Source organism: Berghia stephanieae, chromosome 4 (genome assembly GCF_034508935.2).
Source record: "Berghia stephanieae isolate SIO BIC M18660-M18661 chromosome 4, UCSD_Bste_1.3, whole genome shotgun sequence".
NCBI lineage: Eukaryota > Metazoa > Mollusca > Gastropoda > Nudibranchia > Aeolidiidae > Berghia > Berghia stephanieae.
Window position 1 is genome coordinate 24,971,205 of NC_088363.1, and position 72,089 is coordinate 25,043,293.

Genomic DNA, 72,089 nt, shown 5'->3' on the forward strand with positions numbered 1-72,089 from the left:
ATATATATATATATATATATATATATATTATATATATATATATACATATATATATATATATATATATATATATATATATATATATATATTATATATATATATATATATATATTTATATATATATATATATTATATATATATATATATTTATATATATATTATATTTATATATATATTTTTTTTTTTTTTTTTTTAATATATATATATATTATGGTACAAAACAAAAGTTACATTTATTGTGAGACAAACAGGAAAAATATAATTTTTAAGTTAAAGACATGCCCGAATGTATTCTTCAATTTTGCAAAATGTAAAAGAATGAGCCGTGAAGTGAATAAGAGTTGGGGACTGGGGACATTCAGAAGGATCAGTGACCTGAATTATCATATTTTATGCACACGTGTGCAATCATGTTCATTGCACACATGTGCATAAAATATGATTAATGGAGTGCTGCAAAGTCCAATTTTTGCAGCATGTCATATAAACGTTGTCAATTCCCACGATCAACAAATTTTCAAGCTCTGTGCATCACTAATTGACATAGACAAAGCAGCAGGTTTTATTGCCAATTAGAGATAACGTTTTCCATAATCAAATGATTGGAAGCTAGGTGAAGTAATCTTGTCAAAGTTTAATAAAAAATAGATTAGAGGGAACGCTCAACTTGACAAAAATGGTAAAGAAATTCAGTAAATGTCACTTTGCTTGCTTGGAAGAACAGTGTGGGGTGAGAGTATTAAGAGGGAAGAATAGGATCTGAGACATTATATAGTGGAATGCTACATAAGAGAAGAACGGCTATTTCAATTATATTGAGCAGGGATCGTACATTAAAATGTGTAGGAAGTGCATTTTAGAATTTTTAGAATGGGTGAATAGAATGATCATATCCAGAATCTTTCAAAACGGGCAAAAGTTAGAAATTTTACTTTTAAAACTGATTAATACATACCCAGCATTGTAACAAATATGTATATCATTGCTTAAACAAAGTCTGCATAATGGTAAATTGGCAGAATAGTATGTTTTAACTGAAACAAAAATTTTGTTTTCCTTCCTTCATTTTTTGTTGTTTTTTTTTTCACAAATTTCCTCTAGAATTTTATTTTTATCAATGGAAAAAAAAATTACACTTTCCTTTTTTTTTTTTCAATATTTCTTTTGACCATGTCAACCAGAGTTTATTCTAAGTCTCTGTTTATCAAGCCATTGAGTAGATTGTGCACCACTACAGATCATGATGATAACAATAACATGGATAGCGAACAATTTTGATTTCTCTTTTCCCTCATCCATCCTCAGGTCAAGTGGAGTCCCAACGCTAACATGTTTGCCTCAAGTTCCACGGATGGGTCAATCAAGATTTGGGATGGGGTCAGCAATAAGTGTGTAAATACCTTCCTCAATGCACATGATGGCAAAGAAGTCACTTCTATATCATTTTCGAGAAACTCAAAGGTATTTTCATCTTTTCTATATTTACTTTTAAATAAGATAAAGAAATGATCAAGATTTTTAGTTATGGGATTGGTAAAATAAAACTACAATTTAATTTAATTATTTTGGGGTTTTTAACGGTTTTTGTCTATTTGTTTGTTTTTAGTTTTTATTTTATTTTTTGTTTGTTTTGTTGTTTTTATTTGTTTTTTAATAAGGTTAATATCTAATGCTCAAGAATTGTGTTCTGAGACCATTCTTTTTCTGAACTACAATTTTCTTTTTAACCTTTTCTAGTATGTTTTATCTGGAGGAAGAAATTCTCTTGTCAAATTATGGGAACTGTCTACAAATCGTTGTTTGATAGTCTATACGGGTGCTGGTGCCACTGGAGCGATGGAACACAGCACAGTGGCATGCTTCAATCATACAGAAGATTATGGTAGGTTGTGTGTTAATCATGTCAAAATGTTGTTTATAAGGATAAATACGGAATCCATAATCAAAATAAGAATCTTATATCATTTTTTAAATTGGTTTTGTTTTGTGCTACACTTTTTTATAACCAATAATTTTTCAGATTTTTTTCTGCCATTCTCATCTTCATCACATGTTGGTTTCAATGTTTCAGTGTTTTTGTGCTAGACAATTTTCATGTTAATCTCTGAATCCAAAAATAAAATACCGAAAAGTGCAAGAGAAGGTAATTATGCTTGCATTGTGGACGCCTTAGGAATAATACTTCAATCCTCATCGTTACAGATGCAAGGATGTCCTTTCAAAATTCAATTAATTGACCTCGGATCTAGAGAGACTTCCGATTCAACAAGAAATTATATTTTTATCATAAAAGAATTAATTAGCGTTAGTCGTGATACTGTTTATTCATTGAAACTATCAAGTACTGATTCTTGGGCATGTCATTTTTGTGATATTGAAGCCAACTTCAATAAGAAACTGAAAGTTCTAGTACAAGGAATATCTATGGGCAGTTTGGTAGCAATGTCTGGTGTTGCAGCTTTGCCAACCCTCCCGATTTTATCTGGAAATTCCTGATATTTTTTCTCATTCGCGAATTCCTTAACTTCCACTTGTTTTCCTGATTTTTTATATCATTTTAGTATTCCAGGACTACCATCATCATTACCAACCACAACAACATTATCATAATCATCATTATAATCACATCTACATTAAATTCCCAAATTTGCCCAAACATTTTCGAGAAAAAAATTTTAAACTGAAAGTTGGCAAGTCTATATATGTGTACTGTTTTATTGATATTGTTGTTCCCAAATTTTGAAGAGGTGTGTTTTTTTGTTTTTTTTTTCTAAGTTTTATTTCCAGATGAAAAGACGCTAAGTCTTTGTTCCTGGGATTCTCGGAATGCAGAGCGCCAGAAATTGTTGTCACTAGGTGAGTTTTTTATTTTTTTATAATTAGCTATTTACAAATGTGAGATGGGAAAGTGAATTTGGCATTGTCCTGCAACTTAGACAAATCTGGGTTCAAGCTCCTATTTCACTCATATTTCTACTTTTTCCATCTGGGAATGCCACAGCAACATAAATGAGTGTCACAGAATTGGCTCAAAGAAAGTAGAGATATCCATGCCTTTGAGACGATAAGCAATTATTGGCTATGGCATATTAGGTAAATGATAAAACAAATAAGATTTCCACAATTGTCTCAAAGATTTTCAAACATATTTTTAACTTTTCAGAGCAAAGAAAGTTCATTGACCTCAAATATTATAATTGTGACAGTCCTGTTTTTTGTTGTTTTTTTTTTTGTTTTGTTTTTTTTTTTTTATTTTATGTGTCAGAAATCAAAATCCATTTGTTTAAAAGCAACGTACAAGGAGGGGAGAGAACGCTTCTATTAAGCCATTGTTATATTGGCATTGCATTTTCCTTGTCTAATTTTTTTCTCTCTTTAACATTCTTTGGGTAACTTGTTACCCAGATGCAGGGAGCAGATGTAGAATAGATATTTTTCACTTTGAAAGTTTTTGCATAATAATGTGGCAAAACATTGTGAAAATGACCTGCTGTAGCAATGGTTAAAAATTGTTCTGTGCATCACAGTCTGTGATCTTTCATATTTGATATTTCTTCCTTACAGGCCACAACAATGTCGTTCAATATATGGTCCATTCTCCAACTGGTCCTGCCTTTGTCTCATGCAGCGATGACTTCAGAGCAAGGTTCTGGTACAGAAAGGCTAGCACAGACTGAGAGGGTCCTTTTAATTATTTTAGACAATTTTTATTTTTAATTTAACCGATGACCACAGAACAGTTTATTAAAATTACTGGGAAATGGAGATAATGAACTGTGACGTATGGAATAAATAAAATAAAAAGTCAGTAAGTTTTGGGGGTTTTCATGCTGAGTTTAAACAGTGATACATATGGCATCAGTTGCACCATCCCTTATTTTTATGTGTATCATTAGTTTCTCACTTGCACTTTGGTCACGGCTTAGCCCCATTCCCTAAAGAAGGACCAACACATATTGTTGTATCGTATTTAAGACAAATTTTGTAGGTCAGAGAGAAACTTATTAAAAATATTAATTGAATATATATTGCTGACCGTTACAATAAATCATGTGTAATGGGTTTTTTAATGCCAGTATTGATCTTTTATTGTTTCTTGAGTTGATTTATTTTTTTATCCTCCAAGTCAATACTTGATGTTAAACAGGAGGTGGTGGCCCTAATTTTGGGAACTCTTATACTTATACCAGCAATTGTTTTAGGTAATAAACAACCTGTGGAACAATTTATCCAACAAAAGTAATAATCGTTTTGTTTTTGCATTCATAAGTGTAGTATATTGGATTTGGCACCAATAGGCCAATCTGGTGCCGTTGGTCAATCTGGCATGTTTATGTAATTCTGGCGGTTCCCTTTCGACTGGCTAGTTACTTGTTCCTAGAGTTTAGCAATCAGTTGATGCTTAAATGCGATGTTTACTTTCATTTAATAAAGTTCTAGTTATACAGAAGATTGCCTTCCATGATTATTACTTTCTGCAAACATAACATTAAGGTGTTGATAATATCATTCTGAAATTTGCAGGTATTTACAGAATATCAGATACAAGGCTGAAGAAAGTAAATTATTTAAGTCACTAATTGTGATTTTGAGTTTAGCGAAAAGGTTTCACAAAAATGACTGTTTCAGACATAGACCTAAACCCTCTGACAATAAACATAGTGTAATGCAAAGTGATTTCTTTTTTCATTCCTATTTTCATTGTTTCTTTCTTGTTTTGTTTGTTTTGTTTTTGTTACAACTTGGAGTTGATATTTTTACCTTTTCACTGATATTTTTATTATACCCGCTTCTGGTAGCATCTTACTTCCCTCTAATTTTTTGGTTTGGTTTAGGGTGATCACTTCTTAACTTTGTCTCTCTCTCTCTCTCTCTCTCTCTCTCTCTCTCTCTCTCTCTCTCTCTCTCTCTCTCTCTCTCTCTCTCTCTCTCTCTCTCTCTCTCCTCTCTCTCTCTCTCTCTCTCTCTCTCTCTCTCTCTCCTCTCTCTCTCTCTCTCTCTCTCTCTCTCCTCTCTCTCTCTCTCTCTCTCTCTCTCTCTCCTCTCTCTCTCTCTCTCTCCTCTCTCTCTCTCTCTCTCTCTCTCTCTCTCTCTCTCTCTCTCTCTCTCTCTCTCTCTCTCTCTCTCTCTCTCTCTCTCTCTCTCTCTCTCTCTCTCTCTCTCTCTCTCTCTCTCTCTCTCTCTCTCTCTCTCTCTCTCTCTCTCTCTCTCTCTCTCTCTCTCTCTCTCTCCTCTCTCTCTCTCTCTCTCTCTCTCTCTCTCTCTCTCTCTCTCTCTCTCTCTCTCTCTCTCTCTCTCTCTCTCTCTCTCTCTCTCTCTCTCTCTCTCTCTCTCTCTCTCTCTCTCTCTCTCTCTCTCTCTCTCTCTCTCTCTCTCTCTCTCTCTCTCTCTCTCTCTCTCTCTCTCTCTCTCCTCTCTCTCTCTCTCTCTCTCTCTCTCTCTCTCTCTCTCTCTCTCTCTCTCTCTCTCTCTCTCTCTCTCTCTCTCTCTCTCTCTCTCTCTCTCTTTTGTTATTTTTTCTTTTCTGAACGTTCTTCTTTGTTTTACTTTTATTATTTGGAGGAGGTTGGTTAATTGAATTATTTTTTTACCCATTTATGTATTTGTCTCATTCATGAACAATAGATGTATGAAATGGGCAGGGATGAAAAGATTTTTTTTATATCGTGTCATCACATTATATCCTTACCTTCAGGAAGTTTATGACTCTTCATTGTATGATATGACATTTTTGTTGTCATTTTTTTTTTTTGTATGATTCAAATAAATTGTAAAAATACATTACAATTTACATCAAACAAACATGTCTGTGTTATTGTTTATTTCTATAAGATTCAGTATGTGATTGATGAAGTTAATTTTGAATCTGAAACTATGATTTACTTCAGTCAAAAAGATTTTTCTTGTTAAAAACAAATAAGTGATATAAATATGTATGTTATTTTTATCAAATAGAAATAGTATTTTCCTTCATTGCGTTCGAGAGCTCAACAGACCTCCTATGCATTATTTTAGATAGAGCGATCTTATGAATATAGAAGCTGACTGGACATATATAACACCCATGGGTCAGAAGTTTATTTATTATTAATTAAAATGCTGTACTTATAAAATTATGTTAAAATGTTATTCTCCCCCAAACGACCCTTAAAATAACATGTACAGTAGTATTACTTTAAACCAAAATTTTGGGGACCTTCTAAACCATTTCGGTTTAAAGCAAGTTCCCGTTTTGCGATGTTTTTCAAGGGTAGAAAATATTTATGGAATTTGCTCATTTAATCGTATCATGGGTTGTTTCCCCTTAAATGAAGTTGTTGAATAAATGCCGTCTTGGTAGCCATATTTTTTTTTTTTTTTGTGTATTTTTTAAAATGTTTTTGGGGGTTTTGTTTTTCCATTCAAAGTTGAAAGAGTTGAGTTCGGGATGCCATGTTTTTTACATATCACTGTCTTGCTCAACTGATTTTCATCGACTTCACATAGTATTTTGATTTTAAACTCCCATGAGTAAGCCTGCATGATTCTACACCCCCACCTCCCCTTCTTTCTTCCCTTTTCGCCTGGCAGTCACCCGTTGTCTTCCTTTTCCATTCTGTGCAATTGTGGTGTTGGCTAAGCCCAAGTGCAGTGATTGAAGTGTTTGCCTACCCCTCACCCTCATCTTCTTATACTTACGCTCTTTGTTTGATATCGCCAGGCATTATTTTGTGTGGCCACCTTCCCGAATTTTTGAAGAAAAATAGAGAATAAGGGAAGCTAAGGTGCTTCATATAATATAATTAATCTGAAGATTTTTTTTTAATTCGTCAATGTCCCACCGTATCTTTTGGTGGTGGCTGTGCATCGCCACAAAGGAAATTTTTCCAGCGAAAAAATAGAAGCGGCCTAAAAAAAACATCGACATAATAATATGTCCAAGAATTTATATAAACACGCGAAAAGATATTCCGGACAATCATGCCCAGTCCAACAGCAATGGACATTTTACCGTCAAACAGCTTCGTGGACGTGCACATGCAAACGATAGTACTGACAAGTTTACAGTCAAGAAAAAAAAGCCTTTTTCCATCACTGAAATACCATTTCTTTGACCATGAAATGGGCATTAAGGTTGATCACATAACATTGATCAAGACCATTGCCACTATCCATATCAAGATGCGACTGCTAAAAGCGGCCAAATGGTTCCATCAAAGGAAAACATGTACTGTGGGGCCGGGCATCAAAGAGGATAAAATCAAATAGATCATTCTCTTCAGCTGTCAATAGACCTCACAAAATCACTAAATAGGAACCATAATCATAATTGCTGTCGGACATAAATATCATTGATAATTGTGCTTTTTATTTGTAGTAAACATACATGTAGTTGTAATCGTTTTCTGTATGAGGAATAATGTCTTTTGTTTCCCAGTGTTTTTACTTTAGCTATAATTGTTGACATGACTAGGAGGCCAATACCAAAAAAAAACAGAGAGGGGGAGGGAGGGAGAGAAAGATGGGGGGGGGGGGGGGGAGAGCGAGAAAGATAGAGAGAAGGAGGAAGAGAGATATGGAAAGGGGGGGGGGAGAGGGAAGAAAGAAAGAGGGGGGGGGGAGATAGAGAAAGAAAGAGTAAGAGAAGAAAAAAAGAAAGAGAGAGAGGGGACATATTGGTAGGATAAGTCTGTTTATCAGCGCACCTGAACTAAACGAATGAGGGTCTTGGAGCTAATGGCGAGCTTCCCCAGTGTGTGATACGATCTATCTGTTACTATTTATAAATCTATGGTTGCCACAGAAAGAGAGAGAGAGAGAGACTGCATAGACTGAAATAAGCATCAGGGCTCTGATTCATGGAGCGGGACTATGGTAGTCTCAGACTATAGCAAAGTCTGAGACTTTGGGAAGTCCGAGACTACGGAAAGTAAGCTATTCATGGAGTCAGACTTTGTCACTGACTATCAAGTCTCTGACTACGCTTGCGAAGTCTCAGACAACAGAGGTCAATCTATTTTTAACTGGGGATTCCTCGGAAACGTACCACAATACGTCATAGAAATGTGTTACTTTTCCAGCTGCGCATGCGTCATACGAAGTTGCACAGAAATCATATCTACTATTTCTTCTTCGTGTTTGTTTTGATTGTTTTCTTTTTTTTTTTTTTTTTTTTTTGTTTTGTTGTTGTTTTTTCCCCACAAATAAAAATAGTGTGAGACAAGTTTAGGGGTGTAAAAATTGTTTGAGAATGTGTGTGTGTGTAATGTTTTTAGTAAATATAAATAACGATGGCACTTAAATGATTCTTATCCACGGTGTAGTATTGTTCTAAGTAGAGAGCGGTGGGCGCTGCCTGAAGCATGGGGTCCCGAAAATACTAACGAAAGAGTGATGATGGAGAGGAATCGGTGGAAACAATACAAAAAATGGGCGTTTCGGGTACAAACCCTTCGTCGCCACAACAATAAACAAATAAACGTTGAAAACAAATAAGATGAAATGCAGTATAAATTGCATCGTCTGTACTCAACGATGGTTGGAGTGTGAACGAATCGTTAGCGCGGTGTGATAGAAATGATAAGGCCAGTGAGAGACGTGCAATTTCTAGAAAATAATGGACGATAAAAGACATAAAAGAAATGTAATAGTAGTCGTAGAAGTAGTAGTAGTAGTAGTAGTAGTAGTAGTAGTAATAGTAATGGTAGTAGTTTTAATACTAGTATTAGTATTAATAGTAGTAGTACTAGAAGTAGTAGTAGTAGCAGTAGTAGTAGTAGTAGTAGTTGTTGTTGTTGTTGTTGTTGTTGTTGTTGTAGAAGTTTTAGTAGTAGTCGCAGCAGTAGTAGTAGAAGTAGTAGTAGTGGTAGTAGTAGTTGTAGTAGTAGTAGGAGTAATGATAATAGTGAAAGTAGCAGCAGCAGCAGCAGTAGTAGTAGTAGTAGTAGTAGTAGTAGTTGTTGTTGTAGTAGTAGTAGTGGGAGGAGGAGGAGGAAGTTACTATGAAACTGTGTGTTGGGGGGGGGGGGGAGGAGGAGGAGTCCCTGCAGAGTGTTTTGAATGGGCAAGATGAGGAGGGTTGTGCGATTGTCGAATCTTCGAGAAAAGTAAAGAAAAGAAAATAAACAAAACCAATAAATAAATAAATAAATAAAAATAAATATAAAATCAAAAACTGTCGGGTATTCTTGTTCTAACCGCTGTACAATTACTTCCCCCAGCGTAGATGACATATGATCTTGGGGTCTGATTCACGGAGCGGGACTACGACGATAGTCCTAGACTAAATCCGTTGTCTCAAACTAAAAGGCGTTGTAAGATATTCATGAAGCCGGACTACGCGAAGTCTCAGACTAAACGAGGGACTAAACGGGTGAAATTTACACCCGCGATTTAGCAGGTGTAAATATCGTAGTCTGAGACTAAATTTCAAAATCATAATATGTGCTATACGCTGGTGGGAGTAATTGTACTGCGATTAGAACAAGGCTACCCGACAGTTTTTGATTTTATTTTTATTTATTTATTTATTTATTTTTATTTATTTTTTTTTTTTTTTTTGGTTTTGTTTTATTTTATTTTATTTTCTCGAAGATTCAACAATCGCACATACACTCCTCATCTTGTCCATTCCAAACACTTTCCAGGTACACATACTGTTTCATAGTAACTTAATACTACTATACTACTACTACTACTACTACTACTACTACTACTACTACTACTACTACTACTACTACTACTACTACTACTACTACTATATACTACTACTACATACACTAATACTACTACTACTAATACTATACTACTACTACTACTACTACTACTACTACTACTACTACTACTGCTGCTGCTGCTGCTACTACTACTACTACTACTACTACTACTACTACTACTACTACTACTACTACTGCTATTACTCCTATTACCACTACCACTAATACCACTACTACTACTAATGCTACTACTACTATTACTACTACTACTACTACTACTACTACTACTACTACTACTACTACTACTACTACTACTACTACAACTACTACTACTACTACTACTACTACTACTACTACTACTACTACTACTACTACTACTACTACTACAACTATTACTACTACTACTACTTCTACTACTACTACTACTACTACTACTACTACTACTACTACTACTACTGCTACTACTACTCCTACTAACACTACCACTAATAACACTACTACTACTACTACTACTACTACTACTAACTACTACTACTACTACTACTATTACTACTACTACTACTACTATACTACTACTACTACTACTACTACTACTACTACTACTACTACTACTACTACTACTACTACTATTACATTTCTATTATGTCTTTTATCGTCCATTATTTTCTAGAAATTTCACGTATCTCACTGGCCTCATCATTTCTATCACGCCACGCTAACGATTCGTTCACACTCCAACTATCGTTGAATACAGACGATGCAATTTATACTGAACTTCTTCTTATTTGTTTTCAACGTTTATTTGTTTATTGTTGTGCCGACGAAGGGTTTGTACCCGAAACGCCCAAATTTCTGTATTGTTTCCACCGATTCCTATCCATCTTCACTCTTTCGTTAGTATTTTCGGGACCCCATGCTTCAGGCAACGCCCACCGCTCTCTACTTTGAACAATGCTACACCGTTGATAAGAATCATTTAAGTGCCATCGTTATTTATATTTACTAAAAACATTACACACACACACACACACATACTCAAACAATTTTTACACACCCTTAAACTTGTCTCACACCATTTTTATTTGTGGGGCAAAAAAAAAAACAACAAAAAACAACAATAACAATAACAAAAAAAAAACGGTCAAAACAAACACGAAGATAATATGATTTCTGTGCCACTTCGTATGACGCATGCGCAGCTGGAAAAGTAACACATTTCTATGACGTTTTGTGAGGAATCCCCAGTTAAAAATAGATTGACCTCTGTAGTCTGAGACTTCGCAAGCGTAGTCAGAGACTTGATAGTCAGGGACGAAGTCTGACTCCATGAATAGCTTACTTTCCGTAGTCTCTGACTTCCCAAAGTCTTAGACTACAAAGTCTCAGACTTTGCTATAGTCTGAGACTACCATAGTCCCGCTCCATGAATCAGACCCCAGGGCTCTGATTCATGGAGCGGGACTACGACGATAGTCCTAGACTAAATCCGTTGTCTCAGACTAAAAGGCGTTGTAAGATATTCATGAAGCCGGACTACGCGAAGTCTTAGACTAAACGAGGGACTAAACGGGTGAAATTTACACCCGCGATTTAGCAGGTATAAATATCGTAGTCTGAGACTAAATTTCAAAATCATAATCTGTCCTCTACGCTAGGGGAAGTAATTGTACAGCGATTAGAACAAGAATACCCGACAGTTTTTGATTTTATATTTATTTTAATTAATTTATTTATTTATTTATTGGTTTTGTTTATTTTATTTTCTTTACTTTTCTCGAAGATTCGACAATCGCACATACACTCCTCATCTTGCAAATTCAAAACACTGCGGGGATCCTCCCCCCCCCCCCAACACACAGTTCATAGTAATTTCCTCCTCCCCCTCCTCCCCTCCTCCTACCTACTACTACATACTACTACTATACTACTCTACTCTCTACTCACTATACTCTACTCCTACTACTGCTGCTACTATTCACTACTACTACTACTACTACTACTACTACTACTTACTATCTACTACTTACTACTATCCTACTACTACTACTACTACTACTACTACTACTACTATACTACTACTACTACTACTACTACTACTCTCTACTACTACTACACTTCTACAACACATACTCACTACTACTACTACACTACTACTACTACTACTACTACTACTACTACTACTACTCTACTACACTACTAACATCTACTACTACTACTACTACTACTACTAATACTATACTACTATACACTACTACCATTACTACTACTACTACTACTAACTACTAATACTACTATCTAACTACTACATACTACATACTACTACTACACTACTACTACTACTACTACTACATACTACACTCTACTACTACTCTACTACTACTACTACTACTACTACTACTACTACTACTACTACTACTAATACTACATACGACTATTACACTACTACCATTACTACTACTACTACTTACTACTACTCTACTACATACTACTACTACTACTACTACTACTACTACTACTACTACTACTACTACTACTACTACTACTACTACTACGACTACTATTACATTTCTTTTATGTCTTTTATCGTCCATTATTTTCTAGAAATTTCACGTCTCTCACTGGCCTTATCATTTCTATCACACCGCGCTAACGATTCGTTCACACTCCAACCATCGTTGAGTACAGACGATGCAATTTATACTGCATTTCATCTTATTTGTTTTCAACGTTTATTTGTTTATTGTTGTGGCGACGAAGGGTTTGTACCCGAAACGCCCATTGTCTGTATTGTTTCCACCGATTCCTCTCCATCATCACTCTTTCGTTAGTATTTTCGGGACCCCATGCTTCAGGCAGCGCCCACCGCTCTCTACTTAGAGCAATGCTACGCCGTGGATAAGAATCATTTAAGTGCCATCGTTATTTATATTTACTAAAAACATTACACACACACACACACACACACACACACATTCTCAGACAATTTTTACACCCCTAAACTTGTCTCACTATTTTTATTTGTGGGGAAAAAACAACAACAAAACAAAAAAACAAAAACAATCAAAACAAACACGAAGAAGAAATAGATAATATGATTTCTGTGCCACTTCGTATGACGTATGCGCAGCTGGAAAAATAACACATTTCTATGACGTGTTGTGGTACGTTTCCGAGGAATCCCCAGTTAAAAATAGATTGACCTCTGTAGTCTGAGACTTCGCAAGCGTAGTCAGAGACTTGATAGTCAGGGACGAAGTCTGACTCCATGAATAGCTTACTTTCCGTAGTCTCGGACTTCCCAAAGTCTTAGACTACAAAGTCTCAGACTTTGCTATAGTCTGAGACTACCATAGTCCCGCTCCATGTATCAGACCCCTGAGGGCTCTGATTCATGGAGCGGGACTACGACGATAGTCCTAGACTAAATCCGTTGTCTCAGACTAAAAGGCGTTGTAAGATATTCATGAAGCCGGACTACGAGAAGTCTTAGACAAAACGAGGGACTAAACGGGTGAAATTTACACCCGCGATTTAGCAGGTGTAAATATCGTAGTCTGAGACTAAATTTCAAAATCATAATATGTCCTCTACGCTGGGGGAAGTAATTGTACAGCGATTAGAACAAGAATACCCGACAGTTTTTGATTTTATATTTATTTTTATTTATTTATTTATTTATCTATTTATTTATTTATTTATTTCTTGGTTTTGTTTATTTTCTTTTCTTTACTTTTCGCGAAGATTCGACAATCGCACATACACTCCTCATCTTGCCCATTCAAAACACTCTGCAGGGACTTCCCCCCCCCCCCCCCCCCCCCCCCCTCCCCCCCCCCCCCCCCCCCCCCAACACACAGTTTCATATTAACTTCCTCATCCTCCTCCTCCTCCACCTCCTACTACTACTACTACTACTACTACTACTACTACTACTACTACTACTACTACTACTACTACTACTACTACTACTATTACTACTACTACTACTACTTCTAGTACTACTACTACTACTACTACTACTACTACTACTAACTACTACTACTACTACTACTAATACTAATATTACAACTACTACCATTACTACTACTACTACTACTACTACTACTACTACTACTACTACTACTATACTACAACTACTACTACTACTACGACTACTACTACTACTACTACTACTATACTACTACTACTACTACTACTACTACTACTACTACTACTACTACTATTACATTTCTTTTATGTCTTTTATCGTCCATTATTATCTAGAAATTTCACGTCTCTCACTGGCCTTATCATTTCTATCACACCGCGCTAACGATTCGTTCACACTCCAACCATCGTTGAGTACAGACGATGCAATTTATACTGCATTTCATTTTATTTGTTTTCAACGTTTATTTGTTTATTGTTGTGCCGACGAAGGGTTTGTACCCGAAACGCCCATTGTCTGTATTGTTTCCACCGATTCCTCTCCATCATCACTCTTTCGTTAGTATTTTCGGGACCCCATGCTTCAGGCAGCGCCCATCGCTCTCTACTTAGAACAATGCTACACCGTGGATAAGAATCATTTAAGTGCCATCGTTATTTACGAGTATATTTACTAAAAACATTACACACACACACACACACACACACACACACACACACAATCTCAAACAATTTTTACACCCCTAAACTTGTCTCATACTAATTTTATTTGTGGGGAAAAAACAACAACAAAACAAACAAACAAAAAAAAAAACGATCAAAACAAACATGAAGAAGAAATAGATATGATTTCTGTGCCACTTCGTATGACGCATGCGCAGCTGGAAAAGTAACACATTTCTATGACGTGTTGTGGTACGTTTCCGAGGAATCCCCAGTTAAAAATAGATTGACCTCTGTAGTCTGAGACTTCTCAAGCGTAGTCAGAGACTTGATAGTCAGGGACGAAGTCTGACTCCATGAATAGCTTACTTTCCGTAGTCTCTGACTTCCCAAAGTCTTAGACTACAAAGTCTCAGACTTTGCTATAGTCTGAGACTACCATAGTCCCGCTCCATGAATCAGCGCAACAAAATCGAACTGTCAATTTAATTTTGGCAACTTGGCAAATTTACAGCTAAATCTAAAAACTTCGTTTTTGTATCAATCAAGAAAGACTATTTTCGCTGTAACAAGTGAAGCATCATCTTTTTTATTGTTCACTTTTAGGACATTCAAGAAAAAAAAGGAAAGTACTAGATTCTTATATCAAGCATAATTTCTTCAAGGGTGGAATGATAAATTTCAAAGCTAAAGTTACGACAATAATTCTAGGTTGTATTAGTAGTTGTAAAATATTACAAACGCCTGGCAAATATCAGTCAACTGTTATCTTATCTTGGTGTGTAGTGTGTGTACTACTGTACTGTGTACTTTCATTTTCTAGCATCACAGTAAATCTGTAAATTTCGAACCTTTACACCAAAACATAAATAATAGTCAACCATGTCTTCAAACGGATGTTCTTCCATTACACCAAACGACAAGGAAGTTCTGAAACAGATATTCAGCAATGGACTTGTTAACGATGACGAGTTAGATGCCACGGCCAACATTGAGAATCAAGTCCAAGATGGTAAGGGCCAAGGGGAGCGCTGACAAATAACATGACAATTCTCATTCACTTTCACACATTTTTAAATTAGAAAAAAAAAAAAAAACTCAAATCATTTAGTTCCTTGGATAATTTTGAAGATGGAAGATAATAATAATGAAAGAGGAGAGAGCTCAGAAATGGGCAGTATGGTGATTGAAATCGAAGTCACAAAATTCAATGTCAAAGTCGAAATGAATGAATGAATGTCAATGACGATGCTACTGTCACTGACTGTCACCCATTCAAATTCATTGTTTCTCATGCTCATAGGTCTGTTTACTTGTATTTTTTGTTTCTCATTTTTTTTTAAACTGCTTATTGATTCCAGTTATTGGGAGGATTTCCGAAAGCTCCTCGTGCTAAACTAAAGCCTTTACCTTAGTAACTTTAGTAAAGGCAAAGCAAACAACTCAAATATTCCCTTAACTATAACTAACCCTAAGAAAAAATAAAACCTAGTACCTTTAACTAACCTTGATAGGAAAAACAAACACCCTAGCACTTTTACTAAGCCTTATGACTAACCCTAATTTTTTGTTTTAATCCGACCTCGAGGTAACCCTAATACTAGACGTCTAATTCTAATAGTAATAGTAAATAGAAAAAAAAAACCTAGGACTGCTTTCCATACTTCAAAAAACAAAATGGTCATATTAGGAAAGTTTAAACTTTCACTAATCTATCAAGGTTTGTTCTAGAGTTTTTAAAATGGTACTATTTTTTTTTTTTTATATTGACAAACTGAATAAGTTTGCACGACAAAAGATCCCCGGTGAAAATACAAATTGAAAGAAATTCAAGGCCTGCCCTATTATTACTTTTTATCAACCATTGGAGAAATGTTTCTCTAATAAATTCTACGAATTTTTTTTTTCATAATTCAGAGGCTTTTGCTTTTACTTTTCTTTTTAACCGACCGTTTCATTCTGTCTGTTCTGTTACTTTTTTGGTTTTTTTAAAGGGTTTTTTTAGATGAGACTAAAACATATTAAATATGTAATTAGAGGTTCAAAACATATATTATTAATTTGAAGTTCAGCACTAGTGGTGAGCATTTTAATTTGTTTTCCTCTATTGCAGCGGCTATTCAGACTCAGGTCTGAATAGTCTCCGTGGCTATACGGACATATTCCAGTATGCATATGCAATCAACAGGTTATTCCTACTCTAGTCTGAATGTTTTACGGTGGCAGCATAGTTTTGTTTTTTTGTTTGTTTGTTTGTTTGTTTTTTTGTTGTTTTTTTTATTTTTTTTTTGGGGGGGGGGGGGGTTCATTTAAATTTATTTTGATTATTGACAATTACATGAAATAGTTGCAAATGAATATAAATAAGAAAAATGGTATAGTAGCTATCAACAGGTTGTCTAAACCTGCCTTATTTGATGAGAAAGACAAACTCATAGGAAGATCAGTTAGAAATGAAAAAGAAAAGAGTTATAACCCTTCAAAATTAACAGTTATGCCATAATTTATCAGTCTACTGAAATAAGGCACAATTAGTCATCTCTGAATGGTGAAACAATGTCATATTGATAGTCAATTGCACAACAATTGTGAATGCTGAGCTTTTGAGTCTTCCACGAGGACGATTCAGCTTGAAGAGGAAGAAGAAGAAGACAATAGATAGTTTTTTTAAAGTGCAAAGCACAGTTAAACATTTTGTAAAATGCACAATGACACTGAAAAGTAATTTTCACCTTTCTCACTACATTACCATTCTCCAGAATTTTCTTTCATTATCATTTTACTTTTCATGCCATTTCTACACTCCTGTCCTCAGATGTAGTTGAGAATGAAAACGAAGTCCAAGCCAAAGCATTAGAAGTGCAAGCAATTCATGAGGCTGAGAAGGGAGACTCGACAACAGCTTTAGTATTATGTAGCCAAGCCATCACACTGGCGCCTAACAGGGCTTCTGCTTACAACAATAGGGCCCAAGTTTTGAGACTTAAAGGAGACATTGAAGGTTCGTTTATTCAATGATTTATGACTGTAACAAAACCAGTTTTTAATTCAAATTCAAGTGAAGCTAAAATCTTTTTTTATTTAGACAGAACCGTTCACTGCAACAACACCATCCTCTCATCTCACATTCATTGCGCTTTGTTGACAAAGAGGAAGCCCGAAACATTCACATCATCTGTCTTCAGAAATTGAATTGAAGCTTTTATTCCTTTTTATTATTGTTAAATATTTCTTCATACCTCGAGCAGCAACATTTGCATTATGCTGAACAGGAAGCTCAACGGCTTAATTAAGTAAGTATACTGAATATGACCTAATTATATCATCGATTTTCTATCCCTGAGAGGATTACATTTATGGCAACCTAAATTGTACACCGCACATTACCAATACGATATGTTATTTTTTTATGATAATGTTTTGGGGTTTTATTTTTTTACATAGGAGCAATGAGTGACTTGAGCAAGGCCATCGATCTGAGCCATGAAAGAGGGCCTGTAGCCTGCCAAGCCTTCACACAGAGAGGTCTCATCAGGATTAGAAATGGTAGGTTATTTAATGGTAGATCATCACTGGCTCCTGAAAAAAAAAAAATGAGCTTTTATATAACGCAATATCCACTATTTGTGCTCAAAGAGCTTACAAGGGTCCCTGGTCAACAGCAACATTTAACATGTAGGACGGGACATGACGCCTGTTAGGTGATATTAGAATTTTTCGGACAAAGACAACGGCCAGGTACTCAGTTTACACCTGAGTACAGTGAGAGAATGTGAGTAAAGAGTCTTTTCCAGGGACTCAACTATGTGCGAATCGAGGCTTGAACCCAGGACCTTCTGATTTGAGAGTGTCATACCACTAGACCATATAGCCGCTCTTGCAGTTGTTATTCCATCAAAGTTTTTACTTCCATTTTTAACATAATCTCTGTCTCTACTGCTATCAATTGATTTTTTTTTTTTTTTTTTTTTTTAAATTTTGACAACTTACAATCTTTTTAATCATTTTACATTTAATTTAAAAAAAGAAAGTTGAACTGCGTTAGGATTGTCATTTCAAATATTCGAAAGGCTTTGAAAAAAATAATATTAGGTTGAAACAGATATTTTCTTTTCAGATTTTTATTTTTTATGTTTGGTGCTTGTTTTATGTTAATAATCTACACAGCTTTTGTACTGTATTTTTTAATGCTTGATAAGTTTGGATCTGTTAGGTTTCTTCTCCTTATCTTATTTTACTTCCTGTAAACTCCAAGCCACTGATAGTGTAGTAATAGCAAATTTAACAAAAAGGGTTTAAAAATACTTGCTCAACACATGTCCACTTTCATTCATCCAATTTCATTTTATCAGCTCTTTAAAACATTCAAAGTCATGCTCTCCTACTGCAAGTTATGGCAACTTATTCCAGGATCGAATTGCAGTTGGAAAAAATATTGTGCGTGGCAATTGAGGTTTGATCTTGGTATCAGGAATCTCAAATTGTGTCCCGTAGTTACTGCCAAAGTTTCATAGCACAATGTTTAAGTTATTCAGATAAACCATTTCGACAAAGTGAAAAATGCAAGAAAATAATGCCTTTAAAAAATCAGTCTTTGGCGTGACATCAAACCTCAGACTTTCTGATTTTTTGGACAAACATTTCACCAATACACTAAACGAACCAAGAGGGCTTTTTAAAAAAAATGTTTGTGCAGATTCTTATTAAGTTCTTCTTCTTTCATTAAGACCAAAGCTTCAGGTTGAAGAATGTATGGTCGTCTTTTCAGTAACAGGGTCTAGAGGGAAGCAGGGAGCAATTTTTTCAGTATATTTTAGTTAAAGATAATGCAAATACAGGCCCTCATATACATGTCTCAAATATAATGAACTTTTTTTTTTTGCTTCATAGTGTTTAAAGTACTTAAAATATGAGAATATAGCATAAGGTTTTACACCTTTTTCATTTCAGATGAGAAGGAGCTGGCAAGAGAAGATCTCCAAAAAGCCTCTGATCTTGGCAGTAACTTTGCAAAACAAGTATTGGCTGCTATGAACCCGTATGCTGCACTTTGCAACCAGATGCTTGGAGAGATCATGCAAAAATTGCAAAAAGGGGAGGCGTAATCATATGGTTTAGAAAGGGTCTTGCTTTTAATGCAACGATTTTTACATCTCTAGGATCTGAGATGACTTTTGATTTACAATCACATTCACAGAAATGTCCTAATAATTTTATGCATTTCTGTCTTCTTCTTTTTTTTACCACTGAAGTCACCGAGATGCTTTTAAAACGTTTGGCCCAAGTGGCCACTTGACTAATGATTGTTATAAATGCTATTAAAATATTAATTTGAGATGTTGTGAGAATTGAAAAGTTTAAGTGAGAGATAAATAGTTGATAATCTGCTATTTTACGCAGTAAAAATGTCACTTTTTACTTTAAGTCAGTCGTAAAGGGTAGGCAGATCTGATAATAAGCAGTCGTAGAAGAAGTCATTGGAACTAAAACGATCATATATTTATTTTGGTGACACTTTGACTTTGTTTTCATGTCTATTATTGACCTCTTACTAGCAGCCTTTGGCTATTAGAAGTCACTTGCTTCTGTGCCCTTGTTAGCCTGTTGTAGTCAGACTTGGAGGTATAGATAGTTAGAAATAAAGCATATAATGCAGTGCACCAGGATATAATTATCAGACTCAACAAAATTTGGATTCATAGAAACATAAGGACATTTTTAGAATTATTTTTTTTATTGATAAAAACGTTAGAAGGCAACCCACATTCGACGAAAGCTTGTATTGTACTTATTTGACCCTAATTCTGGATGAAATCATTGTATCTGAGTTGCACTATATCAGATTAAAATTTGGCCTTAATGGGCCTTTTTTTTTGTCTTGGTTAGTTAGTTTTTGTTTGTTGTTTTAGTGGGGGGGGGGGGGGGGGGGGGGGGGGTTTGTATGTGTATGTGTTTTTGTTTTGTTGTTTTGTATTGTGTGTTTTATTATTATTATTTTTGTTGTTGTTTTCTTTTTTTTTTTTGCTTTTTTTCCCACTAAATCGCTAGATTCTATTGGTGGAATATGTTACCAGATTCTCAAAGACTGATGAGTTCTTGACGGACAGCTTTTAATACTAGTCGAATGTTGACTGTAGCTTGTTTAAACTAGATCATGACTTTGAATCCAGCTTCCTTATTTCCTACCATGTGTCACTTTATCTTATTGTATCAAAATGGATATGAAACTTTTTATGACACATAATTTTTACAATCATGATGAAATATTTTGAATTGGAAGTTGTTTGAAACTTCAGATTTTATAACAGTATTACAGATTTTATAATTGATATTATTTTATTAATGTTATTGTTGTTGTTATTATTATTATTATTATTATTATTATTATTATTATTATTATTATTATTATTATTATTATTACCATCATCATCCTCATTATTGTTGTTGTAAAATAAAAAATGAGAAGCAATTATTTATTTATTACATGGGACCAAGGTGAAACAAGCGTGAGATGCTTTTACATTGAAAAATGTATTTAATATTGTAAAATTAGTTTTATATATATTTATGAATTTGGTAATTATCATTGTATATATAGATAATACAATATATAAATATATATATATATATATATATATATATATATATATATATATATTATATATATATATATATATATATATATATATATATATATATATATATATATATATATAATACAAATAAACTATGTGCCATGATCTGAATATCTACAAGTAATATTAAGTGATAGAACTGGGTGGGTTTCCCGACCTCCATAGTGGGTGGGGAGGTACTTGCTGTCTTTTCTATCCCCCTATATCTGTTTTCCAATTGCTTTCTGTCTTTGTCTTGGAATGAGATTGCTTAGTTTTGTCCTGACCCTCGCCGGAATTCTTGGCTGGGAGGGAGACAGTCGAATGTATAGTCATAGTTTTGGGAGATGATATTTTTTCCCTTGTAAGTCATCTCTGTCATATGTACTGTTATTTTTTATTTGATTTGTAAACCTTTGAGTGTATTCCTCTTAGTGAGATCTTGCGCTAGTGTCTGGTAAGACTTTTAGGTGATCTCAAACTAACTACACTGATAGTGTCCTCTTGGAATCCACATCTGTTTCCTATTTGAACCATTTCCCCTATGTCTGACTTTTTCCTCGTCCTTTTAATTGTACCTCTAGAATGGTTTTACGATCCAATTTTCTTTCTTTTTACTGGCGCTGATATGACCTAAATGTGTTGCAAGCACTGTAAAACCCTTAAAAGCAAACAAAACATAAGTGAGAGAAAAATACCTCTTTTCCAAAATTCTGTTAAAATGATAAGCATTTACAAACTGTTTCTTGCTCCATTATTATTTCAAAATGATTTCCTTTATGGTCTCATTTTTTTTTTTTTTTTGGTTTGTTTGTTTAGTATTTTTAATATTCATTCATTTATTTATTTATTTTGTTCAATCTACTTGGTATTTAAAGGAGTTTTGCTGTTTTTTTATAATCCTTTAGGGATTACAACTATACAATTTTGATATCATATGCTAACCTTTTTTTTATGCATAAGATTCAATACAAATAGAGAAGATTTTCACACAATATTGATTAAGCTCTTCTGAGACTTCGGACCAATTTTGAAATTTTTATTACTATTTTTTAAGATTTCTACAAGCTTCTCTTCTATTATTTGATATTATTAGTATTATTCTCAAATGTTGGAAATTTGGATGTATTATTTTTTTGTTGTTAATATAGTGTTTCATGATCTGTTTCCATTTTGGTTCATATTTTTAAAATAATTGCTTTTACAGAATTAACGACTTTGTCAAGACAATTGGAACTCAGATTTTTATATCAGTTTCCATTTCGAAATTTACATTCCAGAATGTTCCTGTATGATTTCTAGTTAATCAAGCTTTTTTTTTTTTTTGTTATGGTTAGGAACACATTTTTTGTTTGTTGTTCCTGTCTTGCACAAAATATATTGCAAATGTCAAGGCTAAAATGTTTGTTGTACTCCGTCAGAGCCATAAGGTCCATTAAATAGGCAATAGTTCAATAGCAGTATCTTGCTTCCATTTGTATTAGAAGCTAGTTTGTCACAACTACCAAGGTGGTTGGAGAGGTGAGTCTTGCTGTTTCTTCTATTGCCTATGTCTGTTTTCCTTCTCCAGTTGCTCTTTGCTCTCTGTCCTTTTCTTTGAGTGAGATTGCTTTTTGTTTGTTTGTTTTTCTTTGTTTTGTTTTTTTTATTAGGCTTGGACGACGTGCTTAGCCGAGAGGAAAATAGTCAACTGTATATTATTTGTTCAAGAATATCATTTTTTCCCCTCTCTCTATTACTGTATTTATAGCTCTTTGTTTTGAACATGATATTTTGTAATAATTTTAGTGTTCTCTTAATGAGATTCTGTGCTTGACGGAGCTTTGAGGTGGTCTATAGCTGAGTATATTGCTAGTTTGCTCTTGAAATTTAATTTTTTTCCCAATTTGATCCAGTCCCCTTTATCTTACTTTTTCTCGGATACTTTATTGTACTGGCGCTGAAATGACATAAAAGCGCTGTTGAATCCTTAAAAACGTTTGATCTTGTCTATCACAGTACTCTCCACCAGATTTAAGAGATCCAGTTACCCAATCACTCATGGGTGAACATGGTGGGGGTAAAAAAAAATCGTTAGTGTTCTTGCAATCAATTTCAGTCCCTTTAAAATATTTAAATGCTAGTCCTGAGCTACAGATTAATTAATTAATTTTTTTTTGAGTATAGGAAATTTGTAAATTATATCATTCTTTGATAAAGTTATAACTTGTTGATTCTTTTTAGTTTTAAGTCAAGTGCTTGGTGGTATTATAAGCAATATATTCTCTGATTTTTTTTCTCATACATCTTTAATATTATAGTGCCTGGAAAAGGCTGAATCCATAATAAATGTGTTATTTGAATAAATTTGTCTATTGATTTTGTATGGTGTAATTGGACAGATTAACAGAAATATTTTAAAATGTTGGGTTGTTTTTTTTTTTAATACCCCTCTGTTCCCCAATATGTTCATGTAATTGTAATACTTCTTTGAAGGATTTTATTTCGGATATGTACGATACGACTATACATTTCATCATATTAAATTATACAGAGCAGCAACTTCAACACTCCAAATGTTGGCGTTTCTTTAGTTACTAAGAGGTCAGGTTGTAAATCTAGATATCTTTGGTTACTTGGTTTTATTCCCGTTTGATTGATATATACTATTATTGGACAAAAATAAGAATACGCTTCTGGGTGGGGTTCCTGGTTTCCCATAGTGGGCAGGGAGATACTTGCTGTGTCCTCTATCCCCCTCTATCTGTTTTCCAATTTGCTTTCTGTCTTTGTCTTGGAATGAGATTACTTGGTTTTGTTCTGGCCCTGGCCGGATGCCTTACTTAGTACTTACTAAGACCGCCCCTTGGGGCGCCCAACATGAGCCACAAGTCTTCGCCATTCTGTCCTGTCCTCCATAAGCGTACGCAGCTCCCAGGTGTTGTCCATTCCTGTGTCATCTAGCAGACAGTCAATGTAGGTTTTATTCTGCCTGCCTCTGCTTCTGGTTCGCTCAGGTGGTTCCCATAAAACAAGACTGCTTGCAATCTCCTCCTTGTGTCTCCAGCAGTACCCCGCAAGTCTCATTCTTCTCTTTTGAATCTTTGAGGTCACTGGGGGGAGGTCACTGTAGAGCTCTTCATTTGTTATGTGCTCTTTCCAGCTTACATTGAGGGCCATCCGCAGCATACGGGTGTAGCAGCCGTCCAGTTGCTTCTCAAGGGCTTTAGTAAGAGTCCATGTCGCTGCTCCATATAGAAGCACTGACTCTACCGTTGCCAGGAACAGTCTCTTCTTTATTTCCCTCTGTAGGTTTGAACTCCAGATTTTCCTGAGTTTGTGTCAGGCACTCCAAGCCAATGCTTTTCTGACAGAAATATCAGAGGAACTGCTTTGGGTCCAACCTCTTTGGATGATTTGACTGGGAGGGAAACAGTCAAATGTATAGTTAGAGTTTTGGGAGATGATATTTTTTTCCTTGTCAATCATCTCTCTGTTATGCACTGTATTATGTTTTGTTAAAATATTATATAAGATTGTAAACATTTGATTGTGTTCCTCTTAGTGGGGACCTGTGCTTATGTCATGAGATTAGGTGATCTCAAACTAAGTACTTTGACAGTGTGCTCTTGGAATCTACATCTGTTTCCTATTTGAACCAATTCCCCTTTGTCTTACCTTTTCTTGGGTGCTTTAATTGTAATTCTTGAACCTTTTTACCATCCCGTTTTTACTGGCGCTGATATGACCTAAATGTGTTGCAAGCGCCGTAAAACCTCTAAAAACAAAAACAAGAATACGCTTACTTGAAGCTGTTCTGCTTTTTGACAACCTTGACGGATAGTTACAAGTTTGTACCATTTGTCTGGATAAGATTTTTTTTTTCTCCCATGGTGGGAAGGAGGTCACTTGCTGTGTCTTCTATCCTCCAGTGATGATAATCTGGGATTTTGGGATTTTCTCAGAAATTTTGCGTTGATTTTTCCTCGGAGAAAAGCTCAGGTCGTTAAGTGGTAGATTCACAGAAACATCACTATTATTATGTCTCTGTCGTATTTTGACATATATGTGCTTAGTTGCATGAATTTTTCTTACAATTTCATTTTATGACATCTGCCTAGACAGACTGGTGCCACAAGTCAACAGTGACATAAGACCAGTGGAGCTCTTGGATGAGTCGAAAGGGAATGGGAGTGATGGGGCAAATGGCTTCATTTTTTTTTTTTTCTAAATAGATATAGCATGATTCTTATATAGTTGGCACGCTTACTTTTAAGTTATAGGTGCATTTACCATTACCTCTTCCTTCTTATTGTAAAAAGATCGATTCATTAACTATTTTGGCAGGGTAGTCCTCTCTCTCTCTCTCTCTCTCTCTCTCTCTCTCTCTCTCTCTCTCTCTCTCTCTCTCTCTCTCTCTCTCTCTCTCTCTCTCTTTCTTTCTTTCTTTCTCTCTCTCTCTCTCTCTCTCTCTCTCTCTCTCTCTCTCTCTCTCTCTCTCTCTCTCTCTCTCTCTCTCTGGGTGGGGTTCCTGAGCTCCCATAGCGGGCAGGGGGGTACATACTGTGTCTTCTATCCCCTTATATCTGTTTTCCAATATGCTTTCTGTCTTTGTCTTGGAATGAGATTACTTGGTTTTGTCCTGGCCCTGACCGGAGTCCTGACTGGGAGGGAAACAGTCAACTGCACAGTTATTGTTTTGGGAGATGATATTATTTCCTTGTAAATCATCTCTCTGTTATGTATTATTATATTTGTTATTTTGAATGTATATATAAGCATTTGAGTGTATTCCTCTATGCTGGATTTTGTGCTTGTGTCCAGATGAGACTTATAGGTGATCTCAAACTAAGTACATTGGTGGTATGCTCTTGGAATCTACGTCTGATCCCTATTTGTTCCCAGTTCCCCTTTGTCGTATTTTCTCTTGGGTGCTTTAATTGTAATTCTAGAACTTTTTACTATCCCATTTTCTTCCTTTTTACTGGGGCTGATATAACCTAAATGGCGTTGCAAGCGCTGTAAAACCCTTAAAAACAAAAACAAATCTCTCTGTCTCTCTCTCTCTCTCTCTCTCTCTCTCTCTCTCTCTCTCTCTCTCTCTCTCTCTCTCTCTCTCTCTCTCTCTCTCTCTCTCTCTCTCGCTCTCTCTCTCTCAAGTTAATTATGATCCCGTGATATAAAGGATATTTTTATTTAGATTTTTACAAAGAGTGAATTAAATCTTTAATGATAAGAATGGATTTACAAGTAGTAATAATATATTCCATAATATTAATGTAATTAAATTTCCTTTGATTTGGTTGGAGTTTGACAGATGAAATGATGACCTTTCCTCCTATTTGAGAAAATGCCATTATCATTATCATCACTGATTAATTTTAAGGTGGTTTTATTATCTGAGATAAAGGCAGTAAGCTTACACACGTTTCACATCAGCTATAAATCCCATTTGAAAGTAAGGATTATTCGGAATATGTAAATGCTCTCTCACCTTCCTGGCTTTTGTTCGCTAGAGATTATCCCGACTGTATAATTATCTATAAAATGAATGGACTATCTAATGAAACTATAATTTGTTACTACCAATAAATTTCTGATAATTTGCTGGAGGTCAAATGCCTTTGAATTGCGTATTTTATATCATACAAAATAAGTTCTGTTTGCGTGATTTCCACTAGCCGGCTTGCCATGTACAAAAGGAACGACGTTAACGTCTCTCAGATTTTTTTTTAGTGATTAGTTTTCACTAAGTTATATGAATCAGACGCAGACTTGAAACGTTAAATGTTTCACTTTCACACAGTTTTGTGTGTTGTTGTGTTTAAGTTGACTGGCGGATTGTGTGAGTATTTTACCTAAACGCCTAGCATCAATACAGCTCGTGAAGTAAACATATTTTGTGTAGTTTGCTGTCCAGTCAAACACTCGATAACTGGATGAGGTCCTCTGACCTCCCTTGGTGGGCAGGAGGTCACTTGCTGTGTCTTCTATCCCCCATTTATCCTGGGTGGGGTTCCTGACCTCCCATAGTGTGCGTGGGAGGTACATATTGTGTCTTCTATCCCCTTATATTTATATCTGTTTTCCAACATGCTTTCTGTCTTTGTCTTGGAATGAGATTACTTGGTTTTGTCCATGCCCTGGCCGGAGTCCTAGCTGGGAGGGAAACAGTCAAATGCATAGTTATTGTTTTGGGAGATGATTTTTTTTCCTTGTTAATCATCTCTCTGTTATGTATTATTATAGCTGTTATTTTGAATGTATAACGTAAGCATTTGAGCGTATTCCTCTTTGTTGGATTGTGTGCTTGTGTCTGGATGAGACTTGTAGGTGATTTCAAACTAAGTACATTGGTGGTATGCTCTTGGAATCTACATCTGATCCCTATTTGTTCTCAGTTCCCCTTTGTCTTACTTTTTCTTGGGTGCTTTAATTGTAATTCTAGAACTTTTTACTATCCCATTTTCTTCCTTTTTACTGGCGCTGATATAACCTAAATGTGTTGCAAGCGCCGTAAAACCCTTAAAAACAAAAACAAACAAGCCTCTGCTCTTTACTACAAGACTAAATTGACAATTCACAATTTCACAATATTTGATATGGGAATCTCTGACGTGGATTGCCATGTCTGGCATGAGATCGAGGAAGGGTCTGACCACCAACGAGTTGTTTCAACGATTTGTGCAGCTATGTGGTCTTGTGGTATGACACTAGCTTTCGGATCGGAAGGTCCTGGGTTCGAGCCTCGCTCGGCGCATAGTTGAGTCCTTGGAAAAGACTCTTTACTCACATTTTCTCACCGTACTCAAGTGTAAAATGAGTACCTGGCCGTTAACAGGGTTGTCTGTCCGAAAAAAAATTGCGTCATGTCTCCTTCTACATGTTAAGTGTTGCTCTTGGCTAGGGACCCCTTGTAAAGCGCTCTGAGCACGTTTAGTGGATATTGCGCTATATAAAAACTCAAGATTTTTTTTCTACAATAACTTATGCGCAAAATAAACAGATGGTTCTTACACAAAAATAATAATCTACAGCGATGATATAGGAATATGATGTCAAAGAATGTTGAGCTTATGTGTACGGAAGCAAGGCGTCACAGTTGAACAAAAGTATTTGGAGAAAGAACATTACTCAGATGGTGTGTGACACACTACATGCAGCGATGGAAAGAACTTTGACAAAAATGGCAGACCTTGCGACATTATTACTTCATCTGACTATATTACACTTATACAAATAAAAAAAAAACCAACTCTAACACGAAAGAAAACAGCACTCACTCCATACAAGGTACATTACTTGACATACAACTTCGTCTTGTCATTTGATGAAAAGATAGTAGGAGTCCCAACTGTTACTGACCTAAGAGCACATCGTTGTAAACCAGATGGAAATATTCTGTTTAAACTGGACCACCCCGACAACTGGAATCTGTTTCCTCGATCAATTAGTGATGGAAGAGCAACTTTTAATGATCACCCAACTCAGCGTTACGCCAGTCAGATGAAGATCTCCTCAGGAAATACAACCATCTCCAGTAGATTAATCCAACTTTGCCAAAAGATGCCCGTGGATTTTACAATTTGCCACACTTATTGGATTCTTACAAATATCATTGTACTTGATTTGTAACTTACTTGGTCTACACTAGACGTGTATTCATGTTAACTATAATGAAATATTTGTTGTGTTTCTAGTGGTTCATGTTGCATTTATTTGAAAACTAAGATTTAAATTTTTACCAACAAAACACATTTACCCCCCCCCCCTCCTCTCTCACACACACATTAAACATAAGGGGGAAAGAACAAAAAAAAATGGAATAAAAAAATGAATCAATCAAAAATTTTTAAAGGAAATATTTTTAAAATTTTAAAATTAATAAAACATCAAATTAAAAGACACACAAAAAAAGGAAAAGAAAACACCAAAAATAAATTGATTCCAAATGAAATAGATCGTATGACATTAGACCAATGATGGATAATATTCAATTTTGCTAAACTTTTGTTTGAGGTTAAAATGAATTATTACTTTTATGTTTAATGGCTGAAAGTGGATCTTAATCGTTAAAGGCTTAAAGGTTACTGAAATTAAATTAATCAGCCAATTTCATCTTCTACAACCTGATGATGACGATGACAATAATAATAACAATAATGATGATGATGACGATATGATTATATTAATGATGATGATAATAATAATAATAATAATAATAATAATAATAATAATAATAATACCAATGATGGTGATGATAATAATGATAATAATAATAATAATAATAATAATAATAATAATAATAATAATAATAATAATAATAATAATAATAATAATAATAATAATAATAATAATAATAATGTGCGCACTGTAATAACGCTTATGTTGCTCAATATTACGTACGCATATCACCAGAAGCTGCTCGCACGTACGCGTGTACCAATTCAATCCATACTGTTGTTGCAACGTCAGTAGGGTAGGTCACCCCAAATCAGTACTCCTGTTCAATACCCCAAATTCTAAAATTCCAAACTCAATTATTTGACGTCTTTTGATTGGTTTGATGTAAATACATGTGATGTATTATCGGATAACCTAGCTAAAAAAAAAACAAACGAAAATAGATTACCGAATCCCCTCGCCAATGCCGTAACTATAGTCGGCCATGCCCTCGCCCCAAATACGTACGCTCATGCCCCAAACCCGTACACGGCTTGCCCCAAACTTGCACAGATTTACATTTATAGTCGTACAACCTAATATGTTTTGGGAAGTTTATATGACAATGATGTCGTAGAATTTCAGCTTCAGTTTATGTAAATAGACGAATGGTGTGGCCATGTTTTAGGTTTCCTCTTTATCAAACGATAGATATATTAATATAACAGAAAAGGCATGATAGTAATAAGAAGTGAAGAACTTAAGGAGCAGGCACCGGTGTAAGCTAAAGAACTGAACAAGTATGTATGAAAGGTGCCAGATAAAGCAAGAAAGAAAAATACAGGGGAAAAAATACATCAGATAGATTGATTTTTTAAATGACCCTCATCTTGATAAAAACTCTCAAACCTGAGGCTTCGCAAAGTCCCAAGTTTGAAAGTATTTGCCAAGGTGAAGGTAATTTAAATCAATATTATTTGAAGGATGTTTTCTGGCCAAATTCTTAAATACGTGTCTTAACAAAGTACGGCAGTTAACTGGCCAAGATACACGGATCGTTTAACTCTTTTGGCGTTTTAAGAATTTTTCTATTCCTTATTGAATAAATAAAAGATGTTGATACAAGTCTTATATTATATTCAAATTTCCGCATTTAAAACACCCCGAAGTAACACCATTTTGAATCGATGGGTTACCATTACTGAATAGAAGAACGCTGACAGATTGAGAGGATATACTTGTCGAAACCACAATTTCATTTTATGACTAATTCTTCCCGTAAAGACCGCACAAATATGCTTATAAAAACAAGCGAATCAATGGGCTTCAATGCTCTTGATGTAGGCACGGAGATGGGATAGATTATAATGACAATACATTTCACATTGTGATATGTATTGTCATAATTTGATTTACATATATTGTTATATAACATAATTTATATTCCGACATTAAATTTAACTGTTACAACGGTATTATTTCTGTATGACAATGACAATTTTAAACAGCTATTACTACGTCAAAAATCAATGTAAATGGGACTGCTCGAAGCTCGAAGAAATAAATAACAATGTTAAGTTGAATGTAGGCTTCAATCTAATATACAAAAACAGATAAAATGGACGTTTTGGGTTTCCCCTTTATCAACAAAACAGGATGAATGAAACACTACAGATGAATGAGATTATGTGGTTGTGGCGTTGTTAAGATGAATAAACAAAAAACATTGATGGGCAGGAAATAGTATGCTACTTTGTATGGAAGCACGAATTAAAATAGAGTAATAGAAAAAGGTGCGCAATTAATTAAGTCAAAAAGGCGGGGAGGATTTGTGTTATGCGGTATAGAAAGTGAAATAAAATAAAGTGTAGCAGAAGCAACAGTCGTACTTTTAGTTGTAGTAATAGTAGTAGTAGTAGTAGTAGTAGTAGTAGTAGTAGTAGTAGTAGTAGTAGTAGTAGTAGTAGTAGTACTACTACTACTACTATTACTACTACTACTACTACTACTACTACTACTACTACTACTACTACTACTACTACTACTACTACTACTACTACTACTACTACTACTACAACTACTACTACTACTACTAAAAGTACCACTGTTGCTTCTATTTTAAGAAACCTCATTTTCGGAACCCGAAACGTCCATTTTATCTGTTTTCGTTTATCAAATTGAAATTTACATTCAATTTCAAAAAAACATTGTTATTTACGTCAAAAATCAAGCTACCGATGCATTGTCACCTATGTTGACAGATAAACTTAAACATTTAGAACATCACACGCTTATTTTGGCCTTGGCGACTTTTATATCATGGATTAAATAAAGGAATCCACATACGTCACACGAATAATCAATAACTAATGAGTTTAAGCACTCTAACGCCTAGGATGAAATTATCAATTTCTTGTCACGTCCACCATAGATATGAATTTGACTAGATGGCCAACGAAGAGGAATTTCCCGTGGGCTGATCGGCTGTTATTGTGTCATACTGGAAGTAGCTCTTTTCGTTTGATAAATAGGAAGATCGGGATGTCGATCCACTCTTTTCTGATGATTAGCTATGCGAGGCACTATCTTTCGCTATTTTCTCTCTCCTCGATTCAAAATTAATTGAGTTTTTAAAATATATATTTACAAAACCATCATGCTTCATACATGTTGCGTTTATAAATGCAACAATCGAACTGCGAATGATAGAAATCGCCGTTTCCATATATAAAATCAAACGAGGGAAGTGATCATCATTATTTCGTTAAAATATCAGTTGTTATATCGTATCGTATTGATATCGAAAATTTCTGATATCGCCCAACACTAATGTAAAAACAAGCGGAAGTAACATCGGAACTGTTTACTGTCAACAGCTTGTTTTTATTTGCTATAAAATGTTTAATGCTATTTGGAAACTAACAAACAAAATTTGCGACAATTTTTATTTGGAAAAATCATACATATCATACATATAAGTTTGAAATGAAACTTTTAAAACTGACTTGCTTAAAAGTCTGCAGTAAAAGGGGCGTTCCATCGGTCCACAGGAATATAAGGGAAAAGTAGTGTGAATTTTCTCAGCCTAAAGTTAACCATTATCACAGAGAAAAAGAGTTATTTCAGAGCAACTTTTATGATTCCAAAAATCGCAAAGACTTCCGAGAGTATTTTATAGAGAATTAAGAGGTATCTAAGGTAAACACTTGAGCTTTAGACCCAGTAATCTATTAAAATGGAAACGGCTCTGCGCATGACGGAAGTCATCGTATTTTAACAAACGAAAAGAGTACAACGCCCACTTGTTTAGAGTCCTGTCCTTTGAGATCACAAAACTGCGTAAACAACGGCATAACAACGTATCACTGTTGCTTGCTTTCCTTAACCTGACAAGCTTTTGAGTCATCAATATGTTTTCAGCACACATTTCAGAGGGTGGATCAATGAACGAATCATCCCGACCCTCACTCTCCCGCCTCCCCTTTGGCAACTTTTCTCCCTCATATATTGGGTTAATTTTATTTTACTTTAAAATTCACTTGTGACAATAATAGTGTTGCCATCAAGAACTATGGTCCTTGAAAGGTCACTGAATACTTACTATTATTAATGTGCTCAAACTCACGGGCTAATAATAGCTAAATGGGCTTCATCCCCTTCCTACTCTCAGGCTCGATCCCTTGCATGCAGTGCTCAGTTAGGAAATATATATATTACTGTTTCATTAATTCTCGTTCGCAAAACAACAATATATCTAATAACTACACGCTTTGAGTCGATCACTCCGCCGTTCACCAGTGCATACAATAGTTTACGTCATTGGATGGGCTCTTCATTGAAAACTCCTTTCCCACGCAAACCACAGACAAATAGTGAAAGAAATATAAGTCACATCTATAAATAGAAAGTGACACCTTATAGTTGACATTGTTTACATCAACTAGGGTTGAAATGGGTTTTCCAGGGCCAATTCCCTTGACTGACATTGGCATTCTTAATACAAGAAGTTGTATCTGTTTTGGGGGACGAGGAGGATATTTTAAAAACAATTGAATTCAATAGTCTGATGTCAGGTCGCCCAGCAACGACGATCAGCATGGTTCTAAACAAAGAAAATGGGTAGCCTACTTTTTTTTTCATGCTGGCAAGAACTTTTCACATGTCATATGATCAGAATGTATAAAAGTCAAAACATGATCATATATATAATGGGTTTTTTTTTCTCTGGATACATTTTTATGCTCGTCGGAGAAATATTTCATAAGGGCGTCCGCCATTGTTCCGATAGTTTAGAGCCAGTTACTAAGTTACTATGCGTCATTACGAGGGAAGTGACGTCACGACTGTTTTAAGCCTATTTCAGAGACATTAAAATCTTAATCAGGGCCTGACGTTTAAGAAATATACAGACGTAAATAAAATAGAAATGATGACTTATATTTCTTAATTTTAGGATAACTTTATATTATAAAATGAAAGCTATGGGGTTGGTGAAAAATAGATATTCTCCTGTTAATCTTTTCTCAATGAAACTATGTGACGGGTCCAACTGGTTCCTGTCATCATCCCTTACAAACAACCCCCCCCCCCCCACCCCACCCCCACTTCCTCCACTGCACACATACGTGATAAGATTTCTGACTGGTAAAGAAGAGAGAATATTATTTTTAATCCATATAGATAGAACGAAGTTGACGTCTCTCAGGCTTTTGCTATTGTTTTTTTTTTTTTTTTTTTGTTTTTTTTTTGTTTTTGGACATCCGCCTTTATGAGTAATTCTCACTAAACTGTATTAACCAGACTATAAACTTTCAAGGTTACACATAGTTTTGTATGTTGGTCCGTTACACTTCCGGATGGCAATGTTGTGAGCTTCTTAGCCAAGCGCATACATAGATAGTATGCGCTTGGCTAGGAAGCTCACAACATTGCCATCCGGAAGTGTAACGGACCAACGCACAAAATTCTGTGTAACCATGAACTTTTATAGTGTGGTTGATACAGTTTAGTGAGAATCACTCTCAAACGCGGATGGCAAAATACAATAACAAAGGCTTGAGTGACGTCATCTTCGTTCTATCTATAGGTCTACATGTATTTCAAAGAGCACACTTGAATTATGTGCTCCTCGCCGCGAGCGCGTGCCGCTCACTCTTTTTGAGCCAACAATATAAACAGGCAGTCAGTCATCTTTGATGTAACACATGTATATAATATATTTTTGAAAAACATTGAGTGTTATTTGAACAAGTTTATAGTTGCATGGTTTCTATACAACAATGCTCTGCTGACTCGCTTTACATTCAAAATAGATAAACTAATTTACATGCAATATTAGATATTAGTTGGACAAACTATCTGGCCCGAATATTCTTAGAGAAATAGACATGGCTCCAAGTAAGTAGAATAAATTATATCTGTATCATGATGCATTCAGCAATGGTAACACCGCACATTCCTTTCTTTTTTTTTTCTTTTTTTCTTTTTTTTTTTGTGGGGAGGGGGGTTGTTTGGTTACAGTGTGTTGTTTTTGTTGTTGTTGTTGTTGTTGTTGTTCTTTTGTTTTGTTTTGTTTATATGTTTGTTTGTTCGGTTTGTTTATTTCAGAACTAAAAAAGCAAGATGACAGATGATATCATGGTTTGTTTGTTTTATTTCTGTTTTGTTTCACATATTATATGACCCTTGCTTTTGTGGAAAGGCCATTCGTGTGATTTCTCGATTAAAATCAACAGATAATCGATGCGCCAGTAAACGCTCTTGTTCATTTTGTAAATATAATAATAATAATAATAATAATAATAATAATAATAAGAAGAAGAAGAAGAAGAAGAAGAAGAAGAAGAAGAAGAAGAAGAAGAAGAAGAAGAAGAAGAAGAAGAAGAAGAAGAAGAAAAGAAGAATGCTGAAAACTTATATAGCGCTGTAACTCTGAGACATTAGACTCTAAACCCTTAAATTACAAATTACTTTGGCTGAAAAATACTCACTCACATACACACACACACACACACACACACACACACACACACACACACACAACACAAATCAGACTCCTAACTTGCATCTCATATCATCTCCTAAAATCGAAACATCTACGTTTTGAGCGAAAGTTTTAAAATAGACAAAGATTATTTTTCACGAATGCTCTGTGATAAGGCGTTCCAAACAGAGGGTCAAAAACAAGAAAAGTATAATAGTGTGCTATTGTTGAAACACTCGCTGTAACATTGGAAATTATGTCCCTGATGCCTAGGAAATGTTTATTAAATACAGATACTTGAAAATCAAAATGTCACTATAAGAAATATTACTGACTCTTTAACAATTGGATATGTTTATTTCCTGGCCTACATCTATTCTCAATTTATCGCCCATCAAAGACATGGGAGACATTATTTTACGCGGTTTAAAGCCGGGTAATCTACAAGTTTCTCAGGGTTTTATGGCCAAAAATTAACCAGTTTGATGATTAACTTAATAAAAGCAAGCCTTTCCTGCCTAAAGGATGTACAAAGTGAACAAAACGATAAAAAGTAAACGTGAGCTTTATATAGTGCAATATCCACTAAGATATGGTCAAAGGGATTCCAAGCCAGCAGCAACACCTAATATGTAAGGCGAGACATGGAGCCTGTAAGGTGCTTCTACACATGTTTTTGAAATGCTGGGACACTGTTGTTTCCGGGCAGATATTCATTTTACATTTGAGTACGATGAGAGGATGTGAGTAAAGCGCCTTTTCCAAGGACTCAACAGTGCGCAATCTTTAGCAGGACTCGAATAAGGAACCCAAAGGTCCAAAGGCGAGAGGCAAACCACAAGATGATAAAGTCGCATATTTATATAAATGAATAAAATTGAGATAAACATGTCATCTTGTAACTTACTGGATTCAGGGACGTTTTAAATTGCTTTCACTATGAACTATTTTATGGGTTTTTTAAAAACTTTGCATTACATGATATTACTGATAAAAAAGTAAAACAATATGTATATATATATATATATATATATATATATATATATATATATATATAATATATATATATATATATATAGGGAATAAAGTTGTTCTGCGGACAATATGCCAACTGACGACGTGGATGAAAGCCACAGAAACATATGTTTTGGCCACATATAAGTGAGTGATTCCATTTATAATTTATATATATATATATATATAATATAATATATATATATATATATATATATATGTGTGTGTGTGTGTCTGTGTTGCGGGAAGATAAGGGATATTACGATCAATCACTCATCTATTCTAATTATAATAATATTCTATTTGTGGATATTGACATAGATCGAGACCAATGATATGAGCCATCAGCAATCAAAGCCAATCCTATGATAGGTGCACGGAAATGAGTCTGGCCAGCCGATGGCGGACAGTCTAAGGATTAACTTTAATTTCACATTACTTAAGTGTAAGAAAAACGTGGAAAAGTGAACCTAAAACTAAAATTGAATTTATGAAAGTGAAATGAACTGAACACCACGGTTTAAGTACGAAAGTGGCGGATAGACAGTCAATGGGACAAGAGGAAACCTAATGTAATCTTGTAATATAATATCAATCTATCGAATATAAATACAAACGAAAAAAAGCATTAATGTAACTGCAATACACTCACATAAAATTGTCTAATCGCATACAATGTCAAATTATGTTCAGCAGAAGACATGGATGAAAGTCCATTGACAAACTGATTATTCCGATTGAACAGAGAGAATACTATTATAACGGCTTCAACCATGATCGAATCAATGCTTTTTTTGTGTTTGTTGACAAAGTATTCCAACGATGGGGTGGATAGAATTAAATGAGTTCACCCATATTGATCCATCCCAAAATTATTAAGATCCATGGGGAAATGTTTTATTAACCTGAAATTATGCCGCTTAAGCTATTTTTGCAGTTAAAAGTGTCTCGACTTTTAACGAGGTCAAGTAACATGTAGTTGTAGTTTGGTCATTGTCATCGTAAGTATTATGGCCGCTCAACTCTGGCAGGGGTTTGACTCAGATACGTGTGTGTATCAGTACTGACCGGGAAAAAGATTCCATATTGTGCCAGGTGGGGCCTTAAGGCTTTCTGTTATAAGACTGCTAGTGTCCGCATAAATGGGCCTCCAACAGGCAATGGTATTAGATGGAAATTTGTTTCCATGTTGCAAGCTGAGGAATAACAAAAATGCATTGTGAAGTACATCAAGGCATGATGAGATATAGATAATGTTCTTTAGGTGTATATGCATGGTGGCCTATTGATATTCAATTCATTCATCAGTAATTTATTCACATCAAATCTAGTATTTCAGAACACTGATGACTTGATAGGCTACCATGGTGGATGCAACCTGTTCCAGTGTCTCTTGACCACATTCGCCTCTCTGGCTCTCGTGGTCTCTGCTTTTAGCATGATATTCATGTCTTTTGGAATGTACAATTCCGGCTGGCGGTGTCTAGACAATTCGACATTGAACACAACCTTCCCCGTATTTACCAATAATAGTATCCAAGGTATTGAGTCTGTTCCAGCGACTGACGATAACGGATTGTCTGAAATCAATAAGGGCAATGTGACAACAAATGCTGGTTTCTCTGATTCTTGTGACGGTTTCGACAAATGCAAAAACATCCAATTTAAACAAGGAGAATATACCATTGCTACAGAGTGGGGTCTAATCTGTGGGGAATTTTGGAAAGTTTCGACGATTACATCCATTCAGATGATAGGAACGACACTTGGATATTTCATCAGCGGTTATTTGGGAGATGCTTTCGGAAGAAAACTTACAATGGGCATTAATATAGCAGCTCAATCAAGCTTAACTCTCATTTCTGTAGCATCTGTATCTTGGGAAATGTTTGCAGCTTTGAAATTCTTCACTGGTATTTCTAGTGGCGTTATAGTGTCAGTGTCAGTGTCGACTGTATACATGACAGAATTCGTGACACCAAAGTGGCGGGCCATTATCCCCAGCTTACCAACTTGGGTCGGGGGGAGTATTCTGTTTACTGTAGTTTCCATGGCATTCAAAAACTGGAGATATATCCACATCGTGGACGCAGGTTTGACAATGTTGATACTTGTACCTGTATTAATTTTTCCCGAGAGTATTCGTTGGCTGATTATTAAAAACAAAGGAAAAAAATGTACTCGCGCCGTTCAAGTAATGGCAAAAATGAAGGGGGTGGATGTATCTGATGAAGACAAAGTAGCTGATCTAATGGACCGACGAAAATCTACAAGAAATGAAACAGCAAATGTTTATTTGTTTGTTCGTCTTTTCAGGAGAGGAGCAATAAGAAACACCATAATTTTGAGTTTTGTGATGTTTGTACTGAATCTTTTGTATTTTTCGAGCAGTTTTGGAGTGGCTTTGCTGCCGGGAAATATCTACACGAACAACCTCATCATTTACACGATGGGTTTATTTGGAAATGTAGGTGCATGGTTTACACTGAATATTCTCGGCCGTAAACTGACAGGATTCTCGGCTTGTCTGGTTCAGGCTATATCTCTAGCTATATTCCTAATCCTCGAAGTTTTTGCAAATGGAAGGCTTAGAGAAATAGGAGCGCTTGTGTTTATAATAATTGCAAGAAATTGCTGTAGTTTAAACTGGTTTGTAGTTACTACGTCCACTGGTGAATTGTTTTCCACAACCATTAGAAACACGGCAGTAGGATGGATGATGTTCGTGGCTAGTGCGAGTGCCTCCCTTTCTCCATTCATCGTCATGAACAATGACATCTTGCGTATATCCTACATCATCATGGTTGCTCTTAGTGTGGTTAGTTGTGTATTGTTTATTTTCATCCCTGAGACACTAGGAAAAGATTTGACGGATGATACAATCAACTGTGTTGAAGTCAAGAAATTTGAGAATCTTCATGGCCATCGAGGCGCTAAATCAAAACTAATCCAAGCTTGTTGACTGACAATGATCTCTTATTTCATATGATTATAATGTGACCCAAGTTATGAAATATTTCGAAAAACGTATATTGCTGTAAATTAACAATGAAGTTAGTCCCGTTCTAAATCTAAATCAATTTGTTTATCAAAAAAAAAAGATTTGTGTTGAAGATGATATTCTTGTTTTTACCAATGATATCTACTAACAATTAGATACTCCCAAAAGGTATTGCATTAACCTTTTTTGACTTTTCGTCAGCCTTTAACACAGTACAACCACACGTACTTGTATTTATAGCTTTCCATATGAACAAATTTGTAGTTTCCTGGCTACTTGCATTTCTGATCGATAGAAAACAGTATGTACGTGCAAGAGGAAAAAGTCCGATGTGTTAACCCTAAATACCGGTGCTCCCCAGGGCTGTGTAATCTCGATCATGTTGTTCATTCTGAACACAAACGATTACCAAAGCTCAAATATCATTGTCCGTTTATTGACATTTGCAGACGACACCACTCTGCAAGGTTTAATATTAGATGACAAGAAGAGCCAATAGAAAGAAAACGTAAATTAATTTTTATCTTGGTGTGACGATAACTATCTTGAATTCAACGTTATCAAAACTCAAGAATCAATAATATATTTTAGAAAAAAAAAAAAAAAGTAAATGATCAGTTGGATATAAGAAACAAAATATTCGAGCAAGTATCATGCTTTAAATATTTAGGTGTCACAAGTGATGACAAATTAAAACGGGGTGGACACACCAATAATATTAAGATTAAAATAAACAATAGAATATACATTTTACGAAACCTTATTCAACTAAATATTGATAAAACACTATGCACTTTATTTTACAGACCAATCATAGAAAGCATTTAGATTTTTTGTATCACGGGGTGGAGAGGAAATTTCCTTAGCGTTAATAAAGGAAACTTAAAACATATTATTACAAGAGTTAATAAATTCACGTCACAACTCGTGTCTTTTGAAGACCTTAATTATGAATCTTGTCGTAGGAAAAGTTTTAACATAGTAATAATAATAATAATAATAATAATAATAATAATAATAATAATAATAATAATAATAATAATAATAATAATAATAATAATAATAATAATAATAATAATAATAATAATAATATAATAATAATAATAATAATAATAATAATAATAATAATAATAATAATAATAATAGACTCCTATAGAGCGCACGGTATCCTCAAAAATGAGGCTCTTGGTACTTTAAATTACACCAACACAAAACAATATTTAAAGTACATGACATCAAAAAAGAAATGTTTTCAGAGATTTCTTGAAAACAGGCAATGATTTGGATTCTCGTATGCTCTGTGGAATGGTGTTCCATACAGATGGACCAACATGTGAAAAGGGCCTTGTTCCCACCTTTGTACGAATGCGTGGGATAGCCAAACGGGTGGTGTCATTGGAGAAACTCAAAGGCCGGTTGTCGAATATTTCTTTAGGAGTTCTGTGAGGTAGAGAGGGGCAGTGTTTTCCAGACAACAATAAACTAGGAAACATGCTTTGAATTTGACCCTTTCCTCAACAGGCAGCCAGTGTAATCTTCGAAGGAGAGGTGTGGCAGAGTCAAACCTCCGCCTTCGAAAGACCAGTCTGGCAGCATTATTTTGGACCGTCCGCAGCCGCTTGAGCTTATTTTCCGAGACACCAAACAACAGAGCATTACAGTAATCCAGCTTTGAAAATAAAAGAGAAACGACAAGTTTCCTGGTAACATCCTCAGAAAGGAACTGTCGAATAGATCCATTTTTTTCCAAGTGACACATCAATGATTGGATAATTGTCTTAATTTGATGGTCCATCGACAGTTCCGAATCTAAGAGTGGTCCAAGATTTTTTACCTTGTCAACAATATCTATTGACACCGCTCCTACTTTTAATTTCTTCTCGTTCCAATATCTTCTGTTCCCTACATACATCACCTCCGTTTTGTCGTCATTCAACCTTAGCCTATTTCCACCCAACCAATGCATTAAGCCAGTACAAATTTCCACATGTACTATTGACATTTTGTAAGTTTGTAGTACATTCAGATCCAAATAACTGGGTGTCGTCAGCATACTGGTGGTATGACAGGCCAAAGCCCCTGATAACCTTTGAAAGTGGATGTATTTAGAGAACAAAAAGCACAGGTCCAAGAACTTATCCCTGTGGGACACCACGTTCTAGAGGAATTTAATCGGACCTCAAACTATTTACAACTATATTATGTCGTCTATCTAATAAATAAGATTTAAACCAACTGAGTGCCGTACCAGAAATGCCGAAAGTAATTTTCAAACGTTTTAACGGTAGGTCCTGATCAATTGTGTCAAAAGCTAATGATAAAACAAGAAGGTTAAAAAGTGTGCAGGAACCCGTATCGATAATTTGAGGAAGATCATTTACAAACCGGACAAGAGCAGTTTCGATCGAGTGGTTTTGTCTGTAGGCAGACTGAAAGATTTCTTCCATGGAATTTATCTTAAGGTGAGCTAGAAGTTGTTTTAGGACTAGCTTTTAAAGAATTTTTGATAGAAAAGGAAGGTTAGAGAGAGGACGATAGTTTTTCAGGTTTTCTTTGTCAAGATTAGCTTTCTTTTCAATAAGGGTTTAACGTACGCTATTTTGTAGATATCAGGCACGGCACCCAGTTTGAGTGATTTATTTATGATGAGAGTGAGAGATGGTTTTAATTCGTCTATGCATAATTTATGTCAGTTTTAATTGGATCTAACTCACAGCTTTTTGAAGCAGCTGAGAGAATATAGTCTTTGACTTCACTCTCGCTGACTTCAGCAAACTGTGAGAGACCGTCACCCGAAAACAGTTCAACATTTCTGATCAATTTTAATTTTTTCTTTGCCAAAACAGGTGGGGAGGCAATCTTTGGAAATTCTAGTTGGATAATGTTTTTGATTTTCTTTACCTAGCAGTTCATTTGAAATCCGAAAAAAGTCCTTAGATGATGTCACCGTCGAATATAACAGCGTTTTTAGTCAATGTATTTATATGATATGAATTATTTTTGTCTGTTAAATATTTTCCTCTATCAGATGGTAGTAATGATTTATGCCATTTTCTCCTTAGTTGTTTTGCTCTCTTCATGTCTTCGTTATACCATTGGGCCTGAGTTCGTATTTTTACCATACTTGTTCTTTCGGGCGCATGTTGGTTCATGGTGTCCAGTGTTGCGGCGTTGAGTATGTCGGCGTTTATGGTGTGTTGTTTCTAGTTCCATGTCGATGTTCTTAAAAATCACGTGAGGTAATCTGTTTCTTTACAGGGCGGTTTGTTGTTACGTAGATGGAGAAGAATAAAAGATGATGGTCACACACTAATTTATTGATATTGTTGACAGGAGATAAAAATAGGAAACCTTCATGTGTAATGACAATGTCGATGGTGTGGCCATGGTCATTCGTTGGTCCGGTCACGTGTTGAACTAGTTCACAATCTGTTAATGAGTCACGAAAAGGTTTTGATTCGTTTTTGTTTCCATTAAAATCAGTGTTAAAATCACCAACGTAAATGTTGTTTTTGTTATTAATTGACTGTAGTATTAGGAATTAGGTAAAAAAAAACCTTGAATTGTGCAAATTAGGGTAGAAAGCTTGAAAATTACATATGTTGTAGAATACGAAAAATCCTGTAATTTATGCTATAGAACCACTCTGATAGATCAGTATAAGTTGAGATACAAGCTTATTAAGATTGGAAAATTTTGAAATGGACGACAAAAATATTCGTTCATTCCTATTGTGTAAACATTCTAAACAAGGCGTCACAATGTTGATTTATTGCTGACTATTTTAGCGTCAAACCGGATGTTTTCCTTTCATTAAACTTTCGATTCACGAACTATCCACCTTGTTTAATCGTTAATCTTATCCAATTTTGCTAGTTTTGAGGGATTTTTATGATGCCTAATTCTATGATAATAGATTTTTGTTTATCTAATTTACAAGTATAATCAACTACACTAATGAAGACGGGGCAGACGGACAGACAATCAGACTCGCAAAGCACAGCTCGATTAAATGTCCCCCTAATTATGCTTTCTTTCCGAAAATATTGCAATAATCATTAAATAATAATTTTACGTGTTTTAAGACTGTTTTGGTCAGACTGGATGATAGTTGGGGATCAATATAGTTCAGTTGGTAGAGCACTCGCTTAACACGCAAAGGGACCGAGATCGATCCCGGGTGCAGTCGAATTTTATTGCGTGACCTCCCAGTCCACCCAGCAGAAATTGGGTAATTGAGCCTGTTTTAGATGGCGGAAAGTATTTTGCGATGGACTAGCGTCTTAGGAAAAGGGTAAAAACCAATTGCTATTGTCCGTTTCACGCTATAGAAACTGGATAAACTCCGGCTCCATGTACCGAATAGCTCTGAAGGACTACTGCATTTTGATGACAGTATGGAGTCGGCATACCTATAAAATTGTATTAGAACGCTATCTTTGACTATCGTCACCATAATCACCATCATCATCATCATCATCATCATCATCATCATCATCATCATCATCATCATCATCATTATCTTTGCCTTCTTTAAATACCCTTTGCAATACTGGCATCCGAGCTCTTGTTGAGGTCGTCCTGAATCGCATTTTGGACGGAACTAGGCTTGTATAACACAGGCGTCACACCGGCTTTGAATTTAATGTCAAGTTCAAAATCGTTCAATTTACCGAATTCTGGTTTAAAGACATTAGGAAATTCTTCACACACTTGTTTACATGCCTTTTGAAGCTGTGACATGTCTGTTGTGGGCTTACTACGAACGGATTTTACTTTTTTCGTTTTAAACAGTTGATCTACCGAAACATTGAGCAATTGTATGGCAGAACGTCCTAATAAGTATAATGGCATAGCGGTGACAACAAAGTTTGTTTCGCGGCACGTATCGTTTACAGACACAGGCAAGAAAACAGTTCCCATGATGGGGGGTTACTGATTGGATGCACATTGGTACTTAAGGTTGGCATTAGAGAGTTGTGGTTTGCCAGTGCTCTCCCGTTTCCTAGTTGAAATAAAATTGCCATCTATCCCTGTATCAATTTTGAAACCAATTTCATGGTTGGATACAGTAATAGCTAACTTAAGCGGTGCCACTGAAACGAAAGTGGCCCGTTACATGCGACGAATTGTGTTGACGTTAGGCGAACTCGACATTCTCTTTTTACGTCTACAGGCTCTTTCGATGTGTCCAGTTTTCTGGCAGAAGCGACAAACGGCTGTTTTGAATTTGAAGTTCTGTCTGTTAAGGCGTCCTTCGCATATTGGGCATGTTTGATCTTTATCGTCAAACTCCGTTATCGGCTCTGTCTGTCTTTCATTCTAACAGCTGTGTTGTTGACTGCGCACATGAAACAGGTACGCATGGGCTTCATCCAGGGGATTTTCAATAGATGGGAAATCGCATGTGACAGCGCTCTGGCGAATTCTAGCTGCCACTTCCTGAATAGTGTGACCTGGTTTCCTCTGGAAGCCAGTTCAAAATTTATAACGTTCTCTAACAACGAATAGTCAAGGGTGGTACTGCTCCATCATATACTTTTCTATTTCTGCAAGACTGAGTGAGGTTATCGCCTTGGCTGGTGTTTCTGGACTCGCCATGTTAGTCAGTATTTTGTAAACAACCGGTGATTGTTGACAAGGAAAACGTCTGCTTTCTTCTCATAAGGAATGGAGTGAGCAGTTAAAAATGTGATAAAACGTTGCCAGTAGTCGCTCCATATCTCTGATGATGGTCGAATGCGACAAAGCTCGGAATTGCTGGAGGTTTTGATAAACAGGCATTGCTACTGGTCATACGTTTCATGAACATTTCCATCTAGTTTTCTTGTGAACGTGTTGTTCATTTGCCCATTTTGTTGTAGTAAATTATTGACGAAATATAACTATAATTAGTACTCACCCAAGCGTCCGACTGTTTGGTTGAATGAAGACAACGACGAACATGTTGTTTACTTCCGTTACGTGACAGTTGACCTCAGTGACCACGAGCTGTGGCGGGAAAATAAAAAGGGCAGGAAGCTTCTTACCACGTGATGGGCGGCTGTCCACGAAGAGGGCGTCTTATCACCTGCTGACCATACTACAGGCAGAAAAGGCACTTGCCCCGATATTCTCGACAACCAGGTTTCCTTCCGTGGTGTGTTGACGACTAACGTAACGAAACGCTCCGATAGGCAGATTATGCTCAGGATAAAGGTAAAAAATCCTCGTCGCCATTGTTGTGTTTTTGACTGGATACCATATTAATATTGTGGAATCACTCAATCAAGAAGCGTTTAGTGATTAAATAAGGGAACAATTTATTCTATATATAAGTTAGAGTATATTCAAATACATCGCAACGACATTGTAAGTAGAAGGACAAAATAATATAGCTCAAAAATGGAAAGTAAGGAATAAAGAGTGCACCCTTCTCCAGGGCGTACCACTCTGACATTTGTAAGCTCAACTTATTTTTTAGACAATGGACTTAACGAATAATAAATAATTTATCTGTAACTTAATTCATTAGCTAATAACAAAGGGGAGCAACTTTCTCCTAAAGTAACTCGATGTACAAGTCCATAACAGATGTCATTTTAAGATCTCCCATTTTGCTTTATGACAATCCGTAGCCTTTTGGCCCGTGATCCATTTGATTTTCTAATGTCTAGAATAGTGATGCAACTCCATGCATTTTGAATTGATTCTTCAAATTCTGATTTTGTATAAAACCTTGCACGACTCTTTCAGACCATGTTGGACATTATTGACCAACTGCTGGTCCATTGAATTCAAGTCAGGACACTTTGAAGAACATTTATCTTCAGAAGTGATTCCTGCTTTGTATTGGAAATTGAGTAACATTGTTAGAAGAGAGAAGTATTCCAGGATCTATCCTGATGTCTTTTGTCTTTCAACAAGACGTTGCAACTTCTTACACTAGTTACAACACAATGCTAAGAACAAGACAAAGAAAAAATGAAGTGAGTAGGAAAGAGCCAGAAGACAACAGAGAATAAAACCTTCACGGCGGCGATGGGGGCCGCTGGGGTCGTGGATAGCTCATACATCTCCCCGGCCAGGCGGAGTTGTCGTACTAGTAAGGTCGCGGGTTCGAGCCCCCATCGCCGCTGCGAAGTTTTTTATTCTCTGTTGTCTTCTGGCACTTCCCTACTCACTTCATTTCTTGTTGTTATCAACATGAGTGCCTGCTCCACTCACTTTTCTGAATTATAAACAAGACGCAACTTTGGATACTTTCGATATCGGGATTTTTATTCGACTTTGGTATAACTGACGTAGTTTCTTTACCAATAAAGGAAAGGTCTTGTTTATGTTGCCTGTATATTGACTTATTCCACGATTGTTTCAATAAACACACCACACAAATGCCATATCGGAGATAATTTGATGTAATTCTCAAATTTTGATGTGGTCCGTTGATCCCTCGATTTGCTGTATGACTATTTCATCGAATTTTCTCATATGAACCATTGATGTTCTTATGTCTTGAATCGTGGGTCGATCACATGCACTTTGTTTCTGTGTACAACGTTGTACCACCCTTATAAACTATCAATGATCAAATACTGTAGTCCATTGGATTCAAGTCAGAGTTCATTGGAGGTCGTGCATCTTGGGAAATAGATCGAATATGAATTCTGTTCGTATTGAAAATTGTGTAACATTGTTAGGCGAAATAAAACCTATTCCAAATGTTATCCCAACCCATCATATGTTTTAACCTAAACATGTAACTTTTCACTCTAGTAACACTATACTGCTAAAACAAAACACAAGTTCGGAAACATTTGATATCGAGATTTATATACGACTTAAGTAAAACTAACATAGTTTCTTAACTGAAGCATTAAAAAAAATTAAACTTAGCAAGTATTCATTTAATGTTTTGTTCTTGTTGCTTTTAAATTTTCAAATATGTCTAATGTCTACTTCTTATTGAAATACCGTCATAATTTTTTTCCGGATTATTTTTCTGGTGCCCTAAATACATATATTATATCAATCTGCTCGGCGGCTCAGTGGACAGTAAGGTGTCTAGTCTTGTAACGTGGTTAAGGAATGTGCAGTTGTAGTTTGGTCATTTTCAAAATAAGTATAATGGCCGCACAACTCTGGCAGGCCTTTGACTTAATTGTGCATGAACACCTGGAAAAAATATCTATCCCCGTTGTGCCAGGTGGGCCGTATGGTCCTGTGTTATAAATTAAGACTGCTGGTGTTAGCATAAATGGGCCTCCAACGTGCAATGATATAAAATGGAACTTAATTTCCATATGGCCAGATGGGGAATAATAAAAATGCATTGTGAAGTGCATCCAGGCATGGTGAAACAAGGAAAATGCTCTTCGTGTATGTATAGAATTCATTTTCAATTCATATCATAATATATAATAATTCATTCACATCAAATCTAGTTTTTCAGAACACCGATGACTTGATACGCTACCTTGGTGGCTGCAACCTGTTCCAGTGTCTCTTGACCACAATCGCCTCCATGGGTTTCGTGTTCTCTGCTTTTAGCATGGTATTCATGTCCTTTGGAATGTACAATCCCGGCTGGCGGTGTCTAGACAATTCGACATTGAACACAACCTTCCCCGTAATGACCAATTACAGTATCCAAGGTATTGAGTCTATTCCAGCGACTGGCGGTAAAGAATTGTTTGAAATCAACAGGGACAACCTGACAACAAATGCTGCTTTCACCGATTCTTGTGATGGTTTCGACAAATGCAAAAACGTCCAATTTAAACAAGGAGAATATACCATTGCTACAGAGTGGGGTCTAATCTGTGGGGAATTTTGGAAGGTTTCGACGATTACATTCATTCAGATGGCAGGAACAACAATTGGATATTTCATCAGCGGTTATTTGGGAGATGCTTTCGGAAGAAAACGTACATATTGTATTAATGTAGCAGCTCAATCATGCTTAACTCTCATCTCTGTAGCATCTGTATTTTGGGAAATGTTTGCAGTTCTGAAATTCTTCACTGGTATTTCTAGTGGCGTTATAGTGTCAGTGTCGACGGTATACATGACAGAATTCGTGACACCAAAGTGGCGGGCCATTATCCCTAGCTTACCAACTTGGGTTGGAGGGAGTGTCCTGTTTACTGTGGTTTGCATGGCATTCAAAAACTGGAGATATATCCACATCGTGGAAGGAGGTTTGACAATGTTGTCACTTATACCTGTATTATTTTTTCCTGAGAGTATTCGCTGGCTGATTATTAAAAACAAAAGAAAAAAATGTACTCGCGCCGTTCAAGTAATGGCAAAGATGAACGGTGTGGATGTGTCTGCTGAAGACAAAGTAGCTGATCTAATGGACCGACGAAAATCTACAAGAAATGAAACAGCAAATGTTTATTTGTTTGTTCGTCTTTTCAGGAGAGGAGCAATAAGAAACACTATAATTTTGAGTTTTGTGATGTTTGTACTGAATCTTTTGTATTTTTCGAGCAGTTTTGGAGTGGCTTTGCTACCGGGAAATATCTACACAAAAAACCTCATCATTTACGCGATGGGTTTATTTGGAAATATAGGTGCATGGTTTACATTGAATATTCTCGGCCGTAAACTGACAGGATTCTCGGCTTGTCTGGTTCAGGCTATATCTCTAGCTATTTTCCTGATCCTCGAAGGTTTTGCCAGTGGAAAGCTTAGAGAAATAGGAGCGCTCGTATTTATAATAATTGCAAGAAATTGCTGTAGTTTAAACTGGTTTGTAGTTACTACGTCCGCTGGTGAATTGTTTTCCACAACCATTAGAAACACGGCAGTAGGATGGATGATGTTCATGGCTAGTGTGAGTGCCTCTCTTTCTCCATTCATCGTCATGAACAATGACGTCATGCGTATCTCCTACATCATCATGGTTGCTCTTAGTGTGGTTAGTTGTGTATTGTTTATTTTCATCCCTGAAACATTAGGAAAAGATTTGAAATTTGAAAATCTTCATGGCCATCGATTCGCTAAATCACAACTAATCCAAGCTTGTTGACTAACAATGGTGTCTGTTTGTTCCATATCATATTAATGTGACCCAACTTGAAATAAGCCATGTAATCGGTAATGCGGTTGTGTGCAGACAGAATTTGAAAATCATAAGCACGATCCTGAATAAAATTGAACATAATTTCACTCCCCTTCAGACTTTACTTTTATTCGTAGTATATGTTATATTATTTTGGTTTGTTTTTTAAGCAAGTGGGACAGGGTTGGGGTTTTTTCTTTTCTTTATTATGGAGATGGGTTTTTACCTGAGATGTTCATTGCCGTGTATTTTACACTCTTTCTTACAATAATAATAATAATAATAATAATAATAATAATAATAAATAATAATAATAATAATAATAATAATAATAATAATAATAATAATAATAATAATAATAAAGTGGATTTATATTGCGCCCAATCCTTTATACAATAAAGCTCGAGGCGCATTTCCTTGTCTTGATTTTTTTCTTTTGCCCCGTGTGTGTACAGATAAACCAGAGATATTCTTCCGACTATTCCTTCGCTTTCCTTTCCCATATGCTGAAATGACCTAGAATTGTCTCAACTAACTCCCTCCCAAAATAAAAACCCAAAACATCATCTGAATGCGAGGCTTTATGTCTGTAGGAGTGGTAGATTCCGGGACTCGACTGCCAATTCACGTCCACTTCCAGGAAAGGGCCCGAAATAATATGCATGAAGCCTTGAGGATCTAGCCCCTAAGGCTTCATGCATTTAAGATGATATCGGGACGGCACCTAGGATAATGCATGGCCTATTGGGCTTGTGCATAACATTCTAGAGAGGGTAAGGGAGCCAAGCGCTTGTGTGGTGGATTACTGGGAGAGTTAGAGTGTCCAGTTAGAGTTAGACTGCCGTATTTTGTCGCAATGGAGGAGGGATCAGCCGTTACCCTAATATACTCATAAGCTTGACAAATGCCCTAAAATTACGTCACGATACACGACAGAAATCATCATAAGAAAGTAAACAGTTTTGTATTCAAGAGTACAACCAATGGAATAATTTGTTAATATGAACTCAAACACACACACACACACACACACACACACACACATATATATATATATATATATATATATATATATATATATATATACATATATATATATATGTATATATGTATGTATATATATATATATATATATATATATATATATATATATATATATATAATATATATATATATATATATATATATATAAGACAACAGAGAATAAAAAAAAATTATTCTCTGTTGTCTTCTGGCACTTTCCTACTCAAATCATTTCTTGCCTGCTCTTTGTGACCGAGGATTGATATGCATGGCTTTTAACCAAGGTTACATAATTAGCAGGACTGGTGAACTCAAATTATTGTCTCATTAATTTAATGGAAAAACTCTCAAAAATACGTAAAACATTGTCCATTACAAAAATGTTTAATCAAGATCATAATTGCGTTCAGCAAGGCCGTCTATATAGCACAGGCCAGGAAGCGTGGGAGAGGGACGAAAACTAACAGGCCGACTTCGCCGCTGTCTACTTTATCGTTTACCTGTACGCCGGCGTGCAACTCTTCGCGCACAAAACAATTTAAAGACGTGTTAAGTTTTAGAGGATCTTATTTCTACATAATATTAACGCTTATAAGTTCGTTCATTCCAATATCAATAACGACTTAGCTAAAGTTACAGAAGTTACCCATATAGAGTACTTTGTAGTAATAATAATAATAGTAGTATAAAAGTTAAAAGTGAGAATTCTCATACTTTCCTTTTTTTACTTTTATGTGGGTTATTCCATGTTTTTTTTTAAACTGCTCACCGCTAAGGTCATATAAGTGCTCAGTGGTAAGTAAGATGTTAGACAAGTTAAAATAATACCAAGACTTTAGGCCCTGTCATGGATATTTCAGAGAGGTACTATATAGACGGCCTTGCGTTTAGTCATCTGATCTGCAAATATGAGCACGTAGCTTTTGACGAAATCGAGGTCATGTTGATTTAAATTCGAACCGAAATAAACAATTAAACAAGTTAAAATTAATGAGTGATATCAAAGCGTTAAAATGACCGTATGGTTTTAAATACGAAAAAAGAATAACATTATATATATAATATATATATATAATATAATATAATATATATATATATATATATATATATATATATAGATAATCACTTTGTTTGCCTCATAAACATGACACAAAATAGTGGCATACTCGTATATTCAACTCAATATCAGTTAATGTTCGTTCCCGCTAAAATCAGGAGATTTGGGCAATTGCATTTGGCAATTGACTTCAGAAGAACCACATGAAATAATGTAATTATAATACAAAATGGTAAAGGTTATTCATGAAAATATGTTAATTTTATATAAAGTCATTCCGAATGTATTTATTTCATCCAATCTCATTTAATTTAAATATCTAGTCGCTCAGCTCGGTTTTCTTTGTATATATGTAATAGAATGACCATTCTATCTAATGTTATTTGATTTTGTACTCTATTACTCTTTACTACTTGTCGCTACCATCACTATTTAATTGTATGCAAGTAATGCAAGACTGTGTGCCTCTGTGGTTGATATCAACATTCCTTTACTCGTGTGTGTTACTATGACCAATAGTACGGTACACTGTGTGTTGTGTGTTAAGCCCTTACACAGGTAGTCTCTCGATGTAGTACTATTTTTATCTTCGGCTGGGTGTGACTTCTGGCCTGATACTAGATTTTTGTGTGCTTTCTTTCATCACTTCACATCGTTATAACTTCATTTTAACAACTATGATCATTTACAAATTTATATCACTAATTCTGGCAAATCATAGCTTTCTAGCCACCTACCTTGAGTCATCTAAATCTACTTTGTTCTTCTGTATACTTAATAATTGCTACTTAAATATTTCATACAGCCATAACGTTAACGCCTTTGATTACTAATTACGAGCTAAACATTTACTCTTTAACTCTGCAATTCACTATGATTGATTTTGTAGCATAACTCTTTAGTTTAGACTTATTCGTTCCTTCATACATGTCCCATGTTATTTGCATTAATTTGTTTAAATCATGAAGATGCACACAACTCGATCGAGTTTACTCACTTCAGTCTACGCATCACTTTACCTGGACCAGTGACGTAGGTGCTTTCCCTGACGTCCGCGCTAAATCTATTTTTAACTGCTATAGCTAATATTATGTGATTCTTCTGCCATTGATTCTTTTCATTCATTCATTGATCCTAACTGAATATCAAGAAAATGTCTGGACGTGGCGTTGTGTTATTGTGTTATAGTGTTTCTAGGATTTAATTTAGACCCTTTTAGTTTTAGTTCTTTCCTTTTTTTTTTTTTTTTCGTTTTATTGTTTAGGTTTGTCTGTTTTTTTTTGTTTGCTTTTCTTTTTTCCTTACCCTTTTATTTTCTTAGCCGTTAGGGAACTTCGTTAGTGAAGTTAGTTAGAATGTGCTTATCTGTGCCTAAAATTTAAAACAACTGGATGGTGTAAGTATACGGAAGACCTCCCAAGAAACACCAGTGTTTATTCCCCATATCCCCTCCCTACACCCGTAACCCCTTTGTAATGGAGCACCTTATTTCCTCTTAACTTCCTTCGACCCCAACCTAACCCCCCCCCCCCCCCTTCCCCCCCTTTTTTTTTTTTTTTTTTTTTTTTTTTTTTTTTTTTTCCCTTCAAACATTTGTCCAACTCCACTTGCACTACCACTTACTAAGCAAGCGATTTCATACCCAACAACCCTCTAGCCCCCCCCCCCCCCCCCCCCCCCCCTTTTTTTTTTTTTTTTTTTTTTTTTTTTTTTTTTTTTTCTTTTCTTAAAATAAATATTACCACAAGAGGGGGATATCCCCCTACGATTTTGCATTTACACCTTCTTCTCTCTCCTCCTTCTCTTTCCGGGCCTCCATGGCGGTTCACCCCAACGTAGTTGTGGTGAAATTATCCGCAGAGGATCTTAAGTTTAATGGGCCTCACCCGCCAAATACGGTTGAGGTCTTCTTAAAAGGACCTGAAACAAATCAGGCCAACCATCTGAAGATCAAGCTGGCCCTCAATAACATGGGGTCAGTTTAGACGATATTGCGGGAGTCTACCGGTTCATGGACGCCCGCAAATATTACGTCACCTTCAAGGAAGGAAGGGAGTCAGAGGTGGAAAAACTACACGGCGTAGTGCACCCCCACCCAACCCTAAAAATAAACCTCCACATCAGGGATGTTAACAAATCCCTGGTGTCGGGGGTATTGAAATGGGTGGCTCCCTCCGTCAAGGTAGGCGGCCTCACCAGGGCCCTCGCCCCCTTCGCCAAGCCCGGCACCATCGTTGTCGGCAAACCCAGACGGGACGAGCTGGACTCGTATACGTTCCGTCTGGAGAAGATAGATGGGGTAGAAATACCCCACTATCTAAAATTTGAGGTAGGTGGCGCCTTCCACCACGTAAAAGTGCACATTCCTGGGCGTGTGCCGGCATGCTCCACATGCTACAATGTGGGGCACCCTTTCTACCTGTGCCCTACTAGAGCACGGTATGCACCAGGAGTGAATTCAGCACGAATTCCCACTATCCCTCCTCCCTTTCCATCTTCACCTACTGGTTCTGTCACGCCTTCCGGCAACTCCCTGCCGGACGCACCATCCCAATCCCAAGAACCTTGGAACCAGGTAGTAAAAAAGGGAAAGAAACACATAACACAACACTCCAACACACAAAAAAACAACACACCAAATACACCACTACTCACAAGCTACACCACTAAACCACAGACACCAAACGCAAACCCTCAAGACAACACTCCAAAAGATACCAACACAACAAAAACTGCACCAATGAAACAACTAGAACAGGAACCACACAACTCCCCATACACACCAAGACGAACATCATCCATGACAAATCTACACCAACACACCACACCAACACCAGTAATAATCCCTTTAGAAAGGGCAACATCACCCCCACCCCCATCCACACCCCCCAACCCCAATAACAAACCCAAAAACTCTCCCCCAAAAAATACAACCACACCATCGCCCTTCAAAGCACACACTTCACTCACACGATCACCACCTGGGGCTTGCCCAAGAGCACGAAAAAATCACAGAACACACTACCCAATATCTACACAAACACATGCATACACACCTCACCAAAGAAGCTCTTCCCTCAAGAGGAAGACTCCACCCATCCAAAACATCGAGAGGGAAAGGTCACTACCCAGACCACCACGACACATGGGAGACACACACCCCAATACTTAAACAAAAAATACACATACCAAACCCAGACATGCAGCCTACAGTCCACACATATATACCTACATACAAACGCAACTCTAGATACAACAAACACACCACCTCTAGAGAACAAGCAAAATCATACACTAAAAACAAACCATACAAAATAAAAACACCCTACAAAGAGGATGACCCCCCACCATTGACAATCATAACACTCAACATCAGAGGCATGAGACAGAAAATACAAGACATTAAAAATCTAATAAGGAAACAAAGACCAGACTTCTTACTGTTACAAGAAACGAACATACACGACAAATTCACACAAGAACGAACACTTCTCGAACTCAAACCAGAAGTTAAAAATATATTTTGGACAATTGACAAGAAAAAAAGAAACTGTAGAGGAGTAGCCATAATAAAAATCTCCGACAATTGGACTGTTACCCAACACGACCATGACAACACAGGACGAATAGGAAAATAGACGTGACTCAAGACGGCTACAAATTCCAAATTTACAACATCTACGGACCTGCCTCAAGAACAGACGAAAAAAAGACAACGTTTTTAGACTTAGAGAAAAGAATGGAAATAAACCCATCAACACCCATCATCCTAGCAGGGGATTTCAATAACACACTACACCCCCGCGACACAACTCACCATAGAACACAACAAACAGTCATAGACAAACAAATACTACAACGAATTTTAGAAAAACACAATCTAACAGATACATACAGAGAAACATTCCCACTCGGGAAAGAAACCACCTTTAAATCATTCGCAAACACAGGATCCAGACTCGACAAAATATACATATCCAAAACAACCCCAATAACAGATATTAAACACCTAGAGAACACACTAGACTACACAGACCACAAAGCTGTCTACGCCCAGTACGGCACCCAAATTACAAGACCCAAACAAAAAAGTGCCTACTGGAAATTCAACAACAGTCTCCTGCAGGACCATTATTACATACAATACATGACCGACATCATATTAGACATACGGACAACATACCAATGACAACATCCGAGAATGGTGGGACACCCTCAAACAGACCATACAAACGCTAACACAAATGATAGGGAGAAAAGTACAAGACAAAACCAACAGAAAGGAAACAAAGTACAAAACAATCATCAACATAGACAGGGCGCGTGACAACAAAACAGAAATACAAACACAACCACATGTTACTAAAGCAATAGAAAAACTGAAAGAAATTGAACAAAGAAAATTCAGAGGCCACAAAGTAAGAAGCACATACAAAACACGCAACGACTACACTGATTTAAACGACACAATAGCACGAATAGAAAACGAACTACACAATAGACGACATATAGACAAAATCAGAACAACAGATGGGCAAATAACAAAAAACGAGACAGAAATCCTTGAGACCTTCTACAATTTTTACAAACAACTATACACAAGTGGCGAAATATCAACAGATATACAAGACCACTACACCGATTATACAAAGAAGTTGACAGACGAACAGAAAGAACAATTAGATACAGAGATCACAATAGAAGACCTACAACACAGCCTAGAGAACATGAACACAAACAAATCCCCAGGCCCCGATGGACTAACAGTAGAATTCTACAAAAGTTTCTTCCCTCTCCTTAAAAAACCCCTCCTAGAACTGACTAAAGAAATACACAAAGAAGGACAATTAACGAACAGCCAAAAGATATCGTACATAACCCTCATACCCAAAGAAAGCAACACAACAGACGTCAAACAATACAGACCCATATCCCTCCTAAACACCGACTACAAAATTATAGCGAAAACTTTAAGCAACAAAATCAAAATTCACCTACCCCAACTGATAGACAAAGAACAAACATGTAGCATAAAAAACAGAACAATAGAACAACACACAAACTTCATCAGAGACCTTATAGGATACGTAAAACAGACACACACACACGCATACATTTTGTCCATCGATCAAGAGAAAGCTTTCGATAGATTAGAACACAGTTTCTTACACAAAATATTAGAACACAACAACATAGGCCCTTATTACAGAAGATGGATAAAAATACTATACAACGACCCCTCCAGCTGTGTAATAGTCAATCAAAAAGTATCTGATCCCTTCAAAATCGGTCGGTCAGTACGACGGGGTTGCCCTCTCTCGGCCCAACTATACATCTTATGTCTCGAAACCGTTTTGGAAAAAATTAGGAGAAACCCGAAAATTAAAGGCACCAGAATTCCCGGAAAAGCCAACAAAAAACTCATCGCGTATGCCGATGATGCAACCCTAATTCCGAGTGATATACCTAGCATACACACAATTTTAGAAACTTTCAAAAATTTCGGCCTCGCTAGTGGTGCCAAACTAAATATTAAAAAGACCAAAATCATGAATCTCGGTCCCGAACCCTTAGAAACCGAAAAAGCCCAGATACCCGACATGCAATGGGTTAACCAAATTAAAATCCTCGGAATAACGTACTGTCAAAGACACACAACACCGAAACACATCTGGAGTGGAATTGTACACAATATAGACAAGAAACTACATTCATACACATACATCAAAGCCAATATATTCGATAGAACCAGGATAGTGAACACCTACATTATTCCAAAAATCTTATACTACATCAAAATCTTCAAACCTCCGTTCACCACAATAAAGAAATTAGAAAGACGCATAGACACATTTATACTACAAGACGCAAAACCCATTCCACACGAAATACTCACACTTCCCACAGAATCAGGCGGCACAGGACTAAAATGTATTAAAAGAACCTTAGACACAACTAGGATCAGATATATAGACAAAATAATACAAGAATCGACAGGAAATAAATTCGGGTCATACTACTTAGGGACACGACTAACACAATTTAAAAAGATCGACCACACACTCCCCCATTTCGGAGGTAAGACACTCCCTCCTTTTTACAAAGAATGCGTAGGACTAGTAAACAAATACCCAGACACAATAAATAAACAATTAGATAGTAAACAGATATACAGAACAATAAACACACCAAACAAACGCAGAGAACAAGACCTAATGCACGCATCAGGACTAACATTAGATAACATGAGAGTGGCCTCAGAAAACTTACATAAACATGATACTTCTAGATACAGTAAGCATATAACATACAGACTGATGTTCAACGCCTTACCAACAAACAACACGCCCAGATGCGCCTTATGCCGAGCGCTTTGTCCAACACAAAATGTACACATTTTCACAAACTGCATTAAAACAAAAACACTGATTAGAGCCACAATAAACACAATACAAAAAACAATACGACAACCCATACATACAGAAATAGCATTTAGACATAATATCATCCCCAAAACTGACAATGCAACACATGAAATAAACATACACATCCTAGCAGCAGCAAGACAAGCGATTTGGACTGCGTGGATGGGTCAAGTACACAGACAAAACACCACTAATACCGACATGTCATTAATATTTCTTAACATAATACAAAAGAAATACAAAAACGATTTGGATAAAGAGAGAGAAACAAGATGGAACAAATATACCGACCTAATAGCACAATTCAGATAGATGACCTTCCACCGAGACATTTCAACTCTCTGCATCACACCCACAACCTGACCCTACCCCTCCCCTCCGCCCCCCCCCCCCCCCCCTAGCTAGCTTTACAAACTTTATTTATACATATATTATTTACACCTCTATTATCGATCATTTACCAGACTGATCACTTACTATTATATATTCCTTCCCCTAGTATTTAGTTATTCCTCCTTCCCTTACTTTTGCTGTAGTATTATCCTTTTCTATATTAACTTCCCCTTTCGCCCCCTCTACCACACTGATATAGCCATAACTTTTTCACCAACTTCACTGCCAAACAACCTAGTTACAAACAACGAGGTGCGTCCATGTCTATTCTTACCCCCCCCCCCCCCCCCCCTTTCTCTCTCAGCATTGATAATGACACACAACTCGATGAATCGATCATCCTTCTCCTAACTCTTCGGCCACCGGAATAATATAATCAGAACCATTCCGTATATAACTAATTCTACCTTTTCCTTTGTTTCTACCCCCCCCCCTCCCCCACACAGTACATCCAATCCTACCCCACATCTAGATAGATAATACAGACAGCCCCCTTCCCATCACCCTGATACAAACGGAGACGGAAAAGAATACCAACATAAACGACAGAAGATCTCGCCAAGGAAAAATGCAGAGTACCACCCTTTTTGTATTTTTATTTATCTGATTGCAAAACTATAGCTAGAGTAGAGAACACAGACCCTATTTCGGCTCTAAAAGATCATGTGGCAGATAAAACCATCTAATAATTAATGATACTAATACTAACATACAAAACAACATCCCCCCACCCCCACCTAAAAATTCCCACTTATACTAAACTCAACAAAATAACAATAACAAACCTCCAAGGAAAGGACGTGACACAAGTGTTTAGTAAGATATAATCCCCCCTTTTTTTTTTTTTTTTTTTTTTTTTTTTTCCGATGCGGCCCCGGCGAACTGGGCGCAACGGCCCACGGCGGAGACGGCGCGGGGCAATGTGTGTGCCGCGCAGCATGCCGGGGGGTCTAGTCCCGCCCAACCCGCCTGAAGCGCGGCTGAAACAATTGCGCTGCGGCGTCTAGACTGCCGTGGACCACATGTATGCAGATGAGATCAGTCGGGGCCGACTCGGAAAGAAGAATATTTACAATATTTATAATATTAAAACGTACACCTTGTACACCCACAGTCACAACTGCCCCCCCCCCCCCCCCCCCCACGATTCTAACCTTATCGAAAAATTAACTATATTCATAGAATAATAAAATAACCAATGCTGCATAGGGAAAGACCACGTGCACAGTAGTTGAAGCAGCGAATGACGCTCGGCTAGAGAGCGGGAAAGTGGGTGGCCACCCTTGGACTTCTAAGGGAGCAAGGGAATAGGTTACTAACAAATTAATCAAAAGTTTTCCTTTTAAAAGCATAACCACCTTCATCACCAGCTCCAATCTACTCCCACAATTTAGCAATAGCCCAAGAACATCAACCGACCACAACAATTAATAAACCCACAAGACGTTTGACCCGTGTATTCACCATCCCAACAACAGAAGCAATTCAGAAACCTCCCCCCCCCCCCCCCCCCCCCCCCCATCCAACCTAAAACCTAAACCTAAACTCATTTCCACAATAACCCCATATTACAGAAGTTCGAATATTCCGATCAGCTGATAGGCTGCAGCCTTTCAACTCCCACCAATCAAAACCCTCAGAATCCAACACCCCCCCCCCCCCCTACTAAACGTCTGTCAGTCCCAGACAATTTATCTAAACAACATTACAAACAGCCCTGAATCATCAATAAACCGATTGGTACAGGATCTCTGTCATCCACCAATCGCAACACATTTTATCTACTCTCCACATCCAACCATGAACAGCTATTTAATTGTTAATTTAAATCATCTAAAAAAAAAAAAATAAAAAATAACAAAATTTATTACAACCCACCAACCCAATATAACCTCTAACTGACCAACTGCCCAATTAACCCCCCACCCTCCATGAACGCGTTAGGCAACATTAATATTTCAACCATTAGACGGGTCTATTTCATTTATAAAAAAAAAAAAAAAAAAAAAAAAAAAAAAAAAAAAAAATTATTATCGTAACGTACGATACAGAAGCAGTTAATGCCAAAGCCTTCCTACTGCTACTACTACTAAACACATAATAATTAACCTAACAAATACAATTTTTACTAATTAAGAGGGTCATTAGATAGTATGGCCTGGGTCTAAAAAAAAAAAAAATTCATTCATTGATTGAGAACAAGCAATATAAATTCTCTAATATTTCAACCATTATTTCATTTATAAAAATTAAAAAAAAATAAAAATAAAAATAAAAATAAAAAATTATTATCATAACGTACGATACAGAAGCAGTTAATGCCAAAGCCTTCCTACTGCTACTACTACTAAACACATAATAATTAACCTAACAAATACAATTTTTACTAATTAAGAGGGTCATTAGATAGGATGGCCTGGGTCTAAAAAAAAAAAAAATTCATTCATTGATCCATTCATTGCTACACGCCTATATAATACGATACAAAAGAATGATCTGTTCCATTGTTCCTGAATAAAGACTTCATCATTATACATTATACATCCTGGACTTTGTTGTTTGATCGCCTCCACTACCCTGGAGTGGATGGGCTAGGACTCGGGTAGACTATGGTGTCTCCGGACTTGACTGTGGTGTGTGCTCTTCACTCATGAAATCAACTCCCTACTTCTACTTCTGACACGTGAAGTCCTGCTACTATCACTAACAGTAGTACTAAACTGTCACTTCATTGTCTCGATCTATCTTCCTCACTTGAGCACCACCGCCGCAGTTACAGTCTGGAACTCTTAAGTCGACCCCGGGACCGAATCCATCCACTCCCACGGCCTCTACACTCTGCCAATACTACTACTACCACTCGCCGGCATCAACTATCCGGTTGTCTCCATCAGTATCACACTCGCCGGCATCAACTATCCGGTTGTCTCCATCAGTATCACACTCGCCGGCATCAACTACCCGGTTGTCTCTACTATCACACTCGCCGGCATCAGCTACCCGGTTGTCTGACTCTATTACATATATTATGGCGATTAGATTTTCAGCAATCAAGACAAAAGAAGTAATTAAAATGGAAATAGACATGACGACGAGAAGAAAGTAAATGTCACTTAATGAAACGATTTTACGATTAATGGCGATTGGAACTTTTTCTTTTTTGCTGCGATCAAACGGTGATGAAATTGATTTAATAAACCCAGACTCATGAAGTCTGACAAGTTTATCAGAAAAAATGTCTCTCAATTCACTCTGCACAGGAAATAAGTAGCTTGCAAAACTTGGAAATAACTTTTCTTTCATGAAGATAACGTCTTTGATACCGACATTACGACCAAGACCACACTCTTTCTCTATGTCGTTCAACACAAATGTATAAGTCTGTTCATAGTAGATTGTGACGTAATTATTATTCATATTTTCCAATATTTTCTCACATTTTATGAAGTCCTCGGTATTTATAGTTTTCAGATTTTCAGAGATTCGATTCATTGTCGGATTGTTTGACTTTCTCAAGAATGATATTAGATACGGGTCATCATCGCTTATTCCAATTTGAAGTTTGAATCTGCCGTCCGCAAGAAGTTCTTCATAGGTATTGAAAGGAAGTTTGTCATGCTCTTTGACCATATAGCTTGTGAGACAGGACGAGTACATCCTGTAGAAGATGACCATTCCAATACTCCATAGACCGAAGAGCACCCGGCTAGAAATGAGTCTTGGTCGGAGCGAGCAGTTGACATTCAAGATCGTTAGAGATATCGAACAGACAATCCGTGAGAAGTTTTGAACTAGCGTTCTGAAAGAGCATCGATCATCACTAGTCTCATGGTCCGTGGTCACATATAAAGAAACGTTTTCCAGAGTCGTATACAGTAAGCTACAGATCACAACACTGCAACCAAGCAACATGTAAATAAATGAGGAAAAGGGACATAGTAGAAATTTTGATAACTGCTCCCTTTTGTCGGGTGGGATGTATATGCCCGTGACATATTCAAAGAAAACAGGATAAGAAGTTGATAAATTCCGGACTATGGACATATAATACGGCCAATAGTTTATTCCCGTATCAAATTGGCCTGATTCCAATAAACGCATATATTCACCCCACGATATATTATAAGTAAAATGAGGAGAATAAGGGAAGACAAGAGTAAAATTGATCATTTGAGAAAGTATCTTAAAAATATCATTGTTTATCCCAGAATATTCAAATTCTTTTGAGATGTTGTTGAAAGTGAAATTCATGAGAGTTGGGGTGTAAAATTTTTGAAGCACGCGTATCTGTCTACCGTTCAAACCGTACGCCTGGTTCGGGAACAACCGACATGTTTTTGATGACGTCATTCCAAGTTGGAGTTGTGTCGGATGCCGTCTGCGATTGGCCAGCCATTCAAATGTCACTGCCTGTTTTACTTGAACAATATTCGATTTTTCTGGAACACTTTTTATGTGCATAACTGCAATATTGTCAAATGAGGATTTTGTCTGGCCAGCAACAAATTCTTCAAATTGTTGAGATGATTGGACAATCACAAGCCACTGTATAAAATGAGGCATCGCGAATATGCGTCCACTGTTATCACGTGAGAGAAGACTCTCTGCCGATTCCATGACGTAAGTTGGATTTGAGGTCACAACAATAAACGTGAAAATTCGTAATTGTACATACGTATCATACAGCAAGGCTTCGAACTGACTCGAGTTCTGGAGGGAAGCGATGTTTACACGAGTATAAGTTCCGTACGTAAAACTTTTTAGAATGCTCCAGTAAATCGTCTGGTTCTCTTCATAAATGATTGTGACTCGATCTGAATTTGGACACATCAATAAGTCGTGAACAATCATTTTAATTGGGTCAGGTGTGTTGACATGTCTCGAAAAGCTGTTGTAATGCATATTGATAGTTGGTTCCTTTAATCCATCTTTCATTTTGATGAATGGTGCATTCTCAGTCAAAACATAGCCAAAATACATTGGCCAGATTATAAGAACACCTATATAAATAGATGAATCCATCTTGTATTCGATTCTCTTACAATGGTAAATTAACACGACCAGACAAAGTGTAAGATGCTTGCAAAGCCAAAGTCACTGGTGCTCCATGACTGAAAAAGGAGTATTCCACCAATTAAACTGTCGTTGGGTACCAAAACAGTGATGACAATAATGACAATGATAAAGATGATGATGATGATGATGATGATAATAATAATAATAATAATAATAATAAAATAACGATGATGATGATGATGATGATGATGATGATGGTGGTGATGATAATAATAATAACAATAATATAATAATCGAAGTGGTTATTTGTACTACCACTACAAATAGCGAAAACTACCGCTTTTCACTATTTGTACTCCTAGAACTCTTATGTGTTTAAAGTTGCAAACCACCGCTCCTTTACCTCTTTGTAGCTACCTACTCCCAGCACTCTTATGCGTTTAAAGTTGCATTTGTGAGCTTTCAAGGACCAGCCGACCAGCCTCCACTTTTCGCGGTCTTTCTTTGAGAAATGTGAAGCAAAAAAAAATGGCCCTCTCGGTAAACGAGACATTCTCATCTTTTCTCCAATTTGAAAACATTCGAAAATGAGAATAATGTACTTTTTATTAAAAAGTCAACAAAGAAGGTAAGTAAACTAGATACGACAATTCTTTTCCTTAATTAAGTGGCAACTCATTTCTCGTCATTCTCACTCTAACTCTATCGACTAAGAAGAGTACACCACCTCAAACATTTGTCAGTTCATATCTTTGCTTTTATGAGGTCTATTTTCATTTGAAAAGTTCAAAGTGAACAACTAAATGACGCCGATTCAGTGGTGTATTTGGTCTATCTTCATGTGAATAAATATTTTATTATTGACTTTTCCAAAATTCCAATAGGTCATTCATTTGTATGATACACTATGTCGTGATCTATTTTTCCTTGATTTCAGCTGTCTCAGCTCTAAACTATACTTTTCTTTCTCAATAAATAATTCATTTTCTGTTTGCAATGTATTACAGAGATGTTGATTTACCACATGTAAAAATTTCAAAGTTGTATCTGAAGCTGTTTCTGAATTATACGTGATTATCCATTGGGATGCTGTGCTTTGGTCACATTTTTTCCTATTAAGCTATGTATAGAGATTTTCCACCACATAAACGGTCATAACTTTTTAACCAGTTGAGACAGAGCGATAATTTTTCACTCTAATTAATGTTTCACTCCCCTTTATTTTTCTACGCTAAATTAATACCCATGCCCATAGCCACTATTTTGAAAAATTCTTGCAAGTGCCTACTAAGAGGGTTGAACTTGAACCTGAACATGCTCCTTCTTCTTCTTCTACTAATAACTACAACTAGATAGGTACTACGCCTCTCCTGAATGATCGGAACCGTTTAAGAAACTAAATTACGGGTTCCACCGGCGCAGCTCTCTAGACTTCCAGTCCCACAGTGCCCAGTATGGGCGGGAGACCTTACCCCCGATGTTCCTTGAGCCTCGAGGTAGTTTCACTTTATAGTTGTTTTAGCTTTTGAACTGTGGATCTTTTGTCAAACGTTTTATTTTAATTTTTCAAATTTAGTAGCACTTTAAAGGTCTGCGTTAGGTATCGCTCTGCTGTACTGTACTGTAATTGTAAGAGCGTAAGAATAACATGGTAAAAGTACTGTAAAAGTATGCTGATGAAAATGATATTGACAATGAAATTATAATAAAAAGAAGAACAATAGAACTTATAAACAAATCAATAAAGAAGCTTTAAAAAAAATGAAATTTAAAAGAAGAAAAAACTGCCTCAAGAAGTGAAAAAAATTGTCCCTGTTGTTGAGATGTGAAGTGGACATAATCGTGTCTGTTAAGAATTAGAAGAAATGAAAGATGCCACTTTTTATTTTAAATGTAGATTGCACATTAGCAGAACACTAAAAAAAAAGTAAAGAAAGAAAATCCAATGTGGCAACTTGGTTGCTAGTGAAAAAAGTAAAATTACTCCGCTCAGCATTGCTGCTGGTGTGATGTCTAGTGTTAGTTAGGTGTCACTATATTAGAGTGATATCTTGTTACTTCATATTTTCATTTTAAAACCTGTAGAACAACTTGATTGATTTGTAAATTTCCTTATATGACCATTGTTTTAGTTTTCCGCAGCCATTATAATTCAATTTGAAATATTGAAAGGTACTGGAGAGGAGTCTTAGCGGGGTTTTTTTTTGTCTGTTAGTTTTAGTTATAGGTCATAGTGCAGGTCCAAGTGTTGGAAATGTACAAGGTTTTATTTTTTATTTTAAGGTTAGTTGAAGGAATACTTTCCTTAGCTCAAGGAACGTGCAGAAGACCTCCCCTATTTACTACTTACTACTACTACCCAAGTACTAGTGCTAGACTACTTCTTCCGCCACCTCACTCCTAAACGGACTGACACCACAGGCAACTGATATTATTCTCTCTCTCTCTCTCTCTCTCTCTCTCTCTCTGAGTGTGTATCTGTCTGTCTATTTCTGCCCATCTCCCCTCTTTTTACTAATTAGTTTGTAGGTCTTTGGCAAATTCTCAAGAACAGCCAAGATATATGCGGCTGTGTGGCACTCACTTCCGGATTGGAAGGTCCTGGGGTCGAGCCTCGTCAAGGACTCACATTCTCTCACTGTACTCATGTGTATGATTTCCTATCCGCTAAGAGCGTTGTCTGTCAGAAGAAAAACATCGCCTAACGTTCTACTTGTTACGTGTTGCTGCTAGTCATGGATCCTTAGTAAAGTGCTTTGAGCATGTTTGGTGGATATTGCGGCTTATGAAAGCTCAATTCTTTTTTTAATATTTATATATATATATATATATATATATATAAAAAAGATGCAGGATGATGACGGGCATGCGCTACTTTATGATGTAGTATAAACCATTCCTAATATATGATTTTGCTAAATAGGCCTACACTCAAATTTTACGAGTGTATCTGGTGGCAAATATTAGACACTCGTTGCCACTGTGATTTTGATGAAACTTGGCTTATACACAGATACCTGAATTTTCCTAATACGGCTTCAAACATGCGATCTGAACTTCAATTTATAATGAAGTAATTTTTCGACAGCTTGATTGAATGTGACAAGATCCTTTTACTTAATACAATTCAATTTAGTGTGGTCTGTAGTTGTTTGCCTAATATTAGAATGCACAGAATTTGAATTTTTATTGACTTTAAATATTGAAAACAACATGCCTTTGGCTTTCCATTTGTGCCATTCCATTCAGCTTTTGACCTAGTCCCTGATTTGAGTACCACGTCACAAATTTAAGTTCTTCGAGAAAACTCTCGACTTACTTTCTTATTCTTCTAACGTACTGAACTGTAACACCTTTGTCTCAGTTGGAGAAAATATTGCAATTTTTAAACTTAATATTTAGGTATTTATGTTATGATCTTTTATATTATTCCGTGTTTTTCAGCTTCCATCATATCACCCTGAGGAAAGTTGGCTAATTTATGACTTTTGTGTCTATGAATGCAAGCAGGGCAAAAAGCAATTGACTTCAAGCAAAGGAGTTCGCCCTAACCAGAGGTAGGAGGTTGTTTTTGGACGGGGGCAGGTGTTTTTTTACTTTTACATATTTAAAAAAACATGAAAAGGTTATAATATTTCAGTATAACTCGGAAGTAAATTATCACCATCAGCTTTTCTATCTTGATTGCCAAGACAATTTTAATAAAGCAATCAAACTGATTCTGAATTTTAAAACATCCAGAGGAAGAGGCAATGTGTGCCTATCTGCAGCTCATTTACAGTCTTCAGTGGGCGGGCTGCACGATGTAATGCAGCAAGACAATAGTTCATCTATTACCAGAACAGTTTTAAAAAGTGAAAGACTTGATTTGTTCAAAAAATCTGATTGCGCTGGATTAGTATTATTATTGAATGTCTTATTAAGATTTATTTTCAATTGCTCTATAATCTGCATGTTGAAATCCTTCACAATTGAGTTATGCAAGTGACAACGCTATTAATATTTTATCATACTATGTTGTGGATAATTTTATTATTTTGTAATAAAAAGTTTTTCTTACCATGCAGGACTCTGAAATTAATACTGGCTTCTGAGGGTTACAGGGGCTAATCACCCATGCGATAAATTAGTAAGACTCATTCATTTTATACTTAATTTTCCATCGACATTTTGTCCCTACAGTTTTTCGCTGCCGAAAAATTTACACTTGACAGCAATTAATCGCAAATTCTATTTTAGTCGCAATTAGACTCAATTTTTTTTATAAATATGTATTATTTTTTCTTTTCTTGTTACTTTATATTTTCAGTACTTAATTGTCCCTCCCCCCTCCCACTATTGAGTGTAATATATAGTTCCATGTTGCTCCCTGTTGGAACAATTTTTGACTCTTGTCTCTGAAGATAAAGACTTTGACATTGTCGACATGACTGACTTAATACAGACAAATCCCCATTCTAACCCTCTTTCTGACTTTTCAGAGACACCAGACATTGTAAATGCACTTACTGACCAGAGACCACAGACATTATAAATACACACTCTGCCCAGACAGAGACCACAGAAGTTATGGACACACAGACTGACCAGACAGAGACCGCAGACGTTATGGACACACAAACTGACCAGACAGAGAGACCACAGACGTTATGGACGCACAGACTGACCAGACAGGGACTCCAGATAACAGAGACATGCGACCATAAAGATGCCCTTGACACAACAGAGACAGTTAGACTGCGAAATTTTTCAAATGTGACTCTACACAGGAAATTTCATACAGAATTCCCTTAATACCTTTACTCATTGTCCATTCGTAAAATTTATTTTCATGTAATAAACCACCAAAAAAGTAAATTTTTAACGTGGGTGGGGGCTGTCACGTTACTGTAGAACGAGCTTAAGTCTCAATGGGATATTAGCTTTAGGCAACCACAAGTTGGTATTTTTCAAACCTGTTGCTATGCTATCTTGTAATGACAACGTCTCTCAGTCGCCAAACGTCACTAGCTATCCTTCACATAATGCAGGGTTGATTGTGTGAAGTACGTTTGGGGCCGGAAGATAGCAAGGCATAGTGCAGGCTACTGTACTGTGTCAGTCCGTGAACGGGTGACCAATTTATAGTACAGAGAAGGCAAATCTGTTCCTATATGTCCCAATAAAAATATAACACAGAGAAGGCCGAAACTGTGTTATACAGGTCGATACAGAATAAAACAAATATAACACAGGAGACCAAACACTGTGTTGTAGAATATCAAAATTTCAAAGGTGGTCGGTCAGTGACGAAATAAAAAGGGACATTATAAGTCGTAATATCACATCCCAATAAAAGAGTGTGATAGTAAAAAGGTGCCCGTTAACAATTGAGTCGGTCAAGTCTCTATCCAGATTCAAAAGGATAGTGCAAAGTCCTGTATGTAAAACAAATTTGAGAAGCATGGTTGTTCTCAATACTTGTTGGGTCGTGATCGGTATAGAGTGAAGTAGTGTTCATGATACACATCAGAGCAATGCTGTGTCAAGATTACAGAGGAGCAAGAAGACAAGATTTGTTTGTGTGTCTTTATATGTTACGGAATAGGTACATTTTGGTTGTCAAAACTTTCATTTTTATTTTGACATTTTCTTGATCTTTTACTTTTAAAATAAAATTATAATTTAATTTAATCAACAGACTTGTTTAATAATTTAAAGATATACTTTTGTGGGGACCTTTTGTAAAATCATTAGTCCGATTGTAGTTGTAATCTCTTTATATTCTAATGTCATAAAATCAGTGACACCACTGAATTCCTACCAGCACTTTTACTCACTGAGTCCCTACCACCAGCGCTATTACTCACCCAGTCCCTACCACCTGGGCGGGGTTCCTGACCTCCCATAGTGGGCAGGGGGGTTCATACTGTGTCTTCTTTCCCCTTATATCTGTTTTCCAACATGCTTTCTGTCTTTGTCTTGGAATGAGATTACTTGGTTTTGTCCTGGTCCTGGCTGAGAGGGAAGCAGTCGAATGTATAGTTAGTTTGGGAGATGATATTTTTTTCATTGGAAATCATCTCTCTGTTATGTACTGTATTATGTTTTATTTACATATTATATTTGATTTGTTAACATTTGAGTGTATTCCTCTTAGTCGGGACCTGTGCTTGTGTCTGGATGAGACTTTTAGATGATCTTAAACTAAGTACTTTGATGGTGTGCTCTTGGTATCTACATCTGTTTCCCATTTGAACAAATTCCCCTTTGTCTTACCTTTTCTTGGGTGCTTTAATTGAATTCTATAACTTTTTACTATCCCATTTCTTCCTTTTTACTGGCGCTGATATGACCTTGATGTGTTGCAAGCACCGTAAAACCCTAAAAAACAAACAAACAAACAGTCCCTACCAGCAGCGCTTTTACTCATTGAGTCATAGAGCTTTTACTCACCGAGTCCCTACCACCAGCGCTTTTACTCACTGAGTCATAGAGCTTTTACTCACCGAGTCCCTACCACCAGTGCTATAACTCACCGAGTCCCTACCACCAGCGCTTTTACTCACCGAGTCCCTACCACCAGCGCTATAACTCACCGAGTCCCTACCCAGCGCTTTTACTCTTCGAGTCCCTTCCACCAGCGCTTTTACTCACTGAGTCATAGAGCTTTTACTCACTGAGTCCCTACCACCAGTGCTTTTACTCTTCCGAGTTCCTACCACCAACGCTTTTACTCACTGTCACTGTCCCTACCACCAGTGCTATTACCAAGTTATAGAGCTTTTACTCACTGAGTCCCTACCGCCAGTGCTATAACTCACCGAGTCCCTACCACCAGCGCTATAACTCACCGAGTCCCTACCACCAGCGCTTTTACTCATTGAGTCATAGAGCTTTTACTCACCGAGTCCCTACCACCAGCGCTTTTACTCACTGACACTGTCCCTACCACCAGTGCTATTACTGAGTTATAGAGCTTTTACTCACCGAGTCCCTACCACCAGCGCTATAACTCACCGAGTCCCTACCCAGCGCTTTTACTCTTCGAGTCCCTTCCACCAGCGCTTTTACTCACTGAGTCATAGAGCTTTTACTCACCGAGTCCCTACCACCAGCGCTTTTACTCACTGACACTGTCCCTACCACCAGTGCTATTACCGAGTTATAGAGCTTTTACTCACTGAGTCCCTACCACCAGTGCTATTACTGAGTTATAGAGCTTTTACTCACCGAGTCCCTACCACCAGCGCTATAACTCACCGAGTCCCTACCCAGCGCTTTTACCCTTCGAGTCCCTTCCACCAGCGCTTTTACTCACTGAGTCATAGAGCTTTTACTCACTGAGTCCCTACCACCAGTGCTTTTACTCTTCCGAGTCCCTACCACCAGCGCTTTTACTCACTGTCACTGTCCCTACAACCAGTGCTATTACCGAGTTATAGAGCTTTTACTCACTGAGTCCCTACCACCAGTGCTATAACTCACCGAGTCCCTACCACCAGCGCTTTTACTCACTGACACTGTCCCTACCACCAGTGCTATTACTGAGTTATAGAGCTTTTACTCACCGAGTCCCTACCACCAGCGCTATAACTCACCGAGTCCCTACCCAGCGCTTTTACTCTCCGAGTCCTTACCACCAGCGCTATAACTCACCGAGTCCCTACCACCAGCGCTTTTACTCACTGAGTCATAGAGCTTTTACTCACTGAGTCCCTACGACCAGCGCTATTACTCACTGAGTCCCTACCACCAGCGCTATTACAGAGTCATAGAGCTTTTACTCACTGAGCACCTACGACCAGCGTTATTACTCACCGAGTCCCTACCACCAGCGCTATTACTCACCGAGTCATAGAGCTTTTACTCATCGAGTCCCTATGACCAGCGCTTTTATTCACTGAGTCCCTACCACCAGCGCTTTTACTCGTTGAATCCCTATCACCAGCACTTTTACTCGCCGAGTTCCTACCACATGGCTATTACTGAGTCCCTAACACCAGCGCTAATACTATTAGCCACCAAATCCCTACCACCAGGGGGGACAATATAAGCTCAAATTAGACCCCAAAAATTCTTACAGTGATGCAGAAAAAACAACGAACAGATCTCTTTCAAATTTACACAAAATGTTTCTTACAACAAGATGGATAGGTTTAGCAATAGTCTTGAAAATAAATTTTTCACAATTTTTTTTCGATTTCTTAGTGAAAATTTGGTGTGACTGACATGACAGGAAAAAAAAATTGATTTAAAAATTCATAAAACTGCTAAATTTTTGTTTAGCCCAAAACCCAACCATCATGATGCAAAACACATCATAAGAAAAATTCTGACCAAATTTGAAGACAATCTGATGGGAAACAATCCAGATGTGAATGTTAGAAAATCAGAGAATGACGCACAATGAAATTTTGAGAAAATGAAAAATTTGTCTTTAATTTGATAATAAAGCTAATTATGCAGACAAAGGCCAACATTCATCAAGTATAACCAATATGGAACAAGAAAACAGTAATATTTTATAAATTGATCAAATTCTGAAAAAAATTATAAACGATTCGCTAACACATACCTCTAAGAAAAAAAATTGCGAAATAATTTAATATCTGCTGTTATTCACCAAAAAATTACTTTAGTGGTCAAATATGCTTTATAGTTCTAAAATTCTTTAATTATATCTCATGAACGAATAATGTAATGTATAATTTGATGCTAAACACCAAAAATAACTGAATTTAAAAAAACAACTTTTTTAAGGGGCAACATAAGCTAAAATTAGACGTAAAACCCTAAAATTTCTAACATAGATGCACCAAAAACTAGCATATAAATTTCTTTCAAATTTAAACACAATGTTTCTTTCATAAATAGCTATATCATGAAAACTCTTGGAATAATTTTTTAGAATTTTTATTTGATTTCAACTGAAAATTTAGCGCGGATCGACAGGAACAAATGAATTTTAAAATTTATAAAATTGCTAAATTTTAATTTACCTCCAAACACTTACATCATGATGTTTTTTTTTGTTTGTTTGTTGCTTTAGGTCTCTTCCAACACAATTGAGGTTATATGAGAGACCGCTGAAACAAAAAAACAAGCA

The 72,089-nt window shown here is 36.4% G+C and overlaps 3 protein-coding genes and 2 long non-coding RNA genes across 6 annotated transcripts in view; 4 read left to right on the top strand and 1 right to left on the bottom strand.

Annotated features, from left to right (window-relative positions):
* The window catches only part of LOC144970290 (cleavage stimulation factor subunit 1-like), a 34,261-nt gene extending 29,654 nt beyond the window's left edge, over positions 1-4,607 (top strand). The window contains exons 9-12 of the mRNA XM_078909778.1: positions 1,306-1,461; positions 1,738-1,882; positions 2,776-2,856; positions 3,565-4,607. Coding sequence (XP_078765904.1) covers positions 1,306-1,461; positions 1,738-1,882; positions 2,776-2,856; positions 3,565-3,677 — 495 coding nt within the window. The 3' untranslated portion in view covers positions 3,678-4,607. The remainder of the gene's footprint in view (positions 1-1,305; positions 1,462-1,737; positions 1,883-2,775; positions 2,857-3,564) is intronic.
* A 10,448-nt stretch (positions 4,608-15,055) lies between these two features.
* LOC144970291 (tetratricopeptide repeat protein 36-like) lies at positions 15,056-20,084 on the top strand. Its single transcript, XM_078909779.1, has 4 exons — positions 15,056-15,297; positions 17,101-17,286; positions 17,730-17,831; positions 19,236-20,084. The coding sequence occupies exons 1-4, from the start codon at positions 15,168-15,170 to the stop codon at positions 19,388-19,390; spliced, it is 573 nt and encodes a 190-aa protein (XP_078765905.1). The 5' UTR covers positions 15,056-15,167; the 3' UTR covers positions 19,391-20,084.
* Positions 20,085-26,587: 6,503 nt separating this feature from the next.
* Positions 26,588-49,194, top strand: LOC144971964 (organic cation/carnitine transporter 2-like). 2 transcript variants are annotated; one of them, XM_078913041.1, is made up of 2 exons: positions 26,588-26,723; positions 47,463-49,194. In XM_078913041.1, the coding sequence occupies exons 1-2, from the start codon at positions 26,666-26,668 to the stop codon at positions 49,052-49,054; spliced, it is 1,650 nt and encodes a 549-aa protein (XP_078769167.1). In that variant the 5' UTR covers positions 26,588-26,665; the 3' UTR covers positions 49,055-49,194. The 2 variants fall into 2 exon arrangements, with proteins under 2 accessions (XP_078769167.1, XP_078769168.1); XM_078913042.1 differs by lacking the exon at positions 26,588-26,723 and adding an exon at positions 34,229-34,438.
* A 14,173-nt stretch (positions 49,195-63,367) lies between these two features.
* On the top strand, positions 63,368-68,674 carry LOC144970292 (uncharacterized). The gene is made up of 3 exons (XR_013644931.1): positions 63,368-63,629; positions 66,446-66,558; positions 67,069-68,674. It is a non-coding gene; the product is annotated as an uncharacterized LOC144970292 (long non-coding RNA).
* Positions 68,675-71,395: 2,721 nt separating this feature from the next.
* Positions 71,396-72,089, bottom strand: part of LOC144970293 (uncharacterized) — a 3,464-nt gene continuing 2,770 nt past the window's right edge. Inside the window, exon 3 of the long non-coding RNA XR_013644932.1 lies at positions 71,396-72,089. This exon is cut by the window's right edge and continues 1,007 nt beyond it. This is a non-coding gene — a long non-coding RNA (uncharacterized LOC144970293).

Bases quoted from the DNA above. Each gene is read 5' to 3' on its own strand.
- LOC144970291 (XM_078909779.1), top strand. From the start codon at position 15,168: ATGTCTTCAAACGGATGTTCTTCCATTACACCAAACGACAAGGAAGTT. The intron at 15,298-17,100 runs GTAAGGGCCAAG...TCCTGTCCTCAG, and splicing joins TGAGAATCAAGTCCAAGATG to ATGTAGTTGAGAATGAAAAC. The intron at 17,287-17,729 runs GTTCGTTTATTC...TTTTTTACATAG, and splicing joins ACTTAAAGGAGACATTGAAG to GAGCAATGAGTGACTTGAGC.
- LOC144971964 (XM_078913041.1), top strand. From the start codon at position 26,666: ATGTTTCACTTTCACACAGTTTTGTGTGTTGTTGTGTTTAAGTTGACT. The intron at 26,724-47,462 runs GTGAGTATTTTA...CATCAAATCTAG, and splicing joins TAAGTTGACTGGCGGATTGT to TTTTTCAGAACACCGATGAC.